General features: G+C 50.6%; 1 protein-coding gene across 1 annotated transcript; it reads left to right on the forward strand.

Moving 5' to 3' along the window:
• Positions 1–12,644: 12,644 nt before the first annotated feature.
• Slx9 (SLX9 ribosome biogenesis factor) lies at positions 12,645–44,343 on the forward strand. Its single transcript, XM_050143193.1, has 6 exons — positions 12,645–12,847; positions 16,912–17,020; positions 27,426–27,494; positions 33,172–33,319; positions 40,640–40,708; positions 42,681–44,343. Exons 1-6 carry the CDS (start codon positions 12,710–12,712, stop codon positions 42,802–42,804), a joined length of 657 nt encoding a protein of 218 aa, XP_049999150.1. The 5' UTR covers positions 12,645–12,709; the 3' UTR covers positions 42,805–44,343.
• Positions 44,344–70,453: the final 26,110 nt, after the last annotated feature.

Below are 70,453 nucleotides of genomic sequence, written 5' to 3' on the forward strand. Positions count from 1 at the left end.
AGCGATGATGTTTTGTGGTTACTTCTCAGTGTCTCCCTCTTAAGAGTTTGAAATGTTTGAGATGATATGATAACATTTCAGATTTTCTTGCGATGGGGTAGGGGTTGGAGACAGGTGTGAATACAGGACCGACCTCTGTAAGCTGCCCCCAGTTACGGGGTGGGGGGCCAAAGATCGCGGTGTTCACATTCTACCCTTTCTGCCTGTGATATAGTCGGTAGAATTTTCAAAGATTTAGCTGCATGAGGATAAAGCTGTTGAGTGGGACAGTTTCAGGGTTGCTGGATGTCCTGGGGATGATGGTTGCTAGGGTTACAAGAAGACGAAGCTAACAACCCTGAACTTTCATGTGTATTTTCTCACAGTTGAAAAAATGTGCGAAAGATGATATCAGACTAACTTAAAAAACAGCGATGGAAAGTAGGTGTAAAGGTTCACACTTGAGACCAGCATTTAGGAGGCTGAGGCGAAGGACTGCTGTGGATTCAAGACCAGTCGGACAATAGTGTAAGAGCCTACCTCAAAGAGGATTGAAGACTAAAGCAAGGAATGGGAGATCTACGTATCCTTGTAGAAGATACTAATACTACCCAGAAAGATCAGGAAGGCCTAATCCAGAGGCCAGAGAGACAGCTCAGAGGGTAAAGGGCTGGCTGCACAGGATCAGGACCTGAGTTCGGTTCCCCAGAAGCCACACGTAAAGCTGGGTGTGACTGTGTGCATCTCTGACTCCAGAGCTGCGCGTGTAGACAGTAGGATCTTTGAGGCTCACTGGTTGGCCTGTCTAGCTCATGGGTGAGCTCCAGGTTCAGTAAAGAGACCCTGTCTCAAAAAATAAGATGGAGGCCCATTGCGGAAGACGTCAGATACCGACCTCTGGCTTCCACTGCATGCATGCATGAGCAGGCTCTCTCACAGATGCACAAACATGGACACGCTTCACATCATGCACACAGACCCCACGATCTTAGAGCTTACGAAATACACAGTGAAAACTGACACATGAGCTAACTGATGGAGCCGCAGGCCTGCAGGCCTCTTTAGCGAGGGGTGGGTGGCTGTTCTCATACCCGAAATCAATACCTGACATGGAGAAATAAAAGGGAGCAAGATCATTCTGGCTCATGGGATGTGGCCACCTTGGTAGGGAAGGCTTGTGGGCAGGACAGACTCCTGCCCGCGGTGTGTGTGGGGGATGAGAGCAGAGCTATTGTGGCAGATCTAAAACTGAAGAGGAATGTAGCTTCAGTAGTTTGACTTTCCCTTTCTTTAAAAGAGGGCTTATGTTTTATTTTAAAATCAAATTTTATTTTATTTTAAATTGTATTTATTTGGGGGCTGGAGAGATGGCTCAGCGGTTAAGAGCACTGGCTGCTCTTCCAGAGGACCTGAGTTCAATTCTCAGCAACCACATGGGGACTCGTAACCATCTATAATGAGATCTGGTGCTCTCTTCTGGCCTGCAGACATACAGAACACTGTATACATAAGAAATACACAAATCTTTAAAAAAATAATAAATTATGTTTATTTATCTATCTATTAATTTTGTTGTTTTGAGACAGGATCTCTCTATTTAGCCCTGGCTGTCCTGGAACTCTAAGTAGACCAGTCTGGTCTCATACTCAAAGAGATCTGCCTGCCTGCACCTCCAGAGTGCTGGGATTAAAGGTGTGTATCACCATGCTCAGCTTTTTTCTTTTTCTTTTTTGTTTGTCTGGATGTTTGTGTGTCGGTGCAGCTGGAGGTCAGAAGAAGGCATTGGGTCCTACCTCAGCCCATGGGATGGTACTGCCCACTTTCATCTGGAAACTCCTTTACAGAAATACCCAGAAGAAGCCAGGCTGATCTTTGGGAGTTCGAGGTCAGCCTGGTATAGAAGAGCTAGTTCCGGGACAGGAACCAAAGCTACAGAGAAACCTTGTCTCAAAAAACAAAAAACAAAAAACAAAAAAAAAAAAAAAAAGAAAGAAAAAGAAAAAGAAATACCCAAAGGACTATTTCACTAATTCTTCCAGTATTTCTTAATCCTTAATTTAGATGATATCAAAATTAACCATCATAAGTGTGACTTAGGAAGACAAGTTAACTAGAACGGAAATTGTGCTGTGAAATGTTTGAAGGAATATTCTAACTTGGACACAAATGTTGGGGAAATATTATTTTCAGGTGTGTGACTTTTGTTTACGCTGCATTTGTTTAACTCTTTGAAGCTGTGTCACTGTGCCTGTCTAAAACCCCTGATGGTCTAATAAGGAGATGAACGGGTAATAGCGAGTCGGGAGCAAGGATAGGCGGGGCTGGCAGGCAGAGAAGATAAACAGAAGGTGAAAGCTGGGTGGAGAAGAAGGAGCAAGAGAACAAAGGGAAGAGGACATCAGGGGCCAGCCACCTAGCCACACAGCAAGTCATGGAGAAAGAAGCAAATAAAGATATACAGAAATAGAGAAATATAAAGGCCCAGAGGCAAAAGGTTGTCGGGATAATATAAGTTAAGAAAAGCTGGCAAGAAACAAGCCAAGCTAAGGTCGGGCATTCATAAGCAATAATAAGCCTCCGTGTGTGTGATTTATTTAGGAGCTGGGTGGTGGGCCCCCCTCAAAAAGCCAAAAGAGTAAAACTAACACATACACAATAATGTTAAAATATTGGGGATCACTTGCTGAGCCACAAAGCAAGCCTCGGTGTAGTCCAAAACGCAGAAATAACGAGGAAGTCAAAATTAACTATGAAGGGAGACCATGAAAGGAGAAGGCCAGAACCCTGCTAAGCAGGAGAGAAACCCCCCAGTGAGAAACCCAGCACACCTCCACAATGGGCTAATAATGGGGTCACAATGCTGGTCGCATGGTGCAGCTCAAAACTGAGGTTAAGTTTGGTGAGGTGAGGGCTCAGTAGTTAAGAGCTTTGGCTGTTCTCACAGAGGACTGGAGTTTGGTTCTCGACACCCACACCAGGCAACTCACAACCAGCTGTAACTCCAGCTCTAGGGGATTGAAGGCCCTTTTTTGACTTCCTCAAGCATATGCATACTTAAGACTCAAATCTTTTATAAACCTTTTATAAAAAAACACAATGGTGAGAGTCTTATTAAAGGCAAGTTTCACAGCAAACAGGAGAAATAAGCTCACTTTATGCAAATGATCTGATCATCTGCTTTTTGGAAAGGAGTGTACAAGTAGCTGACCAATATGGAAAAATATTAAACATCCCTAGACGATGGCGGAAATGCAAATCAAAGCTGCAGGAGAGGGCGGTCCTCTCGCCCCAGCGGAATGGCAGATGCCGTGAGGGTTTGGGGAAGGGGGGGCTCCTATGAACTTCTGGTAGGGATGCTGATTACCATGTCCAGTATGGAGAACCAGACTGAACTTCCTCAAAAAGCCACGAGTAGAACTACCATATGAACCGACATTCCCTGGGTAGATGGCTTAATGATAGGAAATTAGTGTGCTGAGGGACCGCTGCACTATCCATTACAGCCATAAAGCAGAATCAAACTGGGAATCCATTGGTGGATGAAAAGGGAAAAAAATATATGGCACATAGAAGAGGATCTTACCATTTATAGGAACATTGATGAGGATAGAGGTCATTATGTTAAGTGAAATAAATCGGACAACACACATACAGAGCCCCTCTTGTTTCTCAATTACACAATGAAGCTTAAAAGTTGTTCTCGAAGTAGAGAGCAAATCTGGGCATGGGGACTTAAGCCTATAGTCCTATCAGTTGAGAGGCTAAGGCAGGAGAGTGCCAAGCCAAGGCTACGTAGTGAGCTCCAGGCTAGCATGGGCTACAGCATGAGACAGTCTCAAACAAGCAAAACAAAAAAGGAAGTGAAGGATAGAAAAGCAGTCAGCACAGGCCGGGGTGGGTGTGCGTGGGTGGGGAGAGGGTGACTATTACAGAGCTGGGCTGGTTCTCAGCACCCTAGGGGTGAAGGGTGTCTCCGTATCTCATTCAAAGTGGAAAAATATCCCTGCTGAGTAGACAACAAATGCTCAGTGTGTGGATCGCCACCTCCTATAACAGCCATGACTCTTACCGTGTTCTGATAAAATGCCTGACAGAAAGCTACCTAAAGAGGAAGGGTTTGTTTCGGTTCACAGTTTAAGAAGGGACACGATCCATCACCGCAAGGAAGGCACGGCGGTGGCGGCAGGACTGTGAGCGGCTGGTCGCATGGCACCCATAGTCAGGAGGCAGAGATGAATGCTGGCACTCAGCTCGCTTTACCCTTTCCATTGGGTCCAGGGCTCCAGCTCATGGGCCGGTGCCTCTTATGTCCAGGCTGGGTCTTCCTCAGCTAGGTCTGAAAAGCCACTCCTAGACACGCTGCCGTGATTCGAGTACAATTGTCCCCCCTGCCACCCACAGACCCACTTATGCAAACAGTAGGTCCCTGGCTGGTGGCACTGTTTTGGGAGGTGATGGAGGTGGAACCCTGCTGGAGGAAGTGCATTCTTGGATAGAATTTGAGGGGTTTTAGCCTTGCCTTGTTTCCAGTTCAATCTCTCTGCTGTGTTTGCAACTGAGACGTCACCTCTCAGCTTCCCGCTCCAGCCCCCAGCCTGCCAGGCTTCCCCAACACCAAGGTCTCTCTCTCTCTAGACCCATAAGCCCAGCTGTCTTTTCCTTCTACAAGTTGCCTTGTCATGGTGTTTAGCACAGCAACAAATGAAATCCATACACCCCCAAGTCTGTCTCCAAGGGTATTCTACATCCTGACAAGAAACGTTAACTGTCACATCTATACAAAAACTGTCAAGAACAAAATTCATTAATGAAAATATCGTAATATAAACATTCACAATGGAAAGAGTGAAAGGGAAAAGGAAAATGGGAAATAGGAGAGACCAGTGGAAAATAGAATTCTAAGCCACAGAGTTCAGGCCAACCACCTCAATAATCACACAGTGTGCCAAGGGCTCGTAGCACCAAGGCAGATATGGGCAGGTGGGTCCTCAAAACATAGTCTGACTCATTACTTCCAATGTGAAGCCAGCCCTAAATGTGGTGATGTGGGCGGACTAAGAAGGAAAGGGCAGGAAGGGTTCACTTGCGAATCAAGGGGAAACGAGACTGGCATTCTGAACTGCACAGTTGAGGGCAAGAATGGCTGGCGAATATGAAGGACTGGAAGGCGCTGAAATAACCCACGCTCCTGACAGGGCTTAAAGAATGGGTGAGCCTGTAGCAGAGACAGAGTTGGGGAAGCAGCCCATTGAGGCAAAGCTGAGGACCGGCAGCAGCCGGTGGAGAAGAGCGCTCAACTTGACCTTGAGAACCTAGTATGGATGGCTAGGCAGGACTGCAGGGAAGAGTGTGGAAGGAGCACAGGTAGGGCCAGAGGAGATTCTGATGGCACAACAGGGGAGACATGCTCAGTTGTTTTGTCATGCATGTGTGCACATGCGTGCATGTGCATTCGCTTGCTTCCTCTGACTCTGCACAAAACCTACCTGTGTCTTTGACACACAGCCTGCCTTCAAAGCTGGAAACCAAAACCCATTCACACTTTTCTATGTGAAAGTCTGGCAAGTACAGGAAGCAATTCATCTACAACACCAGACGTGCCCATGCCTAGAGGAAAACATAGTGTGGGAGGACCAGGAAGCTACCAGCCTCTCACTTCGCAGTGAGAAAACAGAGGCCAGAGATGCCCAGCTGGGCACCGGGCTCAAGCAGTTAGTGGGCGAGCCGCTGGACTTTTGGTTGTATTTGGTCCAAATTGGGAGGGCGATGCGGTCCCAGAGAGCAAGACCATGCTTCCATCCTACAAAGATGCTGGGATGCAGCACCGTTTCTTTGCCATTCCTGACCTACTCCAAGAAGGAGCCAGGTCCTGAGGCTGAAGGGGTGGGCAGGGCGGGAGTTAGATTCTGGAAGCCGGCTTCCCCTTTTGTAGACCCACAAGTTCCATCCATGTCCCTTTCACCCACACCTGAAGGAGACCAAGCTCATCAGCGGTGGGTGAGGGCTCTCCCCGGTACAGAGGGCAAGCAATGAGCCCTAGAGAACACTGAGCTGTGCTAAGAGACAAGCAGGTCAGTAGCAGGTCACGGCACAGTGAGTGGGAACCCAGAGGACACTCCAGGCCTGGTGGGCAAGAGTTAGAAGGAAGCCAAGAAGAGAGATGGGCTATAGATCAGTGGACAGAGTGCTTGCCTAGCATCCACGGAGCCTTAGGTTCAACCCCAGCATTATGCCAGGAGTGATGCTACATGTCTGTAATCCCAGTACTTGGAAGATGAAGGCAGGAAGGTCAGAAGTTCAAGACTATTCTCAGCTATATCAGATTATTATTATTATTTTTAAAAAGCCTGTATTCCCTTAATCCCAGCACTCAGGAGGCAGAGGCATCTGGCTCTCTCTGAGTTTGAGGTCAGCCTGGTCTACAGAGTGAGTTCCAGGACAGCCAGGGATACAAAAGAGTGTTTCCAAACAAACAAGACAGAAAAAAGAGGATGTGAGGACTCAGAAGACAGGGAGCACGTTATGTGCCATTCTTCCCTTTGCCCATCCGAGCACTGCCATGTGCTCCCCAGCTCCACTTCAATCAGTTACCACGATGAAGCTGGCGGCTCTTGGTGAAAGTAGGATTCTGGGGAGTGGTGCTGTACTTGATACTGCAGGGATGCTGGAGGGCCAATCTGATAGGTCAGTGGCCAGCAAGGACCAGCAGAGAGAGAAGGAAGAGCTGAGGCAGGGTGCACATTGTCTTTTTTAATACACCCTGGGAGTATGCTCAGAAGCAGCTTGGCTCGTAGACTGTCCCCAGCCCTGGGCCTCCCTGGGCCTCCCAGCTGACCTGTTCAAGTTTCCCTCTGGCCCAACTCCAGTCTTTTGATGCCCTTCCCCCATCTTTGCCTCTTCCTTTTTGACTCCTTCCCCCTAAGAGACTTCCTTTTGCAGCATAGATTGAGCCCTGGCCACCTCTGTGGTGAATCGGGGGTGGGAGGCGGAGCTGGCAGAGGAGGAGGTGAGAGGAGGCGGCAGGCGAGAGCTCTGAGAGAAACACAGGAAACCTGTGGGCAACGGGCAGTGCCCGGGGCTCGCTCTTGCTTGGTCCTTTGGAACCACACCATCAGGCACAAGGGATCCCAAGCCCTCCCAGAGCAGGGTAGCCAGGTATGGGTGCAGGAAGGAGAGAAGCAAGGTTGTTCCTTTGCCCTCCCTGTCCTGACCACGATGGCTCCTCACCCAATCACTTCCCCCAATGCAGTCTCTCCTTTGTCTTCCTCTTTGTGGGAAGGAGTTGAAGAAGTCAAATCCTTGCTTCCATGAGTCACCAAAAGATGTCACAGTATTTAAGAGGGGTAGGACTTTGGCCCTCCTAGGACTGTTGACCCAAATTCGCTTCCTATCCCTCCTTAGACAGACTGATCTGCAGGCTGGACTATGTGGACCTTATTCTGAGAATCATTTTACAGACCTTCCTGGGGGTGAGGGAAATGTGGTTCTGAGTCAAAAGAGGTTGAGCAAGGAAAAAAAAGTTAAGCAAGTATCAACTCTAGAGGAAAACCAGAAAGTCGTACACAAAACTATAATTAGTTTAGCTCAATACCGAACAACATTTGTGTGATCAGAACAATAAAAGAGCTAAGAATTCATTAAAGCCGGGCGTGGTGGCACATGCCTTAGTCCCAGCACTCGGGAAGCAGAGGCAGGCAGAGCTATGTGAGTTCGAGGCCAGCCTGGTCTACAAAGTGAGTCCCGGGACATCCAGGGCTACACAGAGAAACCCTGTCTCAAAACAAAACAAAACAAAACAAAACAAAACAAAACAACAACAACAACAAAAAACCAAAATAAAATAAAATAAAATAAAAAGTAAAACAAAAAACTATAGAACTATGTGGGGTACAGGGAACAGAGAGGGACTGATATTTTCATTACCAAAATATGAAGGCAAAACTACCTTCCCACTAGTGCAATCCCCTGCACTCCAAAGGCCGGGCAGAAGTTCATAGGTCAGATGTGAGGCACCTAGCCCCAACCCAGGCCCCACCTGGGTGAGACCTCTGCTTGCCCTGTGTCACTTCTCTTTCCAGATCTTACCAAACCACCATTTCCTGCTCAGTGTGTGGTTTCCACCGATGTTGGAACAAAACTACTGATATCCCCAGGAGAATGTCAGCAGAAGGCCCGGGCTGCATTCATCCAAGCAAATGTGTTCTCACCCTGATTTCTGCACTCAGGTTTCTCTGGGTCCTTTTTTCAGCTCTTCTCTTTCTGTCGTGGGTCACACTGGCTGAGGTAGCATTAGGGCATAGTATGGTCTACAAGCTGTGGCCAGACCCTCAAGATTTTCCATGCCTTTCCTTCTCTGAGCCTCAGTTTCCCTTAAGTGCCAGCGTTTGAGGACAGCTGGGGGCACGTGACAGGGTCCTGCAAAAGGCCTGGCTCACAGAGCAGAAGCTCAGAACAGGAGAGGCTATAAGCAACCAAAATGGGGGAGTGGGTAGAGAGTGTTTAGGGGATGCGCGAGGCCCCAGGTACCATCCCTCACTCTGTGTGGATGAAATTCAGTCCTAGTGATCAGTGATTGCAGAGTCTGATGAAATCATCTTAGGTTTTTGTGGAAAGTCTTCATCTGAACTTAAAAACTAATTATTTTTTAATGGTTTATTTATTTTTATTTTTTATGTGCATTGATGTTTTGCCTGCATACATGTCTGTGTGAGGATGCCAGATCCTCTGGAACTGTCATTACAGACAGTTGTGAGCTGCCATGTGGATGTTGGGAATTGAACTCAGGACCTCTGGAAGAACAGCCACTGCTCTTAACCACTGAACCATCGCTCCAGCCCTCAATAATTATTATTTTGTGTAATATGTTTTAAGTTAAAATATAATCACATCATTTTCTTACTCCAATCACTGCCAAGTCACTCCCATGTTCCCTCTCAAATTGATAGCCTTTTTTATTATTGTTTTATATGTGTGTGTATATATATACATATATATATACACACACATATATATAAAACTATATATACACGCATATATATTTTGTTTTTTTTTTTCTGTTTTGTTTTGTTTTTTTTTTTCAAGAGAGGGTCTCTCTGTGTAATAGACCTAGCTGTCCTGGAACTTGCTCTGTAGACCAGGCTGACCTTGAACTCACAGAGATTTGCCTGCCTCTGCCTCCCACGTGCTGGGATTAAAGGTGTGTACCACCACTGCCTGGCTATACACGCATATATAGACACATACATATATGTATGTAAAGAATAAGAATCCCTGATGAAGGGTGAGAGTTACACTCACTTGTGGGTATAAGGACAAGTTTTAGGATGTAGGAAGGAATTATGTTTGTCTAGTAGGTTCTCTTCTAGTCCATGACCTCCCTAGCCCCTGAATAGTTCGTTAGGTTCCATTTGGACTTATACAGACAATTCTTCCTAATTTTTCTGAATCTGCGTGAGCCTCCTTAAGTGTAATGTAAAGAATCAAACTATTCAACCCTAACCTCCGAGGATGTAGAGTGGTGAGATCTTGGCTTCTCTAAGAGAAGAGGGCAAGAGGGTAAGGTGAGGGCAATATGGAGGAAGACCTGAAGCCTGGGGGCCGCGATCAGTGAAGCATCTCCGCTCATTGCGCCCAAAGAAGGGGCAGCGTGAGAGCTGGAGCAATGAACACCATAGAGAGACTGTTTCTCATACTATCCCTGCTCTGGACACCAGGGAGGCCTACAGAATATAGACCCCCACACACACTACACACCACTCTGGCTTCCGTCAAACTTAGCCATCTCTCACGTCTTTGAACACACTGGATTGTCCCTGAGCCCATCCCCTGCCCACCCACACCTTTCGGCACTGAAAGGCCCAATCCAAATACCACCTCCACTTTCAAATATTCCCCTTCATCCCTCTGGGTAGCATTAGGCAGGCAGATGGTTAGCTCTGAGAGGGACTGATCAACAGGCTCCCCGAAACAGGGTATAAGGAACAGTAGGTGAGCTGGGTGTGGTGGTACATGCCTTTAATATCAGCACTCTGGAGGCAGAGACAGAGGGGTCTGTGAGTTCAAAGCTAGCCTGGCCTATAAAGTGTGTTCCAGGGCTACTTAGAGAGGCTGTCTCAAAAAACCCAAACAAGTAAACAGACTGGTAGTAGTGGTCTCTCCGGCTGGGCCAGCTTAGGGCTCAGAGACAGAATAAGGACAATGGCGGTGTTGACTTGTCAAGATTTAAAGACAGCATCAGTGGTGACGGTAATCGACTCTGAATGGGAACCCAGACCCTGGAGGAGCCAGCCAGGGCTGCTGGAATTGTTGTCACACTGTAGTTCTGGGTTATAGGATCCAAGAAGTGTCAACTTTTTTTTTTAAGCTGGCTCTTCTTTACTTTTCAATTTGTTTATGATAACTGTATTTTTATTGTAAGTAAGGAGGTTATTATAAGTCAACTCCACTAAAACCAAACCAGCTCTACCTACTCAGTGGTCTGACTCAATGGGGAGAGAATGTTGAAAGAATGGGCCCAGTCCTATAACCTACCCCCGAGGGTAAGGGCATCAGGGCTCTATGCCGGGGGACTCTCAGGTCTCCTGTGTCTTCAGCACTTTAAACTGTGACATGGGTGTCCCGGTTCACTTCCTCTGAACCACCCTGGGTGCCACTGCAGGGTTTCCCACAGGACGGGTGGGGACACACACCCTGGACCACTGCCAGCCCTTGCTCCCCTGGAGTGTAGATGTGTGGGGCCGCCACAGTCTCAGGAGCCCAGTGTGAGCAGAGGACCCCAGGCTGCAGAAACATCTCAGCTACGGAGATAACCTGGCCACGGGAGCACTGCAGACACCCCAGCCATCAACAGAGCCAGAAGCCAAAGGGCACCAGGGCGGAAGTAACACCTACCCAGAGGTCCTCTCTATGGCCATGACACCAGGCCCCTGGCTAACTAGCCTGGGGGCACAGAATCGGTGGCGTCAGTACAACAGGGGGAAGTCACAGCGCAGCACGAGGGCACCCAAGGACACCTTTCTCAGATCTCCTCTGACCACACTTCAGGGGACTGCTGGGAAGTGGCTCTGTGTCCTTTGCAGGTTGACTGAGGTGGGTGGAAGGGCTTAGTCCTTGGTGGTCAGCAAGGCCTCCCTCTCCAGGGAGGTATGAAGGAGCGGAGATCGCTTTGTTGCCCCATTGCCTAGCAAGCAGGGTCAGAGCCAGGTTTAGGACTCTACACTGCTAGCTAGTTCAGCCACCAGAAGGTCCTGGGCCTCAGAAGTGCTGGGCGTGCCTGTGCCAGCACTGGGCTTGGGTACTTGCCCTTCACACGGCAAACACCCTGTTGGGTCACTGGCCTCTTTTTTGCCCAGCCCTGGGAAACCACGAGGTCCAGCTACAAGCTGCCAGTAGGCACTTCCTCTTGCTTTGCTCTCAGTTCACAAGCACTCTAACCAATCCCACCCCCTCATTGTAGAAGCAGGGAAACTGAGGCTTGGGAAGTTCAGGCCTTGACAAACTCACCTGAAGAAAAAAAAAAAAAAGACCACGCAAAAAAGGAGGTCAGCCACCTCCCAGGGAAGGCCAAGGGACCCCTTCTCCATGAGACAAGCCAGGCATGACTTTATCTCCATGACTTGGATAAAGGCAGGGGAGCTGATCTGGACCCAGGTTACTCCGCTGATTGCTGCTGGCTAGGCAGCTGTGTGCCCACGGTCAGGCGCTAGGACACAGTGTACCTCCAGCAGCTGTGCCAGTGAAAGCGCCTGCAGCCAGTGGTTCTCACCCACACTCAGCCTCCAGGGTAAAGACAGTAGGGTGAACCGGGAGTTTGGTCAAGTACCTAGCCTGGAGGATTGGCCTACAGAGATAAGAGTGTAATCCTTTCTACTCGGAAACCCAGGTTGGCAGGAGCCAGGCCAGCGGGACACGAGCGCCCTCAAGCGACAGGAAAAGGAGTACAGGAGTCCAAAGAATTAACCGGAGCTCCCTTGCAGGCTAGAACACTATTTGGGACAAGAGTGCCCCTAAGTAGTTTCAACCTCCACGGTGGCACCTGGGGCCCGAGGGACAGTCCAGGACGCCCTCTACCGTAGTAGAAAGGGCGAGGGCGGCTGCGTCTGAGTCAGCTTTCCTTTGAGGTCCCAACCATAGCCGGCCTTGTTACAGGTGTCACCTGAGTGAAGAGTGGGACCCACCTCTTGCCCTGCTTTCCCTAAGCAATGCATGCGGAGTGCACAGGGGCTGCTGGGCACGGAGCCGACTGTGCAGGAGGGAGGACGGAGGCCGCCAAGTCTTTCGCTGCCTGGTCCTCATTTAAGTGGACGAGTAAAGCCCAACTCCCAGGACCGGTTTTGAGGACGAAACGCAATGTGCACAAACAGAAAGACTCATGAGTAATACGGGCCACTTGGCCAAGGCCCCGGCGTGAACCTGTTTCCCTACTTTGCCCCAGGCTAGCCAGCCCCACAGAAACATGCCGTTTCTCGTTATATGCACCCGAGGCCTCTGTCGTTTTTATTTCCCTGGCTTTTTGCAAGACCAACGGTCCTATAGGAGCCACGTTGGCGCATGGCTAACACGCTAGTGGCAGCACTTAGCCGTAAGCACCGCAACCGCGCACAGAAGACGGGCGGTACTTCCGGGGATCGGCGGAACTCAGATTTTCTATTTCCGCCTCGCAGAGAGCACTTCCGGGAGGTGCTTCTGCTAGTGCGGCAGCTTTGCTGCCCGGTGGAATCTTCCGGTGAAGATGGGAAAAGTGAGGGCGCTGCGGGCACGTGTGCACCGGGCGGCCGTGAGACCCGACGGGGAGGCTCCGCCCGGCCCTGTGCCCCGATCCCTGGAGCCGGCCCTCCCACAAGTCTCGGCGGGCGGAGCGGGGGCAAAGGTGAGGTGCGGGGCGTGGGTCGGCCCGGGTCAGGTCTCCGCTGAGCGCGATCTCTGTTAGACCGATGGTTTTGCATGGCTGGGGTCTCCACCGAGCAGGGGCCCTGCATGGCTGTGGTCTCCGCAGAGCAGGGGTCCTGAATGGCTGGGGTCTCCGCAGAGCAGGGTCCCTGAATGGCTGGGGTCTCCGCAGAGTAGGGTCCCTGAATGGCTGGGGTCTCCGCAGAGCAGGGTCCCTGCATGGCTGGAGTCTTCGCAGAGCAGGTGCCTTGCAGGACCCGAGTTCAATACTGCTGGGTTGCTGTCTCCCACTGTGTGGGTTCTGGCCGCTCCAGTTAGGGTCCTGACCCGGTCCCACCTTCAGCCGTGTGTCCTCTTGGTTGAAGTGTGGGGCTCCCGAAACACTCCATTGCTGGAGGAGAGCACCCCTCCACGTTTTGGAAATGCCACAGGACGCTAGCTAGCTCTTTAAAATGCACCCGGCTTTCAGTAAAGAGGAGGTTCCCGAAGTTAGGTGTCTTGAAAAGAAGCACTGTTCTCTTTACAGTTATCCATGCCTTCATCCACCCATACTTGCAAGCAGGAATCTACTTTTGGCCTTTGCTGTGGACAGTCTGTAAATGGAGATTGTGATCTCTTGTGTTGGCTCCTTTCTCGCAGCCCGCTATTGTTAAGAGTTCGTCAGCGTTGCACGATATATCTACATACTCTTTTCCTGGTGCTCCTCCTTCAGCTGCCTTGGCAATATTTTCTGGTTTGCGTAGGAGCAGCAGAGGGGCCATTGCTGGACCATGGGGCCAGTGGCTTCCCATCAGTAATTCTGAAGCATGCTTGTCAAGCATTTACTGTGTGCCATGTGTCACACGCCTGTAAAGCCGACACAATCTCATTTGTGATTGTGACAGATTTTTTTTTTTAAATCTTTTATGTGTGTGTTTCAAGTGCATGTATGCATTTACCATGTGTACCATGTGTGGCGCTATTAGAAGCTAAAGAGGGCTTGTGTGGATGAATCCCCTGGAACTAGAGTTAGGGATGGTTGTATGCCACCACGGCTGTGCCAGGGACCAAATATAGGTCCTCTGCGTGAACAGCAAGTGCTCCTAATCACTGAGCCACCCATTTCTCATTTCTCATTTTTTTCATCCTTCTTTTTTTTTTTTTTTTTCTATTGAGGCAGGACCTTGCTGTAGTTCTGGCTGTCCTTGAACTCACTATGTTGACCAGGCTGGTCTTGAACTCAGAAGAGGTTAGCCTGCCTCTGCCTCCCAAATGCTGCAGTTAAAGACACGTGCTACCATGCCCAGCAAGATAAGATTTCTTAAGAGTTAAGTAAATCCTGGAGGGTGCCCAGCTACTTAGTGGAGTTGCTGGTATTTGCCAAAATCTGGCTCTAGAGTCTTGGCTTCAGCTCTCAGTTTCGTTCCATTGATCCTTATGCCAGTATCACACAGCTTGACTTAGAGTGGTTCTGAGTCAGCTTGAGCTCTGGAAATGTAGATCCTCAGACCCTTTCCTTTACGGAATTATGCCACTCTCTGGGTCCCCAAGTGGGTCTCTTGCATTCCCTTATGGATTTTAGCATCAGCGAATCAGTTTTCACACACACACAAAAGACATCCTGTGTGAAATTTTTTGTTTTATAATTTTTTTTTTATATTACTGTGTCTGCACGTGGAGACGTGTGCCCAGACATATGTGTGGAGGACAGAGGACAGCTCATGAGAGTCAGTTCTCTCCTTCATGTGGGTTCCGGGGGTAGAATTTGATGGCCAGGGTCTTTACCCGCTGAGCCCTCTTTTTTTTTTTTTTTTTTTTTTTTTTTTTAAAGACAGGGTTTTTCTGTGGTTTTGGAGCCTGTCCTGGAACTAGCTCTTGTAGACCAGGCTGGTCTCGAACTCACGGAGATCCGCCTGCCTCTGCCTCCCAAGTGCTGGCTGGGATTAAAGGCGTGCGCCACCACCGCCCAGCTTGTAAGAATATTTGATCTTTCAATTCATGAAAATAAAGTAACTTACCATTTCTTCCTTCAAATATACTTTGCAGTTTTTATGATTCAATTCTTGTACTAATTTTGTTGTTTATTCTTTTGTTTGTTTGCTTTTGTTTTTGTTTTGTTTTGTTTGAGACAGGGTTTCTTAGTAGTTTTGGAGCTTTTCCTGGAACTAGCTCTTGTAGACCAGGCTGACCTCGAACTCACAGAGATCTGCGTGTCTCTGCCTCCTGAATACTAGGATTAAAGGCGTGTACCACCACCACCTGGTCTGTTGTTTATTCTTAAATGCTATATACTTTACTTTTATTTTATGTGCATTTATCTGGACACAGGAATGCCATGGTGTACATACAGAGGTCAGAGAACAGTTTGTAGGGCTCGGTTCCATCCTACCACATGGGTCCTGGGATTCAACTTCACTCATCAACCTTGATGGGGACACTTTACCCACCGCACCTTGTCTGTCTGTCTGTCTGTCTGTCTGTCTATCTATCTATTGAGTCAGGGTTTCTCTGTGCAGCCTTGGCTGTCCTGGAACTCACTCTGTAGACCAGGCTGTCTTCAAACTCCATCTGTCTTCCCGAGTGCTAGGATTAAAGGCGTGTGCCACTACTGCTTGGCAAATATTGCATTCTTATTTATTTATTTATTTATTCATAATTCAGGGTCTTATAGCTCATGTGCCTATACTGCCTGGTAAATATTGTGCTATTTATTTATTTATTTGTGATTCAGGGTCTTATAACTCCTGTTGGCCTAAAACTTTCACTACGCAACCAAAGGTGACCTTGAACTTCTGCCTCCTAAGTGATTACAAGCATGTGCCACCCATGTCTGACTTAGTATTTTAGTATCTAATTAAATTAAAATTATTTATTTTTGAGGCATATTTCTCTGTGAACAGCCTTGGCTGTCCTGGAACTCACTCTAGACCAGGCTGGCCTTGAACTCACAGAGATCCACCTGCCTCTGCCTCCAGAGTGCTGGGATTAAAGGCATTCATCACCACTGCCTGGCAATATTTTGTTATTTTTTTGATGCTGCTGCAAATGGAATTTTTCCGGGGGGCAGATTGTTCATCACTAGTGTACAGAAGCACCATTGAATTTTCCACATTGGCCTTTCCTCCTCCAGGTTTACTTTTTGTTGTGAGAAGCAGGTTAGTGCTGTAGCCATCAATGATATTGTTTGCTTGGATGTCTTGTTCTTTTTTTAAATTAGTGCATCATTTTTCTGTACTAGGAGTTGAACCTAGGTAATTGTTCTATTGCTGATCGGTTGGTGTCTACCATTGCTGGCTCTTGCTTTGGGGTTTTGTATTTTATTTATTTTTATTTTATTTCATTGTTTTATGTTATTTGTTTTATTTTATTTTGGAGACAAGTTCTCACTATAGCTCAGGCTGGTTTGTCACACTCTCTGTGCCCAGGTTGTGGCCTTACTATACCCAGCTTTTATTTTTGGATATGGCTAAACTATTTCAGCGTTCTTCTCATCTCCCTGTACATCCTCCCATTGCTCTGTAGCCTCCTATATCTTATTTTCCCCATTTTTCTTTTAATTTGGTAGCTTGGCTCAAGCTTAAGCCACGTGTTGATGGAGATTGTTCTTAAGCCCCTTCGGCCAGTCGTGTCTTTGCCTCTCTACTGGAAAGTTATGGGGCTGGTATTCCTGTTTTGACCCTCAAGGGTGGCAGAGGATATAGAAGGTTTCCCTTCCTCCGACCCAGGAGGGCTGAGCACAGGGTCGTGAGCAGGAGTGATGCTCTTCTTTAGAGCTGCTCCCGGATCTGCGTATGTCTGCATGGAGGCCGTGCTCAGCCCCTGTGCTGGTGGAGCTCCGCTCTACTTCCTGGTGGACCCAGCTGCTCTGATTGTTCCAAGTCTGATGGGGGAAGGAAGGAGCAGCCTGGGCACAGGCCTGATCTGGGAACAAGGACACAGCTACTCTCCCATGGCCTCTCTGGCTGAGAAGTAGAGGATTTTTGCCTTGGCATCTTCTTGTTGTTTGACTCTGATACTAAAGGCCAACTTGGTGTTGTCCTCTTTCTTCTCTTGTTGGGCCTGCAGGACTGGACATTAGTTCACAATGACATCTTTGCCAGGACACAGATAGACCCTAGTGCCTTGGTGCAGAGGCTGGAGCTGGACCAGAAGAGTGTGGTGTCCCTAAAGAAAGGTGAGTCACTACCATTGGAGAGGTGAGAGGGCAGCCTGACTCTTGCCTGCGGGCTGGCCTGTGCTTTTAAAACATTGTTAGGCCAGATGTGGTGTCTAATACCTTAATCCCAGCACTTGAGAAGCAGAGGCAGACAGATCTCTCTGCATTTGAGGCCAGCCTGGTCTGTGCATCGAGTTCCAGGACAAACAGGGCTGTGTAGAAAGACCCTGTCTCAAAATAAAACAAAAAGTGATGTTTCTTTTTTTTTAAAATATTTATTTATTATGTATACAATATTCTGTCTGTGTGTATGCCTGCAGGCTAGAAGAGGGCATCAGACCTCATTACAGATGGTTGTGAGCCACCATGTGATTGCTGGGAATTGAACTCAGGACCTTTGGAAGAGCAGGCAATGCTCTTAACCTCTGAGCCATTTCTCCAGCCCCAAGTGATGTTTCTTTTACAGGAAAGAATTTCAAATATACTAAGTAGAAAGAAGTGTTGAGAAGTTCCATGTGGCAACTGCCCGTCCTTGGTACTCCCGCTGAGGACTTTTGAAGCAGGTACCAAACTGCTTGGCAATTCACTCATAAATTCTTCAGCATGCATCCCTAAGTACTCTTGCAATATGTGAATTTATGTACAAAATTGATGCTATGCTTATATAATGACAAAGAGGCAGAAAACAGGCTGGCTTTGTGATTGCCTCTGTCCAGACCTGGCTGTCCTGGAACTCACTCTGTAGACAGTCAGGGATACAAAGAGAAACCTTGTTTCAAAAAAAAAAAAAAAGAAAAGAAAAGAAAAAGAATACCCATATCTGTGCATAAGACCTTAAATAAAGAATGGATCACATTTGAGCTCTCACTTCCTAGAGTGACCTTTGGCCTTCTTAGTTGTATGTATTTCCTGTGTCTTCTTTGATAGGGCCATAGGGTTATAGAGTTTTAGTGTGAGGCAGAGATGGGTTTTGGGGCTGTAGGAGGCCCCTCAGCCTGAATCATGTGTAGCTCTGGCCAGAGAGTAGCCTTGGTTCTCCATGCCTATGATTCTTGCACATTCTTAGTGCATGTGTTTGGGACTCAGGATGTCCCAGGAGAAGGTGATCCTGAATGCAGAACTCATCCCTGGGGACCAAGGGTGGTCTCTGAGACATCTCCAGGGCCTTTCCTTTGCAGTTTTCCTGGTGTGCGTGTCATCTGTGTTCTGACACCCTCCCCACCTTCTTGCCCCCCCCCCTTTCTGTGTCTCCAGTTGTTACACACCTGTCCTCAGTTAACCTTAGGCTAGATGTAGGTGACTGTTAGACCTCACAGAGTCCCGATGGAGTAGGGTAGGCTTGGCTCTGTCTCTGCCCAGTAGCACAAAAGATCAGCTGCTCATTGGATACAGCCATACCTGTAGACCCTTTGGGAACAGCCCTGTGCATAGGGAGGAAATACCCCAGCCCTTTATCTTATTCCTACCTGGCTGAGGCGTGCAGAGCCTGGTCTCCCGGAGTCCCAGGTCTGCGTCTCAGACCCCTCTCCATAGGCGTCTTCTGGCTGCTGGCATCTTTCCTGTTCTCAGTGCTAAACACTTCTGTTCCTGGCTGCCTTGTTCCCGGAGTCAGGCAGCTGGAGGGCCCTGACTTGTGTCAGAGTAGCCTGGGTCACGGAGCGAGCTGAGTCTTGACTCAGTCTCTTGCTGTGTCCTGCATGGCTTGATCCTGAAAATGTGGCGGGTAACGCAGGAATGAAGAAAGGACAGACACACACACAGGGAAGCTGGAGTGGGGTGGCCTCTGGCGGGCTGTGCTTGCTCTGGTGGAGGGCACTCAGGCAGTCTGGGAGCTCAGGAATGTCTTAGGTTCCTATTGCTGTGATGGAACACCATGTCCAAAACAGCCTGGGGAGGAAAGGACGTATTTGGCTTACATATCGCAGTCTTTGAGGGAAACCAGGGAGGAACTCACACAAGGCAGAAACCTGGAGACAGGAGCTGATGCAGAGGCCATGGAGGGGAGCTGCTTACCAGCTTGTTCCTCTTGGCTCGCTCAGCCTGCTTTCTTATAGAACCCAGGACCACCAGGCCAGGGATGGCACCACCCACAGTGGGCTGGACTCTCCCCCATCAATTACTAGTTAAGAAAATGCCTTACCGGCTTGCCTACAGCCTGATCTTAGGGAGGTATATTTCTCAGTTGAGACTCCCTCCCTGGTGACTCTAGCTTGTGTCAAGCACGAAACTCGCCAGCAAAAGGGACCCCTTGTGTAGGGGTTGCAGCCATCTGGGAGGAGGAAGCTGTGTGTTTGATCCACAGTAAACACTGTGCCTGGACTAGAGCAAGGCTTTGCTGTTTCCATAGGTCCGAGCCTTGGGACCTTGGGGTTCTTCACACGGCTGTGCCTATGTCAACAGTACACTTTCACCCAGGAGTTCGTCTGCTCCCCACAGTCTGCTCATGACTCCCTAGTTTCCGAGGTACAAACCTGTCTGTGCCATTGCAGCACCTCCTTCCCATGCCTCGTCCTTGCCCAGGGCTGGATCAGAAATAGTTCCATACTTCAGGTCCAGGAGCTGAGGTGGCTACCACTGGTACGGCCCCAAGGAGGATAGACAACTGCCATGCCCCCTTGTGCGCTCACAGGCTGTCCTACAGCGCACAGGCTTGGAGCCCAGGAGGAGGGGCACCTTTGTCTCTGAGTGCTGTGCTCCTTCATCTCTCATCTTTCTGTTGGTGTCTTAGCAGCCAGTTCCTCTCCTGCTCCCCTGAGCTTGCCTTTCTATGACAAGGTCTCTGCCTCTGGGAGGTGCTGGACTCGGCAGCTGTGCTGTGGGGCTCCTGATCTGTGTGTTTTCACCTCCTGCCCAGGGAGGTGGGGGGAGGCTGATCCAGAGATCTCTCCTAGCCCCAGCCAATAAACCCAGCGTTGTCCTGTGGGCTAAAGGGTCTTCTGTGGGATCCAGAACCCCCATGTGAAGTGGTTTATGGCTCTCCTGCCTGCTCTTTTGGCTGGCAGATGCCAGTGAGCATCCTTCTTCCCACCTTGTCTTCACATGGTGTGTTACCTGCTCTGTAGTCAGCTTGAGCTGTACAGTGAGCCTGGGCATGACACCGCCTAGTGCATGGTCGTGATACGCTGTCTGCCGTCTGCCTTTACTGACCTGGGCATGTCACTAACGTGATGTCGTGATATCCGGAGGAGACAACCCACAAGAACATTTTTGAATTTGATTTCCCGTTCTCTGTCCCCTCTCACTGTTGCAGAAAGTAAGCTCAGTCCATTTCCAGACTACCTTCTGGATTCTGGATTCTGTCTCCGAGAGGTGGGCAGGATGGGGCAGAGGAGAGCCAGGGTGGGGCAGGGGCGCCTGGAATGAAGGCTGTAAAAAGTGTGTGAGCAGCACTGTCAGTGGCCCTTGGTCAGCGAGCTGCTGGGCGCAAAGGCCCCCGAAGTTGTGGGGAACAGGAGCTCTAGATGGGGTGAAGTGGCTGCAGAGCTGGGGTGCGGGGAACCCGGAGTGCATACTCGTGGTCCTTCTCAGGCATCGTGACAGGTTCCAGAGCTCGGGTGGCTGCATCTTTTTAGACCCTCAGCCTCCTTGAGGCTGAGCAGGATGAGTGAATGTGACTTTGCAGGGTCCCCCTTCTGAGTGTTAGTCCTTTGTGTACTCATATTCTGGTCAGCAGAGGGCAGCAAAGCTTCATTTCCTTCTTAGGTCCTGGCCTAGGGGACCTGCTGGAAGGCAGTTTCTGGTGCATACAGAACCTGAGGCGGATGAGAGTTTCTTCAGGCATTTGTTTACTAGATGACTGTGAAGTCAGGGCTAGGACAGGACCCATTGGGCACACTCTTCACTTGTTCCTACTCAGCTCCCAGGCTTAGCAGAAGCACAGCCCAGTGAGCTGTGGGGAGGAGCTGAGAAGCCAGTCACAGCGTGAGTTGACCTTGCCTGCCTGTCCTGTGAGTGCAGGAGGGGAGGCACTCGCTTCTGAAAGTACTCTCTGTGGGGTGCTAGGCTGACCTAGTGGTGAACAGATCTTGTTGAGATACCAAATGAGGGTTGGCAGACACAGCCCTGTGACTGTTGCTGTGTGTCCCTTACAGTGACATTTCTTGGGTCCTCTATTACCTAGTTGTAGAGCATGATGTGGAAGTGTTTGTGTGCGCCATCAGGGAGCCAGCTAGGGCTAGGCTCTGGCCTACCCATTGCCACTTCCTTCCTGCAGCTTTAGTTTATTTATTTATTTTTATTTTTTGTTTTTGTTTTTTTGAGACAGTGTTTCTCTAGCTTTGAAGCCTGTCTTGGAACTAGCTCTTGTAGACCAGGCTGGTTTTGAACTCACAGAGATCCGCCTGCCTCTGCCTCCTGAGTGCTGGGATTTAAAGGCGTGCGCCACCACCGCCTGGCTGGTTTATATGGTGCTATGACCTATCAGGTTATCTTTTCAGAGCCTGAGCATAGAAATTGGCCTAAGTTGGTAACAAAGCAACCTGTGACAATGACTGGAACATGTTCCCAATAGCATGACAGGGGACACTTTCATCAGACTAAAGGTACCTGTTGGATTCGAGGCCTTATAACTCACTTAAGCATACAATGAGGGAACGTGTAGTAGAAGGTGGCGCTCACCGGAGAGCTTTGCTGCCTGGGTGCTTCTTATGCTCTTTGGTGGACCATGGTGAGTGCTACCTCTGCCCGGTAGGGACTGCCACCTGTGGTGGCATTGAAGCCCAGGACTGTTGAGGGGTCTGCATCTCTAGGTCCCAGGAAACGGGATCTGTTGTGTAGAGCTCTTGGGGTCCTGGCATACTTGGTCTTGAGACCTCTCCTATTAGAGGCCTGGCTCTCTAAGCATGGAGCCAGCCTTGGGGACTGTTGCTGCCCTGTGGCAGAGACTTGACCATCAGGGCGCAGCCTCCATCTGGGGTTGTATGAAAAGTGACTCATAACCAAGAAACATCAGCAGAGACTCCTGGTCCTACCTTGAGGTGACCCTCTGAACCTGGTCCTGTGTGGGTCCTGTATGTGATGTCATGTTAACTCCTCCTGTGTTCACAGGGGACCTGCCGCATTCTCCATGGTCTGTTTGGAGCCGCACACCCATTTGCTTTCCCTGGTCCTTTAGCCTGTGGGATCCCAGAGTGCTATCACGCTGCTTTGTCCCAGGCCATCCCACCTGATGACGTCATTTCTTCCTAGTCGCTAATGAGATGGCCTGGTGGCTCTTGTTTGGGACCATAAGACTCAGGAGCCCTTCTGTCTCTGTAGATTGTCCCCAGTTGCTTCAAAACCCTCTAGGGAGGGGAACCCTGTGCCTACCGCCAGTCTTATGCCAGGGTACAGGATACTGGAGGCTGCTTGGCTCTTTGGGGGTGCTATCCCATTTGGGGTATTGTGTTTTAGATACTTGTTTGCCTGGGGAGGACAGGCAAGAGTGGATGTTGTTTGGGCATGTGGGGTGCTATTTCTAGGCCATGGACCATGGTACCATGGACCAAGTAGCTGGGGCTATTTTGGGTCCTCGGCATCTTTCTGCTGTTTGTGGAGCTTGACTAGCAGTGCTCTGCCGAGGCTTTCTGCTCCTTACTCCCATTTCCCACCAGTAGCGAGGCTGGAGGGCAGCTGGAGGTGTTGAGATAAAACTTTGGGGGGTGAATAAGAAGTAGAAAGGCTTGTGTGTGCTGTGTGCAGATGTCACCCTGTGGTTAGCAGCTCCTGTCTTGTTATTGGACTCTGCCTTTGATTCGGCTGCCCCCGTTTGGACACTCTTGTCCTGTGTATTTCCCACACTCCACACAGAGATGCCATCTCTTTAGGACCTTGGCAGCCCCAGTGACTCCGTAGGGTTTTCATGGCCCATTGCTACCCAGATGCCTTCTTGAGCCACTGCCTCTCTCCACAGTCTGGAAGCAGAGGGTGGTAAATGTTCAACTCACGTTCTCCTTTTCTGCAGTCTGGGACTCCAGCCCGTGGAACTGCCGGTACAACCTGTATTTAGGGTAGTTCTTCCTGCCTCAGTTAACCTCATCTAGATGATCCAGAGAGCCCCACATGAAGCCCTTCCTCCTTTTTAAAATTTATTATTGTTGTGATGCTGATGTGTGTACAGTGTGTGCATGTATGTGCACATATGTGCAAGTACATGAGCCACCTCGTATGTTTGGAGGCCATATGACAGCTTGCAGGAGTTGACTCTTGCTGTCTGCTGTAGGACCCAGGGTTTGAACTCGCATTTCAGGCTTGCACAGTGAGCACTTTTACCACCTGAGCTATTGAGCCACCTCCTTTTTAAACAGTCCCACCTCCGTCCACACTGACCTCGAACTCAGACCATCTTCTTGCCTCGGGCTCTCCAGTGCTGCACATCTCAGCTGTTCTGTCCCAGAAGTGAAAAACTGCCCCTCTCCCTGGGTGCTGTGGGTACTGAACAGCCCAGGAGGACCAGGAGGTGGCATCTCCGTTTCATGCTAGGAAGATACTGGTACGGGCTGACGTTGTTGCTGCTCGGCTCCTTCCTGTCTGTCCGGTCCTCTTGCTTTCAGCCCGGTCAGTGGTGATTGGTTTAGGTCTCAACTGCGTTGCAAGCTTTATTTTAAACATTTTGCTCATCCTTGAGGGTAAGCTGTAGAGGGAGTCATGGTTCTGTAGTTGAGCCTAGCCTGGCACCTGTTCCGAGTTCCGATTCTCTGGTAAGGAAGCTGGGACCGAGATGTCCTGCCCCTGTATGGCCATCACTGCTGTTACTCCGTCACTCCTCAGAAGTGCTTCTGGGCCCTGTTTACTTACCTCAGAGTGTGAGGGCTGCAGCCGGTGCTGTGACAGGCAGTCGTCAGGGAGAAGCCTAGAAGCAGCCGCACTCCAAAGCCCTGCTGTCCCGGCACAGCTAGGGCTGAGCTGCTGTTCCTGTCACAGCGGCCCCGGGAAGCTCTCTCTGTTCAGGCAGCAGCCACAGCTCATTCTGTTCCCTTCCAAGCAGCACAGGCCAGCCCATCATGGAGGCTGCCCATATGTGTCTGGTTGCTGCCTGTTCTGGGCCCGTCTTTCTTCCCCAGGGAGTAACCGTCAGCCTGTGCAGAGTCCAGTGAAGCGAGGATGAGCATCAGTGCCAAGGGCGGCGGGACCCCGAGGGCTGTGTCAGGGCTTCAGCTTCTGCATGACCTCAGCATTCCAAACGCTCTGCATCTGCGAGAACAGCCTGTTCGGTTCTGTTTCTCTGGGGCCATGGAGGGCTAAGAGGGTCACATTCTAGCTAGCATTCTCGCTAGCCTGCTCCAGCATCCTGCGTTCTGTGTGGTGCTAGGCCTGTTAATGCTTGGGCCAGTCTCTGCTGACCTTGGGTGTTATTTTTACTTTAGAGTAATTGCAGAATTACAGAAAGTTGAAAGAATCATCCAGAGAGAATTGCTTCCTGCCTCCTGGGATGTCTTACCATTGGGCACATTGCCCCCCTCACTGTGCTAGGCTCATTTTTTCTTACCAGTTTCCCTGGACCCTAGATAACCCCCAAGTCCTACCCCAGCTTGACACCCCACATTTAGGCCTTGCTGTCACCCCTCTTGTGGTTTGACATTGCATCCAGTCATGTGACAGCTGCCTAGGTATGGTGCTAGGGCACACTGAAGTTCAGTAGAGTGTACTGGATGCTCCTTCATTAGACCAGCAGGAGGAGCAGCTACTGAGCCCTGGGCCCTCTTACCCCCTCCCCATAGCCCCATCTCAGACCAAGCTGTGCAGCCCCAGCCCTTTCTTCTAGTGGGAAATGAGTAATTAGGGGTGGAGAGCTGAGGGCAGGTCAGCTCCAGGCTGGAAACAGGGGCACAGGGCTCCAGCACTGCCTGTAACTGGGTAGGACCTGAGTCACCAGCTGCTGGGGCTCTGTGCCTGGTCCCTTCACGGAGGCTGAAGCAACTTAACAGGGTCTCCAGTTTCTCACGACAGGACTTGTCTCATTTATCCTTAAACACGGCAGCTTCTCTCTTGTACTATTCGGGAACATCCACATGCACAAGATGTCAGGAGACCGTGTTTCCTACACATGGTCTTAGGCGCATGTGTCATCTCTGGGGAAGTCAGTTAAGGCCGAGGGCATGGACCATCCTTGTGTTGTTCTGGAGCAGCCTAGCAGCAAGATACCAGTGAACCGACCCCCTTCACCCTCCAGTCCTGGTGTTTCCATCAAGTGGGGTTCCAGGTTTACTTTCTAGACTTACACATCTCACTGAGAGGCCATGCCACCAGCTGCCTGAGGATGTGGGGCGCTGGAGGCCCAGTAACCAGTGTTTTCTTTGTTTGTTTTGCCTTCCATGCTTAGTCCTCCTTATTCACTATAGGCAGGAGGTGCTGCACTGGCCGGGTGGTGACCCTAGCTGGCTCCAGCTGTCCTAAGAGTGGGCTGTGATCATTCTCAGAGAAGAGGAAGCCCTGCTGGCAATGTTCTCATTGTTCTCGGTGCTTTCTGCTCACACAGCCTGGTTGTCTCTGTTCCACAGTCAGCCAACTTCTGGTTAATTGGATGGCTCTAAGGGCAGTGGTGACCCTTGGTTTTCTCCTTTGAAAAATTGGGCCATGCCATTTTTTCCACTGGTTCCTGGTGGAGATATAGCCTGTGTTCTTAAATGTCCCCAGGCAAATGAATATTCAGCCACAGAGAGGCCGTCTGCCTGCAGTGGTGCCTAGCAGGGACTGGGGACTTATGCAAGTCCTCTGCCTGGCTGGTTGCTCTTCATCATTTTTGAGAAGATGGTCTTGTCTGGCAGTACCACAGACCCAGTGGCTTAAATGTGTATTGTCTCAGTGGTTTTAGAGGCTAGAACTGTGAGACCCAGTTGTGACGGGGAAGCCTTGGTTCTCCTGGTCCTCCTTAGTTGGCAGATGGTGTCTTCCCTTTGAGTGCACCTGTCTTATGGTCGTCATAAGAATACCAGTCAGTAAGATCAGGGCCGTGACCTCATTTGTGAAGGGGACCTCGTTCTATTTAAACTGCCATTGTATATGAACCCTGTGCCTTTAAAACATGATTTTGTTTGTTTCATTTTATTTGTGTTAGTATTTTGCCTGCATGTATGTGTAAGTGGAGACTGTTCTTTGGGTTCCCGGCCTCCCAGACCCAAATATTCACACAAAAACTATAGTAATTGCAACACTGCTTGGCCAATAGTTTAGGTGTATTTCTAGCTAGCTCATATCTTGCATCTTAAATTAACCCATTTCTATTAATCTGTATATCACTATGAGGCTGTGGCCTACTGGTAAGTTTCTGGTGTCTTTCTCCTTCTGCAGCTACATGGTGTCTGTCTCCTTGACTCCGCCTTCTCTCTCTCTCTCTCTCTCTCTCTCTCTCTCTCTCTCTCTCTCTCTCTCTCTGTTCAGATTTCCCTGCCTGACATAACTCTGCTATGCCATTGGCCGAGAAACAGCTTATTCAGGAACTCGATGCAGCTGGTCGCAGTACACCCACAGTTGAGAGCAGAGAGGGATGAAGCAATGCAAGCATGCTAGTGCAGAGCTTGCCCTCTGCTTTCCTTTCCTTCAGTCTGGAGCTTAGCCCGTGCAATGGTGCCACCCGGATTCAGGGTGCACCCTCCCACCTCAATCCAATTAAGGAAATTCCTTACAGGCCAACATGATCTAGACGGTTTCTCATTGAGACATACCTTCCCAGTATGTCCAGTTGACATTCAGAACTACCCATCACTCCCTGTCTCCAAAGATAGTCATACTGCTTTTCCTTCTGAAAAAATGTTTTGAGACAAGGTCTTGCTTTGTAGCTGTGATTTACATTGTAGCCCAAGCTGGCCTCAAATTTATGGCAGTTCTCCTCCCGCAGCCTCCTGAGTGTTAGGATTATAATAGGCATGAACTCCCATGCCTGGCCGCCTGCCATTCCATTCTAAAGAACCAAGAGTTGGTTAGCACTGCAGCACATGGACTTGGAACACAGTCCAGCTCTTACAGTAGGGATGTGCCAGCACACCATAGCGGGTTATCTGAGGCCAGGAGCACAAGGAGGGGAGGATAAAGCCAGGCAGGCGAAGCTACCACCAGTAAAGACAGGGTGGAGAGCCAGAGACGAGAGGCTTGCAAGCTGGTGTTTGGTGATGGGCGGTCTCCGGGGGACTTTGTTCTCAGGTTTTCTGTCCTAATGCTGGCAAGCAAGAGGTATGTCATGCCTAGGACCTGGTTGACACCAAGGCAACCTCACGTTAACACAAATAGACTGGGGGCCCAGCCGAGCTTGGAGAGCCTTACAGCCTTGTTCCAACATAGGAGTGCCCTGCTACATGGAGCCTTGAAGCTGAGGGTGTAGGACTGTTCATCACCAGGGCATGGTCACAGCCTGCTTGTTCTTGGCCTTAACCTCTGCAGGGATGGAGGGACCTGGGCGGAAAGACTCCGTCTGACCTCACTAATTACTCATGTGCTCTCTCTCTCTCAGGTACAGAGCCAAAGACCATTTTGCCCAAGAAGGAAAAACTGAGGCTTCGCCACGAGCGATGGCTACAGAGTAAGTTCATATCGTCATCTTGTGAATTAGCCAAACTTGCCTTGTCCTCACAGACCCTGATGGGATCGAGGAGGAGCTCACTAGGAAGCCTTAGAGGCAGCACTCGGTGACTGACTTCACTCGGCCACATAGAGGGAGTCAGCAACAGGACAGCATGAGGTAGTTTGTCCCCAGAGTGAACATAGACCCACGGTGTGAGCCTCCTGCAACCTCCTTGCTTCCTCTTCTGTAGAATGCCATCTTGAAAGTTGTTCTCTGTCCCTTTGGATACAAGGTCTGTTTGGGACGCCACGGTGAAAGCTTAACTATAGAGGTGACACGTACCTCTGTGTGGTCAAAAACCCCACAGAAGTCAGGCCTGCCTGTGGATCCTTCCAGGTCTGGCTGAGGATGGTGTCCTACTGCGCAGGCTGGCTTAACTCCTTGGGTAGGCAAAATTGACGTTGAACTCCTGGTCTCCGTGCCTCTGCCATGCAGCTGAAGGTCTGCGGGAGTACAGCAGCTCGCCTGGCTTGTCTGGGGTTGGGTTTGGTCTCAGTCTCCGTCAGGCATCTGGAGCAGATGGAGCAGCTCTCCCTCGCTCCCTTCCTGTACTAGGTAGTTTTGTTTTCCATAATGTTGATTATGTGCGACTTTTCCCAAGTGTTTTCTTGTGTTTATTTGAAAATTGTATAAAATGCTTTGTAAGTTATTTTTCTTAGCTGTTATCTTTTTAGTGTGATTCTGCCAACTTTGGGAGTTAATTTGGAACATTTTCATCTTTATATTCTTGCATGTTTAAATATAACTTACCTTATTTTTTTCTTGAAAATAGGGTAATTCTCATTTTTTTCTTTAAAACTTTAAAGAAAAGGGTGTTTTTTGGAAGCAGTATTTATAGGAATTGGTCAATTTCCTTAGTGATTCCTAGCTTTTATTTTTTACTTTATAGATGATTTTTAAAGAAATAGGCTGTCTCTTTACTTTCTCACAATTTCTAGCAAAAGGTTGTGCAGTGTATTCTCTGTGGAGCAGTAAATGCTGAGGCTTCAGCTGTGGGACCTGATCGGGTCTGAGGTATGCTTCTTTGATGTGGAACTTTTCGTTCCTGGTGGTTGATCGATTTGATTGCTCATGATTTCTTCTAAAATAGTCTAATCAGATCTCAGACATTCTTCACAAAAGGCTGTGTGTTGCTTCTTCCTCCCTCTGTTCCTCTCCCCAATCCTTCCCAGTGCTGGGGCTTAAACGTAGGGTCTTTTTTATGCTAGACAGGTGTTCTACCACTGAGCTACATCTCCAGCCCTGCTTTCTCATTAGATATCTTCTGTGTATGCCTGTTTGGTCCGCATGTCTGCAGGGGTCAAAAGAAGGCATCAAATCTCCCGGAACTGGAGTTATAGTTGGTTGTGAGCTACATTGTGGGTGCTGGGAACTGAACCCGGGTTCCTCAGGCTCACTGCTGAGTTTGTCTTGTCATTTGTGTCTGTGGTCTGCTGTTTCTGCTTAGATTCATTAAGAGGCTTCCTCTCTAGTCCGAGAATCCTGGCTACTAATTACTAGTTCTGTTGTCTTCTCTGCGCTGTTAGCTCCTGTCTGACTCCCTGGCCCCAAGTACAGTGGCAGCTGCGTCTTCAGTTAGCACTGTACTTCTTTATCTCACAACTGTTCATTGGTCCATTTCTGTCTACGCTTCTGCATCTTCTCAGTGCTTTTCAAAGCGAGTTAGGAGCATTTGTATACCTGCCCACAAATAGGTCGGCTAGCGTTTAGCTTGTCTGTGGCCTTCTCTGTTCTCTTGTGAGGAGTGTGTTTACCTCGCACAACAGTGACTTCTGACAGCTGTGTCTGCTACCTGACTGCCCAGGGTGAGGTGCCATGTCCGGTGTGTCTGTGGTTGGGTTTGCAGTTGTCTTCCAGGAGTGCATCACTCCCATGCTCTGCTTTCCTGCCACGCTGCACTGCTTGCGGCAATGGTCAACCCCATGGCTGAGAGACATCCCACTGTTCATGTCCATCTTTGCTGCCCTGTGGTGTTGTTGATGGATGTCTGCCTTCCCATCTTGTCCGGGGTGAGTAAGGCTGTGTGCGCATTTGTTCCAGTCTTTCTGTGCACATGTTTTTATTCCTCTTATGTAAATACTTAGGAATGGAATGTGGGTCATAGGGCAGGTGTATGTTTAGTTTTATAAGCAACTACCAGACATTCTTCTGAAGCAGCCGCTCATGTGCCCCCCTCGAGCAGCATGAGAGCTGTGGTGGCCCCACAGCCGTGCTGACCAGTCTTCAGTCATAAACCTGGACATGGGCTAACACTCGTGGACTGCCGGTCTTTGTTCTGTGGAAGAGTGCTGTCGCGTGTACATCTCCCTTGCAGTTCATCTTCAGTGAGGTTCATTTTTCTCAAGCTGCTCTGTGTTTTTATTATTGAGCTTGGGGGCTCTCTGTGTGTGCCGAGAACCTGCTGGCCTTTGTCATCTGTGTATGCTGGGATCCGCTGGCTCTGGTCTTCTGTGCTGTACTGGGGACCTGCTGACTGATCAGCTGTGTGGAGACCTGCTCGTCCTGGTGTGTGCGGTATTCCTTGCAGACTAGACTGTCTTGCCCATTTAGTATCCTAACTTTTTTTTTTCTTTTTGAGGCAGGTTTTCTCTGTGGTCATGACTGTTTTGGTGCTCTCTCTGTAGACCAGGCTGGTCTTGAACTCAGAGATCTGCCTGCCTCTGCCTCCTGGCTGCTGGGACTAAAGGCATGTGCCACCACTGCCTAGCTTTTTTTTTTTTAACTGCAAGAGTTTAAATTTAAAAATGTCTAACTCATATTTCTATTTCCATAGGGTTATAATGTGTTTTGTTTAGTTTAAGAAAGCCTTGCCTAGGTTGATCTCTGTGAGTTCGAGGTCAGCCTGGTCTACATAGTGAGTTCTAGGACAGCCAGGACTGTGTAATAGACTCTGTGTCACAAACGAACCCCAAAGAACATCTAACCTGAAGTCATGGAGATGCTTGTTTTGAAGGAGCTGGAGCCTAGCTAGTCCTTAGGTGTGGTTCCTTAGAAGTGGCGTCTGCTGTGAATTGGTGGGTCGCCACAGTCTGATGCAGACTGTCTTCATCTTTGGAGTGTTGTTCTGAGAGTCATGTGGCTTTTCTCCATTCCATGCTCTGCTGTGGCCCGTGATCACCGTAGTTCAAGCAGGCAGACACAGGTCTCCTCTGTTCCTTTGTCTTAGGATGCTCTGGGTGTTCCTGGTGATCAGCATGGCCATTTAATTTTACTGTTCCTTTTTCCTTCTCTTTAAAGACAACAGCTTAGAGGGATTGTGACTGGGGTCACATTGAATCTGGCGGTCACCTTCAGGAGGGTTTGCCACCAGCACTGAATCAAGTCCAGGAGCATGATATTCGTCATCATTGCTCTTAGCTTCCTTAATTTCCATTATTACATTTTGTGATCTTGCTAAGGTCACATCTTGGGTTTGGTAGCTATACACTGTAGGCTCTCTGGGACCTTTAACAATTCCTCTCATGGCTACCACTTCGTGGAACTGTCCCAAACTTTACCTTTGTCCTGTCCCTCCCTCCCTTTTGCTCCACTTGGCCTGTAGACTTAACTTCCCCAGTGCCAAGCCCTCTGAGGAATGGTCTCCCTCCCTGGAGTGCAGAAGTATGGTCTGATGATGGCCCTTCAGCCTCTCCTGCTTCAGGTGTCACTCCAGGGAATGAGGGGCAGCAGCAGGTGTGGCCACTTGTCTGTCTTCGTCTGGACTGTGCTCTGGACTCCATTCTTGTTTATTTTGAGGGTTAGTGAGACCCACTTTCTGCCTTCCTCCTTGTTCTGTTGCAATAATGTTTCGTTCACTGTGAGATTTTCTTATTTGGAGACAGGGTCTTGAATATCCTGGGCTGTCCTAGAAACTGTGAATTTCTTATCCTCCTGTCTCCGGCACTTGAGGGTTTTGTTTTTGTTTTGTTTGTTTAAGAATAGGATTTAGATTAGTTTCCCAGCTAGCTCTGTTTGGTTAAAGTCCAGTTGTAGTGTGGGGTAGGGATTGAGGCCAGGCACGTCTGCCCTGACCCCCACCATTTCCCTGCCGTTTCTTCTGCCTCTGTCATCCCCGCCTCACTGGTAGCAGCGAGCTGCCAGATGGGAGTGAGTGCCAGGAGACTGCAGTCGGCCCCATCTTGTTGAGCTCAGTAGAAATGAGATCTTTACTATCTTTGATCTGTTTATGGATTCATTGTATCTTTTACCATGAGTAGATAGTGAGTTTTACCACATCTCTTCCGGCACATCCAAGGACCAGGGTTTTTTCCTTTTAGCCGGCATTACCGTGGGTCGTTGTGGGTTTCAACAACTTCCAGACACCAAAACTATCCCTGCATGCCCTGGGTTGCCCTGTTTGGGCATCTCTGGCTTGGATTTGCTTGTGTGTATTTGGGCTCCATGGCTTTCTCAGCTTCGCTCTTCTTTCTCTGGGTCTGCCAGGTATGTGTGAGAGGGTGGCCCCTAGCGTTTCTTCCTTCTAGGGAAGTTCAGGGGAGAGGGACGGGTGTGATGGGGTGCTAAGTGAATTGTTTGCTCTGTTCCAGCTAGCCTGAAAAAAACCCCACCAGATTGTCACTTTATAAATCTACCAAGTCTCTCGGGCTGCGTTGGGCAGAGGGTTTGGAGGACTGTCTTTGCCTCAGGATGAAGTGATAGCCCCTGCTCTATTGTGCCTGCCTGTATTGGTCAGGGTGGGCCTCTCTGACCTGCCTGGGGAGAGGCATCTTCACAGCTGGAGTGGGTGGCAGAGGTGCCTGTACCTCGCTAAGGAAGAAGCTGCTGGCGGCCTCACTCCTCTGTTAGGGCTACCACGTGTTTGAAGTGTCTGACTAAAGGTCCTTGTGTTGCTATGCCACCCAGAGAGAGTGGGGCTTTGTCCCAGAACTGCATACACCCACAGCCACCTGCGGTAAATAGCAAGTTTAAGCACTTGTCGTATTAGCAATTTGGAATTAAATCCATCTTCTGAAGAAAATCCAATCCCAAGGCTGTGCCCTGCAGTGAACTTTCTCTTCCATTAGTGCTGTGCCTGCCACCTGGCCACCCACTCTGCTCCCTGCTGTTCCCTGTGGCTGTCAGTTCCTCCCCATGACCATTGTCCCCATCTTGGAGTCTTAAGGAAGTGCCACATGGTTCTAGATTGCTCAGGATAAAAAGGATATTGTGGTTTCTCAGTAAGAGACCTAAGGAAATGGAGCCCAGGACCTGCATCTGCCCACTGCAGCCCCCTGTGTCTGTAGCCCCCTGTGTCTGTACCTACATCCTTCACTGCAGCCCACCCCACCGTGTCTGCTCTGCAGACCCCTGTGTCTGTGTGCCCAGACCCTGCACTGTAGGCCCCCTCAGCCCTGTGTCTGTGTGCCCGGGCCCTGCACTGTACCCCTTACAGTGGGGGGAAGTCCCCTGTGCTGCAGCTCCAAGCTCAAGTCAGCCCTGTAATTAAAGTTTGCCTCTGTGATTAAGAAGAAAAAAATAACTCAGAGCTGCCCCCCCCAAGTCTTTAGGGGTGCAGAGCACGTGACAGGGGGAAACAACACTCAGCTCTGTGGGAACAAGAGGCCCCAGGGTGCAGTGGGTGCCTTGGCATTGGTGGCCTCTGGGAGGGGGCGCTGGGGAATGGGTTTAATTTGCATGTACTCCTGTCTCTCCCCAGAAATTGAAGCCATCAAGCTGGCTGAGCGGAAGCTCAAGGAGGAGCGAAGACGCAAGGCCATGGTGGTGGTGGGCGACCTGCACCCCCTGAGGGATGCCCTGCCTGAGCTGCAGGAACTGGAGGCCAGTCGACAGCAGCAAACCAGAAGGTGAGTGTCTGGTACTGGCCAGCTCTTCCAGAGCTGTGGTCAGCCCTGGATCCCCACAGCCCTGGGTTCAGAGGGAAGGGAGGGATCAATAGCGGTCTTTGAAGGCTCCCATCTCTGCAAGGTGAGTGAGTCAGCACTCAAGCCCCATGGGACCCGTAGAGCCTCAGCCTTGGGTGTGGTGGCTGTTATGAAAGGCGCACCCAGACTTACCCTGGTGGCAGCCTGGCTAGCCCACCAGTGTGTTCCCTCGGCCTTCCCACTGGCCTCAGTGTCCAGCCTATGCATGCACATGGGCCTTGTGGCCACTGCTGTGTGTCCACTAACCTTCCTGCGCCCCTTGCAGACAGCTCTGACATCTTGTTCTCAGTCCTTCACTTGCCACCTGCCTGTGTTCCTCCGTCCCCTGATCCCCACTAAGGGTGAGTGTCTGTACGTGGGCACTCTGTGGGGAGACCTCGGTGAGTGGACATGGAGCCTACCCAGCCCTAAGCGTGTCTAACCTGTTTCCGCAGTGAAGGGATGAAGAATGGGCACAGGGCAAGGGGCACTCAAAAGTGCAGAGCTGCACTCATGGGCAGGTGGAGCAGCTTCAGGGCTCTCTGCTATCATTCTTGCTGGGCTTTCAGTGTTTCTTTGTCGTTACTGGTTTTTGTTTTTTATCATTCATGCATTCATTTGCTTATTTATTTATTTGAGGGTTTGTAACTCATCGTACAACTCAGACCAACCTTGAACTTAATGCTGTCCTCTTACCTCTCTGCCTTCCAGTGATGGGATTGCAGATGTGAGCCACCAGAGGCTTGTTACTGCTTAGTTTACCTCCTAAAAACAATCCTCTCTCCTACTGCATTTTCATCTGGGAATAAAGCAGAGGTTATGTGCACTTCATCTGGGTGAACCCTCACCCTTATCGTGGGGCAGGTGGATGGCATGCTGTGAAGTCAAATGGCCAAGGGGTGGCTTCCCAAGATGGAACACCCATTCTGCTCAAGCCAGATTCGGCGCTGACACAAGGTCAAGACTCGAGCTGAGCAGAGCCAGCGATGCAGATTCCATTCCTGGTTCTTAAGCAAAAAATGTGACCCTGGTCAAGGGTCCCTTCCCTCTTTATAGTTTCTCATCTGAAAAATGTGCTTGGGGCTCCGAGAATGGGGAGAGCTACATAAACAGCCCGCTCTATCAGCCCAGGGAGGAACATGTTGGGGCTGTGTGCTTGCTCAGGGCTGCTTCAGCTGTGATGGGAGAAGGTTCTCATCTTGTCCCAGCCCCGAGTGCTTTGCTCACACACTAAATTTAAAGCAGTAATTAGGGGATTGGGGAAACATCTCAGCCTGTCGAGTCCTTGCTGTGCACTGTTGATGGCCTGAGTTTGGATCTCCAGCACCCATGTCAAAATCAGGACATGGCTCTGTAACCCCCGTGCCACGTGGGTGGAGACAGCAAGATTGCCGGAGCTCACTGGCTGGCCGACTTAGCCAAATTGATAAGCTCCAAGTAAAATGAGGTAGAGCTATTGAGGAAGATGCTGGTCATTGATCTCTGGCCTTCACATGTGCACACACACACAAGTGCATACCTATGTGAGCACACCTATGTGAATGCACACCACAAAAGGAAATAGTAATTTACTAGAGGGAACTTGACAAGTGGTCCTCCTGCTTCCTCAGGCTCCTCTGGCTGTGAGCTTTTCATACTGAGGCAGACATTTGGGAGAGCTGGGAGCGAGGGAGAGGTTGAGACAGGGTTTCTTTGTGCAGCACTGGCTGTCCTGGAACTCGCTCTTAGACAAGGCTGGCCTCTAAATTATCTACCTACCTGTGCCTCCTGAATTCTGAGATTAAAGTCGTGCACTACCACCACCCAGTGAGTTGAGCCTTTTTCACGTCCCCCAGCCCATGTTTTCTACCCCAGGTAGAAAGACCTGGGTTGTCAGGAGGAAGCTTATGCAGACTGAGGCCTTCTTCATGTCATTGTCCAGCCACTCACTGCCAGCCTAACTCATCACTGAAGCGCCCAGAGGAGGTGTTTCCCAGGACGCTCATTGTGCTGGACTCTGTGCCTTTGGGTAGGGCGTGGCCACTCTGGGCCCAGGTGGGGAGCTGTGCTCCCTCTTCTTAGGGGCAGGGTCTGCAGAGTCATGGATTCTACTGCAGAAGCATCTCTCCTCTTCCCTGAGGATTTCCCCATCATTGGTTTATGTTCTTGAGGACTCATGTTCTGGGCTATCATCCAACACCACTTCCTTTAAACTGCAATTGTTTCAGCAGTGGCCACCGGCATTTCTTTCAGTAGCTCCCTGATGGCTCTGGTCTGCCCATCTGTGGGGTGGGTGTGTCTGAGGGCTTACTCACCTGATGTCAACAGATGCTGGGAGCTCTCCTTGGGCATCTTCTGCCTGGTCCTGGTACCAGGTGTTTCTCCAGGGAGCCTTGTTTCTTGCCTTGGGGAATGATGCCGGAGAGCAGGGTCTGAGACTGGAGTGCTGGTCACCCCAAAGTCTGACTTCCAACGGAGCAGATGCTCCAGTACACACGCCAGCCCGAGCATGTGTACTTGGAGTTAGGAGAGCATTACAAGACTGTCCTCACTGTAGCAACTAGGAGCATGCACTCCACTGTGGTGGTTCGGGAAGTATTCAGTGGTCTCAGAGAGCTGTCACAGCATAGCCATGGTTTTACAGTAAAGGAAAGAGACACACAGCAGAACATGGGGAGTCCCAGAGGCAGAGCTAAAGTCAGGGTGGGAGGCTCACCCAGCACTGAGGACTGCAGCTGGGGATGTTTACATGCCAGTGTCTCTGCCTTTGGCCACTCTTTTCCAAACCTGCACCCTGCCAGCCCCTTGGCCTCCTAATGCCTAACTGGCCTTGTCCAGGGCAGTGTTTTTCACAGTGGGAAGAAAGGTGCTATGTCTGATGGCCACACTTTCTGCCCCCGCAGTCACATCCCCCTCATGTCCTAGGCTCAAAGGGACTTTATGTGGGACAGTCATGTGACTTTCTCCCATACCATGGGATCTACTGCAAGTCCATGGTATGGCCTAGTACTGTTGCATGTCAGAGTGGCCTAAGGGTCTTCACAATACCCTCCAGGTACCCCTGTAGTGGCTGCTCTCTCTCCTGGAGCTAGGCTGGAGGGTCTACAGGATTCCTGAGGTAGACTGTTGTTGTGGGAAGCCATTAGTTAGTTCCTGACTGCTCAGCCCCGAAATAATCACACAAAACTATATTAATTAAAACACTGCTTGGCCCATTAGCTCTAGCTTATTGGATTTACTCTTATATTAATTTAACCATTTCTATTAATCTGTATATCACCACAAGGTTGTGGCCTACCAGGAAAATTTCAGCACGTCTGTCTCCGGCAGCTCCATGGCATCTGTCTGACTCTGCCCTTCTTTCTTGCAGCATTCAGTTCAGTCCTCCCTGCTTACCTAAGTTCTGCCCTATCAACAGGCCAAGGCAGTTTCTTTATTAATGGTAAACATAGCACACAGAGGGGACTCCCACATCACCTCCCTTTTTCTGTTTAAATAAAAATGAAGGTTTTAACTTTAACATAGTAAAATTACATGTAACAAAACAGGTATCAAGCAAGAATTATAGTTACAATATTTATATCTATCTATTCAACTTCATCAAAGACTCCAGAAGGATATAATATTACCTAAGTTAACAGGAAGTGCATTGCAAGCAACTTCTAACATTCTAGAATTGACAGAGACATCTTGCTACCTGGACAGTCACCATAGACTGTGCTATTACCTGCCAACCTACTTATGAGAGATGAAATTCTCTAGAATAGGCTAGGCTGGCCACGGTGGCACACATCTTTAATCCCAGTACTCTGGAGGCAGAGACAGGTAGCTATATGAGTTTGAAGCCAGGCTGGTTTCGTACATTCAGAGCTACACAGAGAACCATGGAACTCCTGTCTTAAAAGACAAAAACAATAAAAGGAAAGGAAATCTCTATGACAGGGCTTATGCTTTTTCTATTCATGCCTCTTCACACCTGAGAATACTTTTTTTTTCCTTTCTTTTTTTGGAGACAGGGTCTCTGGCAGGCCTGGAACTCACTTTATAGACCAGACTGACCTCGAACTCACAGAGGTCTTTTGGCCTCCGCCTGATCCTGAGATTAAAGCCCGGCTCCTGGGAAGGTTTTATATAGCTCCAAGTATGTAGGTTTATAAGGTAGCTGTATAAATCAACCACTAACAGAATAAATCAAAAATAAAAAATTTATTTTAGAACAATCCTGTAGGATATATATATATATATATAATTTTACCTTTATTAAAGATGAAATCATATTTGTATACTGATGAGATGATTATGCTTGTTTAACATGAATCAAATCTTGGGTTGTGATAAGAGTACTTATTGCTTTTGCAGAATACCTGGTTCAGTTCCCAGCACCCACGCTGAGTGCCTCACAGCCATCTGTAATTCTGGCTCTAGGGGCTCCTATGCCCTCTTCTGGCCTCTGTGGGCACCTGTACTCCTGGCATCCACTCACAGACATGTACATGCACACATAAGTAAAAGTAAAAACAAATCTTTTTTTAAAAAACAATAAATCCTGACTGTACATTTGATTTTTGCAATCCTTGTCTTTTTAAGTGACTTTTTATTTTATTTTATTTTTATTTTCGAGACAGGGTTTCTCTGCAGTTTTTGGTGACTGTCCTGGAACTAGCTCTTATAGACCAGGCTGGCCTCGAACTCACAGAGATCCGCCTACCTCTATGTACATTTGATTTTTAAGGATGTAGAGTATCTATGTCCTTAAGTCAGAGACAGCCCCTGTCCCCACTGTTGAGAGTCCCAGAAGAGGGCCAAGCTACACAACTGTAACACATGCAAAGGGCCCAGGTCAGTCTCACACAGGCTCCCTGGCTATTGGTTCAGTCTCTCTGAGCCCCTATGACTAGGTAAGTTGATTCTGTGAGTTTTCTTGTGGTGTCCTTGATCCTCCAATCCTTAGTCCCCATCTTCCGCAGGATTCCCCAGACTCTTCCTGGTATTTGCTGTGATCTGCATCTGTTCACATCAGTTGTTTGATGTTTGGTCACAGGAGATGGCCAGTTCAGGCTCCGTATCCTCTGTTGCTAGGAGTCTTAGCTGCGGTCATCCTTGTGGATTCCTGGGAGGTTCCCTTATGCCAGGTTTTTACCTGGCCTCAAGATACCCTCCCCCTTTCCAGTAGTCTGTTTCAGTACTCTTCCCCCTTCGTAACCTTACCCTCCAACCTGATCGCTCATGTTCCCATCCCTACTCACCCTTAGTTCACTCAAAAAAATCTCTATTTCCTCTTCTCAGGGAGATTCATGGGTCCTCCCTTGGACCCTCTCTGGGGCTGTGGATTATGGTATAGTTATCCTTTATTTAACAGCTGCTGTCTACTTGTGAGTGAGGATATGCCACCCTTGTCTTTCTTGGTCTGGGTTTCTTGGTCTGGGTCTTGGTCACACAGTATGATTTTTTTTTTTTTCTAGTTCTATTCATTTGCCTTCAAATTTCCTGTTTTTTTTTCAGCTGAGAATTACTCCATGTGTAAATGGGCCACATTTTCTTTATCCTTTCCTTGGTTGAGGGACATCTAGGTTGTGAAGCAGAAAATTTTAAATCAAGGATTCTATAAATGCAGCACAGAGACCCCTTGACTTGATACTAACAGGGACACATTATAAGCCTTTGTTTCCCCAGCTGACCACGATGCTTCTCTGAGAGCCAGAAACCTTACATTGCCACTGCTCTCGTGTGTTAACAGCCTGAATCCAAGCTGACAGGTCAGCCACTGCTGGTTGGCAGTGCATGCTGGGAGCATTCAGGACCAACGCTGCAGTAAAGGTGCATGATGCAACTCAGGCAAACTCTGCCAAAAACATCCTGGATTCATTTCGCCTTTGGTTCTGAATCTATTTTTGGCTGTTGTACGTTTGGAGATCTACTAGTTTTAAATTTTTCAGTTATGAAACACCATATGGGGCTGTGCTCTAGGAAGTCCCCCGTCTGTCTGTGGAAGATCTTCACAGGGTTAGTTAGGCTGTGCTCTAGGAAGTCCCCGTCTATCTGTCTGTGGAAGAACTTCATGGGGTTAGTTAGGCTGTGTTCTTGCTCCCAGTGTCTGAGTTCAGAGGTCTATGAGACCTGGGCTGCTGCCACTGTCCTCAGAGAAGCCCCGGACTGCATTTTACAGCCAGTGGGCTGAGGGAGCTCCTAGGTCATCCGAGCCAGTATTCCTGTCCAGGCTGGGCTGAAGGCCTTGGCCCCCACTGCTTAGGTATATCTTCTCATACCATGGTGGATTCTGGGGCCTCTGGGAGGACTAACAGGCATGAGGTCACCATCCTAACTGACTGGGGACCAGAGACCAGGATGTGAGGAGCCCCGAGAAAACGGAAGTGTTGTGCATTCGTATTTGAAAAGGCGCTTGACTAGGAGCTCAGGAGTCTAGATTAGATATTGGTCCAGGGCACAGTGCTTTCTGCCCTCCCTCTGCTGGCTCCCGACCAGGGCTCCTCCCGCTCAGGACCTCACTTGCTCAGCATGGCATCTCTGAAATCATCTTGTCAGGTGGTGGGCTCTGGGATTGTCCTCTCTGCCATTGCTGGGCAGAGATTCCAAAGACTGAATCCATCCCGGGGACCTGCAAGAGTGCTCCTGGCATGGCTGGAACCATCAGAGTCGACCTTAGGAGATTGCTGCCTGTCACTGAGCCCCAGACTCGCAGACTAACCCCCCATGTCAGACCCAGTGTGGTGGCTTAGAAGACTCTGAGAATCTCTTCAGGGTCTCTTGTCTGGTGGTCAGCAGGCAAAACTCTCTTGGCCCAGAAAGTCCCTCGGTGCACTTCGACATCAGTAGGGCAGACATGGCGTTTGTGTCTGGCTCCTAAGGTCACGTTGGAATGGCAGTTGCCGCAGACCTCTTGTAGTAGAGCTCTCTCTTCTCTCATCAGAAGTGAGGGGACAGATGTCAGGTACCTGTGTCTTGTCAGGAAGTGCGATGTGTTTTTAAGGGTAATGGAGTAAAGGGCCCAGGGCAGGCTGCTGCCTAGAAGGCATCTGCATTCAAGTTGGGCAGGTGGCAGACTCAGGGTACAGATGTGATGTGTGTGTCTTTCTGTATCACACGGGGACCTTAGGGAGTCAGACAAGACTCTGGATACTGTGGTTGTCAACTTTAGTTATGGGACCCAGGTGCCACAGCTCATCTAGATCCACAGCCAGTGTGCAGGGTAGACACCAGGGGAGCCACAGAGACAGATTTCCTAGTGAAATGTGGTATCAGACTGACTTTATTCTCTGTCCACAGGAGGGTGACCAGCAAGCCCAGGCCAGTGGAGCTTAGCCGGATGAGTACAGCCCAGAGACAGCAGCTCCTGTGAGTACAACCCTACCCACCTTCTTCCTGATCTCCTCATCTACACCCCAGCCACCTCACCCCGAGCCTCTAATCCTCTTCTCTGTCCTGGTTTGGCTTCTGACTCCAGATGGGAGACATTGCTGGGACCAAGAACTTTGCTGTCCTGTAGTTAGGCCTTGGGCGCCTATCTGGAGTGCTTCCAGGGAGTGGTGACAGCTTCTGTGTATGAGCTTTCCCTTCCCTGAGCCTCTGGAACGGTAGCTGGGACATGTGCTTACCGCGGGTTAGACACACACAACCCCACACCTTGTCCCATTGGCGGGCGGTATTGTCCTGTTGGCTGACTGACATTGTACTAAGATGTGAGCGTGGCCAGGAGATTCTTGGCTCGTTTTTTAGCCTCTGCAGACTTGGCTGCAGTGGTGTGCTGGCTTTAGGGGAATCTGAGGCAGCCTGAATCTCACACCCACACATTTTTTTTGGTTTATTTGTTGTTTTTGCTTCCAAAAATGATGGTTTCTTTCCTTGTCTATGTATAGAACCTCTGTTATTTAGTAGTGTTGAGTGTTCTGTGTCAATTTTTCCCGAAGCTCTTTGTTCTTCATGTCCTTTCATTGTATAGGTAAAAGCCTTTTTCGACCAGGCTGGCCTCGACCTCACAGAGATCCGCCTTCCTCTGCCTCCCAAGTGCTGTAATAAAGGCGTGAGCCACCACTGCCCTGCTCATGTTTTTGAGATAGTTCTTCCTAAGTTACACAGGCTAGTCTTGAACTTGCTCTTTCTGACCAAGGCAGGCCTTGAAGTTGCTGTCCTCTTGTGTCCCCTTCTGAGCAGCTAGTGTTCCAGGCCCAGGCAGTAGGCCCAGCTAGCCTCATTACTGTCCTGCAGACTGATTCGCAGTCCTCAGCCTCAGAGCGCCATTGTGCATTCAGGCTTCCCCATCTCTCCGCCACACCTCTCAATCTGTCTTCCTTGGCTCCTTGCGGACCTCTGTGCATCTTTCTCAGCAGCTTTGTCTGAGGGCAGTTAGTGCAAACAGTTCTGCTGAGTGAGCATCCACCTTAACTGCTCTCTGACAGTTGCTCTTCCCGGAGCCTCTGCTATAGCCCAGCCTGGACCAGGGCAGCTCCCTCTGCACCGTGGCTGGGATGAGCAGTAACTCTACCTGCTGGAAGGTGCCCTGTCCCCGCAGCTTCTTCTGTTGCTGTGAAGAGCCACCATGACCAAGGCTACACATGAAAGGAAGCTTCTAACTGGGGGCTAGCTGGCTTAGTCCATGCTCCTCAAGAAAGCAGACAGGCATGGTGCTGGGACAGCAGCAGAGAGCTTTATAGGAAAAGAGACTGTGCCTGGTGTGGACTTTGAAACCTCAAAGCCTACCCCCAGTGACACACCTCCTCCAGCAAGGCCACAGCTCCTGATCTTTCCCAGATAGTTCCACCAAAAATTCAAACACGAGCCTATGGGGCCATTATCAGTCAAACCACCACACCTTCTTTGTTGACTGACATCACATTCAGAAGCAACACAGGCTGGTGGCTTGTGTTTCCAGGTTCTGCTGAAGGTAACTGCTAGGTGAGAGAAAGGACAAGAGAACCTGGCAGCCAAGGCTCTGGCGTATCTGAGAGGTCAGGGTCATGAAGGAAGCTGGGCCCCGGAGTCGCCTGTGCGCATCGCTGTGTCACTGCCCCATGGCTCAGTGCTCTCCGGTGCACATCTATTTTGGGCTTATTTGGGGGGAAAGGCACCTCTTATATAAGGCTGTCTTCAGGGCACATGAGCTGCCTCTGCTCCCCACTTGTCAGCTCCTGCCTTGGCAGCAACCCCTGTGTCCTTGCCTCTGCTGCAAGCCCTGTGGCCCTGGCACTGTATGCACCTTGTGCTTCTTCTGGGCCCCTGCTGTCTGCTCTAGTCTTAGGCTCAGGCCTGTCGTGTGGGTCCTGGGAGTTCTTGTTCTTCTTGTGCTGACCTCTGCTTTCCATTCTTTCAGTGAGGAAGAAAGGACCCGGTTTCGGGAGCTGCTGGCCAGTCCATCCTACAGAGCCAGTCCCCTGCTGGCCATCGGGCGGCAGCTGGCCCACCAGATGCAGCTGGAAGGTGGCGACCAGCTCTAACCAGGACAGTGTGTGCTGTGAGATCCGGGGACTCGTGGGTAGAGGTGCCAGCAGCTCTTGAATTCTGTCCTGTACCTACGTGGCCGCCTGACCAGTCTTGAGACCTAGGGAAGGGGAAGGAAGAGCTGCTGGAGGACAAATAAAGTGACCTGTGGCCTGTGCTTCCATGGCCTGGAGCCTTCTGTGGCCTGTGCTTCCGTGGCCTGGAGCCTTCTGTGGCCTGTGCTTCCGTGGCCTAGAGCCTTCTGTGGCCTGTGCTTCCGTGGCTTGGAGCCTTCTGTGGCTTCACCTCCCACTGAGAACCAGCCACTCCTGGATTTCTGGCGCTGACCTGACTCTGGGACAGCTGTCCTGGGTATCTGCAGAACAAGCCCAGGGTCCCCCACTAGTGGTGGTGGCGGGGGAAATTGGGTGGTTGCTCATGTATAGATTTGCAGGGGCTTCACCAGTGTGAGACCTTAGTACTCCTCACCAACAGGGCAGCCCAGCTGGCCACCTTGCTCCTCACATCGTCTGCCTTCGCCCAGGCCACACCTTGTAGCCCAGGCTTCTCGCTGCCTTTTACTACAATGACCAGGGAAATAAGTGAGGACCAGCAGCCGTGGAGCCTGGGCAGAGCAGATGAGGACCTCAGTCCTGGTATGGACATCATAGGGCCTTGGTGAATGGAAGAATAGATGTAAGAGAGAATAGATCTAAACCAGGTGTGGCAGTCAGATAGATCTCTGAGTTCAAGGCCAGCAAGGTACACAGAGCAAGTTCCAGAACAGTCAGGGCTGCACTCTCTTAAAAACAAACAAATAAATTAATTAAAAAAAAAAAAAAAAGCGTGGCCAGGCCTGGTCACAGACTCAAGTTCCTTTCATCAGAGGCCATTTCCCATTTCAGCCATCCTCTGAGACCCTGGAGCTGCCTTGCTGGCGGGGACTAGGAGCTCCTGAAGAGAAACCGTGTGTGCCTTAGCCTACCAGTGGTGCAAGTGCTGTTCTGTGTGGCTGGCACCACTAACGCAGTTTCATGTCTTCACGCTCTGCGTTCTGAGGTTCTGGGATACGACTTGAAGTGACCCCAGTCTGGCCATGGTTGCTAATGCATTTTCATGATGCCTGCTGCAACCTAGGGCCACCCTTCAGGGTCCTACCTGGGAGAGCATTCCACAGGCCAACTTCATGTATAGGACCGTTGCAGCAGGTCAGGGTCAGTACAGCAGAGGGCACATGCGTGGACTGAGCAGGAGAGAAGTCAAGCAGGCATCACTGAGACTGCCTCAGAATCGCTGCAGAGGAGTGGCCCGAGGTGACAATGTGTGAGAGCAAAATGGTCCTCAGCTGGCCAGAGACTGAACACTGAGCAGGTAGGGGTTTGTCGGCTCTGGTTACCCTATTTTACTTCAGGCAAAGCATGTGCTCTCGTATGGATGGACGCAGAAGGCAGATCCCAAGAAAGTGCTTCTCTGCGTGGTGATGGGAGTTTGCTGTTTTTGTATCTCCTAATCTGTATAGAACGAATTACATGGCAATACATTTCTGTGAAAACATACAGTTCCCTGGTTTTCGTGCTGATTTGAAAGTGATGTAGCAGATGAAATGACCCTGAGGGACAGCGGTGCCTTGGCCCCCAAGGTGGAGCCTGGCTTCTCCAGCCACACTCAACTTAGGATACCCCGGCCACCAAGGTAGGGTCAGGGTAGTTGGACAGTGGGGACAGGAGGCAGCCGGAGTACATCTCTGAGGGTGATTTTGTGCTAAGCAGGTACGGGCGGCTGTGGGGATGCTACTGTGACTGTCCCCAGAGACCCTCTGTTGAAGCTGGTGGCTGTATTGGGAGGAAGCGGGGCCCCGTGAATCTAGATCCTCTGCAGTGTACCCTTGTACACTGTGCATTGTGCATTGGGACCCTCTTGGCTTTTTAGTCACACAAACTGAGCAGGCCTGCTGTGACATCACCACCATTGGGACAAGCCACCAGGGACAGACCTTTCCTCGTAAGTCCATTCTCAGGTACTTTGTCAGCAAAACATGCCCAGCACAGGAAGAAAAGTCGGTGGCCCCAGAGTAAGGGACTCCCAACTAAGCAGTATCCCCTTGAGCCCAGACCCTGGTCATGGGGTTTCCTCTGTCCTAAGCAGGACTGGACCTGCCCGCCCCATCCTTACTGAGGTGTGTGTGTATGGTAGTTGGGAGGGAGGCCGTCATAAGTCCTGGTGATTGGGACATTGAGGGACCTCATCTCTCAGACACGAGCCATACTGCAGTGTGACCTGGACTTGCTCCCCAGTCATATGTCCTCTCCTCGGGTCCCCCCCCTTTTTTTTTTTTTTTTTTTTTTTTTTTTTTTTTTTTTTGGTTTTTCGAGACAGGGTTTCTCTGGTTTTGGAGCCTGTCCTGGAACTAGCTCTTGTAGACCAGGCTGGTCTCGAACTCACAGAGATCTGCCTGCCTCTGCCTCCCAAGTGCTGGGATTAAAGGCGTGCGCCACCACCGCCCGGCTTCCTCGGGTCCCTTTTACATTTCTTCTGTGCTGTTCCCGGCTGCCAGCCTGCTAAAGCAGGATTCCCTGATCCTGGGCAGACCACACAGCTTACCCTTGTGTGCCGGAATAAATTATAGATTACTTCGGTTTGTATGACAGTCAGAATGCATGGAGCACCCCGAGTACCCCATCCTGGTCTCCCCTGCTCCAACAGGCTTGGAGACTTGGGTGACTAGGATGTCACAGGACTTGGTTCTGCTCTGAGAGTATAGAATCAGGTTGGCGTGACCACACAGTGGTGTGGCGGGAGCCTTGTACCAGCTGGGTAGCATAATGAAACAGTTTGGAGGCCAAATGCTCACAGCCCTGTCCCACACCTCTTCTCTTTCTGCTCTGGTCCTAGGATTTGGGGGTTACGGGGAGGGGAGGGGAGGGGAGAGTGTGAGCCTGCATGCCTACGTTCAGAACAGTCCCTTGATTTAGGGCTCTCTGCTCTGACCATAGTTGTTGAGACAGAGTTGCTACGTAGCACAGGCTGGCCTCACACTTGTGGCAAACCTCCCGCCTCAGTCTACCAAGCGATGGCACCACAGGCGTGTCCCACCTGACTCCATTTTCAAATTTGCCAACCCTTGACTCTTCTGAGAGTGCGGTTTCTCTAGGCACCTGGGTTTTTAGCATTTCTCTGAGATGAGCAGTCCTTGGAACCCTTCTGGGTTGGGAGGTGAGGAGACAATGATGCTGGAGAGCCAGGGGTCTGGGGGAGTCTCCGGGTGCAGCTGTGGCCAGGTCTTCCGTCCATGGCATGCTGTATGTACGCCTATGCAGTATCTCTTTGTCTTATACTAGCTGTTTCTTTTCCCATAGGCCGGAAGCCATGGACGGTGGGTAGAGGGCACTTTATGCGCCCTGTCATTGGATGAATGAATGATGGGAAAAATGGGTGGAGGGCATCTCATCTTTCAAACTGCCCACTGCCTCCCTCTGCTCAGGAGCCCCCCTTTTCTGCCTGGGCTGAGGGCACCCGTAGACTTCATATGGTTAAGTTAGGTGAAGGACGGGACTCCAGGAGGCTCGACCTGAATAGAGGGTGCTGGGATGTGTGAGACACAGGCTTATGCATGGCTCCCAGGCTGTGCAGCAGCCCAGACCGACACTCCACAGGCTTCTGTGCTGCTTAGAAGCCAAGTGTTGAATAAACACCAGGCTCATTTCTTCTGGAATGTTCCCTGAACAGCGATAACATCACCCTGAGACACTGGGAAGTGCTGGCTGCTGCCCAGGCCTTGTCTATATGTGGCTCCTGAACATGGCCTGGCAGCTGTGGGCAGGGAGGGCCCCAGCCTTCCTCCCGATTCTCAGCCACCCCCATGGCCTGTTTCCAGGGAGCACTATCAGCGCGTGCTTCCAGGATGTCGTAGAGCCAGCTGGCTGTGGCGATAGCAGGCTGGCCCCCGCATCCTCTTTGAAGTCACTCTTGGGTGTCTGGCCTGAGCCCTGGCCCTGAGATTATCTACCTTATTTTTTTTTCCAAACATATATTTTTATTTTAAGTGGATGGGTGTTTTGCCTGCATGCATATCTGTATCATGTGTGTGCTTGGTGCCTGTGGAGTTCAGAAGAGTGTTGGATCCCCTGGATCTAGAGATATGGATGGTGTGAGCCACCGTGAGGATGCTGGGAATTGAACGGGTCTTCTGTGAGTGTGAGATCAGCCAGGGCTCTTCACCACTGAGTGTCTCCCCAGCTCCTATCTACCCCCTTTAAAAAAAAAAAAAGTAGAGCCCCAGTTCAAGTGTGTTTTTCTTCCAAATATAATGTGGGCTAGCACAGTTCGAGGGCCATCATGGTACGGATTCAGTCTCCCTCAAGATTAAGAATGCTACAACTTTGAAAGAGTTAGCCATTTCTAGTAAACTGGTTTTTTAAAACTGACAATTGTATTCCCGAATCTAATTCCTTCTTCATAGTCTCACGGACACAGAGGCCAAGGAGTGTCTGTCATGCCTCTGGAGTACAAGTGACCTCCTTGTCCTTGTAGTACAGACTGTCTGAAGGAGAAGGCCGCAGCACGGGGAAACAGGTCTGTGGGGGAAAGCCTCCCTCCTGACCCACCCAGCCTGAGTGCTGAGCCCCCTTCTCGGCCAGGTGATGCCCTCCCCTTCAGCTCTCTCACCCCATACTCAACCTGACACCCAGGGTTCCGATGTGTGAGAGCCAAAGGTAGCAAAGCCCTTGATGCCACAGGGACAGCTCTGCCCCCAAGCAGGTCAGCCTACTGCCGGGTCAGGGATTGGATAGCTCCACACACAGGTACACATGCTTATACCATGCACACTGGGTACATACTCAGGTAGAGATAGGCAAGCATGCAGGTCGTGGGAAACATCTGTTGGTGTGTGGCCGTCCTCGGGACATTGCTGTAGTCTAGGGAGGGAGAAGGCTCCTGGTGATGGATGAGTGCGTTGGAGGTTGGCTAATGGATCGGGAGCACAAGGCCCCTACTCTTCTCTGTTCTTAGTCTAGACAGGCTATCGCCTGGAGGTGGTGTGGACTCTGTCCCCAGTTGCAATAGCCGAGGACTGGGTGAGTACTAAATGCCTAGGTCCCCAGAGAGCCCTGCTCTCCCACACGGCCCTCCAGTCCTCCCTTCAATGTTTTGAAGCAGTACTCAACCTTGAGGCCTTGGATTGGTAATTGAATTCACTTGCCATACGTGTATCTGGAAGGAGTCGCACACCGGGACCCTGCAGTCCCATCTTTCCCCATGAAGAGACTATATGCTGTGTCCTAGCAGGGTAACTTGAAGGGGCCTCTTCTCAGAACAAGGAAACCTCGGGAGAAGTTCCCCGGGTGAAGTTTCTGACTAGCAGAGCCCCTCCCACACCCGAAGTCCTCCTCTTGGCTTCTGGTTTCCCATCGGGAACACAGGCACAGGTCAGGCCTGCAGGAAGGAGCAGCTTCCATCTTCCCTTTGGAGTGGCTCCGCACATGCCCTGTGGTTCAGTCACCAGCCCCTGTACCTTTTGCCTTTTCTCAGGGCCTGCTCCTCCTCTGTGTCTGCGGAGTCACCTCTAACTCTCCCGTTCATTTCACCATCTGCCTGGCTTCACCTCTGGACAGCCGTTCTCCATGTAGTCTGGGTGTGAACAAGGAGGCCGAGCAGCTTCTCTGAGACCCTGGGCAGGAGGGCAAGAGGTTGACCAGAGCATGGGCCCTGTGATATTCTTTCTAGAGGCTCGGGGACAGGCTCTATGCTGCCTAGGGACAAGACAGTGGCCTGTGGTATTTGAATTGTAAGCAGGCTGAGATGTAGTCCATCTAGGAATTTCAAGGAAGCAAAAGATTCCATTGGTCATCTACCAGTCTTTGCTGTGAGCTGCTTGAAACCCACACATAAATCTGGTGCCCCAAACGCAGTGTAGGCTCCTGTCAATGAGAAATCTGGAGGGTTGCCCAGTCGCCCGCAGCCTAGATGTCAGTCCCGTTCTTGTCATGCTGAAACAGATGCAAAAGCCCAGGCCATCATAGTCCCATTCTCTCTAGGCAGGAAGGAACTGGGTAGAGGGAGCTGGTAAGGGGACAGGGAGTGTTACAATGGTCCCCTGTAAAGGCTTCCCCAGAGGTCCCCCGGCAGTGTCCACCTGTCCTGCACTGCCAAAGCTGGGCTAAATACGCTTCCCAGATTGAGGGAGGCTGGGTCAGTGGGAGAGTTAAGGAGAAGGAAGTCCTACCCGCAGAGACCACCCTATCCTCTACTGTGGCCAGAAGGTACCAAGTCTACCATGGGACTTGTCCTTGGCCATAGACAACCAGAAGACTGTGGGCCTGGGCTTGTCAGTGCTCAGGGGACTCTAAATTATCACCCCTGAGGTAAGTCATGTTCTAGATGCTAGGAAGGAACTGTTCCCTTGAGCCAGGGGCACTGAATGTCACCAATCCATAGCTCAGAAGACAGATGAGGTGCTGGCCAGGTCCATGTCCACCACAGGAACCCGATTTCCTGACTTGTGGGTTTTAAAGAGCCTTCAGGGACACCCCGTCTGACTCCTGTGCTTGCTGATGTCATGGGAAGTGAGGGGGTGGGATAAAAGACGCCTCAGGTACTGTGTGGTAGTCAGGAAGAAGAAGAAACCACAGTTGAAAGTGGGGACTCTGGATAGGGGGTGAAGTTAGGGTCCCAGGGTACCTGGCCTTGAATGCCAGACCTACATCCTGTACTTTCCAGCTCAGCTTGTGGTCAGGAGATCCAAGGAAGGGGATCTTGTGGGGAACACAGCCCCAAGCCTCATCTAAGTGTGAGATGTTCTCGGAAGCTGTCCCCACCCACTGTCCTTGAACTATGTGACCATAAGCCCCAGTCTCTGGTCTGAGTAGCGGGGAAGCTGGCCCCTGGCAAGATGTGTTTTAGGTCTGCTGAGTTCACAGACTGGCTGGGCAAAGGGGCAGGAAGTGTCCAGCAGGAACAGTGGCTCTCACTGGGAAATCCTAGGGGCCATGGGGAAAATGCCTGTCTATCTGTCGAACTATTTCCCCTCATGGCCCACAGTGAAGGGCAGACATCCAAAGGCAAGCTGCACTTGGCAAGGCCAAGGGTCACATGGCAGACATACCAGCTCCAAGGCAGCACAAACAATATCCAAAGGACCAGGGGATGCATGGGGAGCTGGTCTAACCCTTCTGAGCCTTGAAACCTGGTGCTGTTGGGCTCTTGGCCCTGGAATGGGGGTATCTTAGCAATTCCAGAGCAGACTCCCCCATGAGGTGCCTGCTAGTCTGGAGGAACAAGTGGCTCATCATGGGGGCTCAGTGATGGCCTCCCAGACACAAGGGGTGCAATTTGTCCAAGCTGATCCAGGCCTGACATCTGCCCAGGTCAGGAGTCTCTGTCTTCTTGTGTTGTCTCCGTTCTCAGGTTCGCAGAGACTGCCAGGCAGCTCCCAGGCTTCCGTACACCTAATGTGGAAAAGAGGAAGACAGGTTGAGCTCTCCTGTTTGGGGTTCTGGAGCTCAGGACTGGCCTGGGGGGGGGGGTCCTGACCAGGACACAGCTAACCAGGATTGCTGGCTTGCGGTAAGCTGTGCTGGAGGAGAGGCAGGAGCTCTAGGGGCCAATTCAAGTCACCCGACCATGGGCTCCCTGAGACCCCAGTGTCTCTTCCATCTGCTAAGTTCTAGCTGTAGATAGAGGCCATGAGTAGGACATAAAGAAGATGGTTCCACTTCGATGTCCCAGCCTCCAACAAGGACTCAGCTGCTCACGCCCTGCTTCTCAGCCAGAGACTGCTGCACTTCCTCTGACTACCAGGGCACCCAGAGGTGAAGATGCCATTTTAGGGCTACAGGAGGAGGCATTTGTGGGAGGGGCCTTGGAAGCCCCAATCCTTTGGGTTGATCATCACTGCTGGTCAGTATCAGTCACTGTGGGCCCTGGTGTGGTTCCAGGGCCCAAAATGTCCACCTCTGTAGTGTAGAGACATGAACATCAGCATCCAGTCCAGGTCCATCGCTTAGTTCTCTGGGCCCCAGGGATACCAGCCCTAGTTGTCCTCACCAGGCAGTAGTGGCAGCAAAGAACCCAGTGAGCAGTACCTTCGGGTACCGCTGAGATGGCCCAGACTGGTCAGACCTGCCCATGGTGAGGGTCCCAGGCATAGTCTCACCAGGGATGAATGTCCAGATTGAGACATTAATTCAGGGACTGAGGATGGTGAGTGTGGCTAGCAGCTGGGTGACTTGGGTTGGGAGCCCTCTGTGCTCAGCCCGGAGGCCTGCAGCTCAGCTCTGAGAGAGGTCAGTGTCTACCCAGGCCTGTCACCTGAGGAGTCAGGCAGGGATGGGTATGCAAAGGAGCTGTCTAGGCCTAGGCCTCTCAGCAACATTCAGGTGCTCCCCCCCCCCCCCCCCCCCCCCCCCCCCCCCCCCCCCCCCCCCCCCCCCCCCCCCCCCGTTCTTTAAGGCCTGCAACCTGACTCTAGGTGTTCCCGTGTGTTGCTGAGGTAGGTCCCTGTGAGGGTCTGTGACTACAGGGACACTATCTAGCTTCCTTTTCCTCCTGAAGTCCTCCAAGGCTACCTCATCCAGGAGCCTTTCCTGCTGCCCAGTGATATTCTTCGCATCCCTTTCTGGCTATGTGGGTCCCTTGTGCTCCCCCGCAAGAGTGTCCCTGGACCCCTGAGAACAGAGACACCTTTCAAGACCAGCGCCTCTACCTCCATGTCCTGCATTTCTGTGGGACAAGGGATCTCTGTGGCGAAATGTATTTTTATAGTAAACTTGGCCGAAAGCCCCTGGGCTGTGACCATCTGGGCATGAGGTATAGGCAGATCACCTGGGAGGCATATGCTGGCACTGGACAGTGGACAGATGGATGGAACTGAGTCACCAGGATGTCCAGGGTATCGTGTCTGTCTAATCCGTCTGAGTCACTGTTCATTGCTATGGCTCCTGCTAACGGTGTCACTGTGCCTAGAGCTGGCTAAGGGAAAACAGCCAGCCCGTATTCTTCATGGAGTCCAAGCCAGGACTCTGCTGGCTGTTCACATGAAGGTCGTGTGCACTGAGGTTTCTTGAGCCAGGGCCAGGCTTGCTTGACTGCCTTTGCTCTTTTCCCTTCAGACATTCCTGCCTCATCAGCATGTTGGACCTTAACCCAACGTGAAGTCTCGAGGCTTTCTGGAATCCTCAGGGCGATAACCTGTCAAACAGCCACTTAAATGGAAGTGTGTGTTTATGCATGTGTGTGTGTGCATATGTGTGTGTGCGTATGTGTGTGTGTGTGCATGTGTGCGCGTGTGCATGTGTGTGTACGGTACACCGTCCTCAGGACAGAGCCTTGTGGTGTGTTGCAGCATGTGTGTGCCTGTCCATGGGAATGCACAAGTGTGTTCTTAGGGCAAATCCGCACACTCTCCCAGGTACGCGTTTGCTCTTAAACCGTCCTCCATCAGAAGAGCGACGAAACCTGTTATTCCTAATTGCAGAGCGTTTTTATCACACAGCAATGTGGACTTTCACTGAATTCTGCTCTGGGGCCTGTTGAGAAAATCATGTGTTCTGTTATTATTTTTCCTGTTGGCAGGGTAAGTGGGTTATTAATTTTCCCCGTGCTGCGGGGCTTTGTGCTCCCAGATCCTCCAGCTGAGCACAGGGAATTCCCTTCCACCTGCATCTTTTGCTGGCACTCCTGGATTGTCCCCACTCATGTGTGACCTGACCTGCATCTTCATGTTCCTGTTGGACATTTCTGGGGTGCAGAGACTGCTCTGGGGTTTGTGCCTGGTCATGGCTGAGCAGAGAGGCTATATATATGAACTCATTCCTTCTTGCCAACAGAAAAAGCATTGGCTTTGTACTATAATCCAGCCTCAGGCTGGGAGTCCCCTGAGGCTGGACCCTACCTTTGCCAGGTGCCACCAGGCCCTGAGAGGAGCCATGAAGAACTGTCTTCTCACCCCACAAACTGCAAACCATGTCCAACTGATCACACCCTGCTCACACCCAGTCCCGCTCTGAATCACCTGCTTCACCACCGGAGCCCTGGGGTCTACAGAGCCCAGCTCCTTATTCATGCATAAACCACACTAGCCTAACAGAACCACACCAGCTAGACCCACAGAAGTCTGATGAACCGTTTCTCAGTCATGTTACTTTATTATGCTTTCAAAAATTCTTTATGTTAGTGTTTTTCTTGCTTCTACCTAATATTTTTCAATGTTTTGTTTAATTGAGTTCTTTCAGCTCCTGTTCTCTTCCTCACATACCTTTCCCTTCTCCAGATGAGCAACAACTTGCATTCACAACTGCTTCTTGTGGGACCAGCTATTCTAAGCTCCTGCAGTCTTGCTATGGCCCATCCGCTGGAAAGGTGAGCCAGAGCAAGCCCGTCCTCCCTTAAGTTGGTTTTATCAGGTCATTTTTATTATAACAACAGGGATAGAAACACATGAGCGCATGCTGTTTTTATTACTATGGGGCTGTTGTACTGTTTTAGATCCGCTCTTGCAATACCTTCAGCATTGCTTTCTTCTAAGGTTTGCTAAGCCTCTTCTGCTTCCTTATGAAATGTATGATTGTTTTTCTAGTGCTGGGATGCTCGTCATTGAGATTCTCAGAGGGATTGTGTTGAGTGTGTCTCCACTTCATTTATTTCTGCCTAGAAATCGTTATTGTTTCTTACTGTCCACAGCTTTTGGCTTTGAACTGGTCTTGTTTTCCTAGGGCCTTGAAGTGCATCATTGGGTTATTTAGTTGAGATCATTCTGGTTAAAAAAAAAAAAACCTTTTAAAGTCACTCATAGCTGCACACTTCCTCTTAGAACCTCCTCACTACATCCCAGATGCTCTGGGAAATTGTGCTTTTGTTTACATTTGGTCCTAAGAACTTTTAACTTTTCTCCTGTGTTCTTCAACGATCCATTGTTTGCTCACGGGTGTATTGTTCAGTCTCCCTGTGCTTGTGTTGTCTCTGTTGCTTTTCTTGCTGTTGAGTTCTATTTTGTTGCATTGTGAGCTGATAAAACACAAGTGATTATTTAAATTCGTTTGTGTTTGGCAAGAATAATCTGTGACCTGGAATGTGGTTGACTTTCGTTTTATGGTTGGCTGACAAGAATGTGTATTGTTTCTGATGGGGAGGGCCTTCTGTGGACATCTGCTAAGTCCATTTCTTGTATTGTAGTTTAACTCCCAGGGTCCTTTGCTGATTTTCAGTTTGGATTAGCTATGTAAAAGACCAGTCTGATCTTTTAAGTCCACTAGTATTTGTTTTTATGATATAGGGAGCTCCAGCGTTATTGCATATATATTTATAATTGTTATATTTTAGATAAATTGCTTTCTTTGTTAATATGTGGTGGCCTTCTTTATCTCATCTTACTAATTTTGGTTTGAAATCTGCTTTATCAGCTGTCAGGAGGGACTCATATCAGATGACTCTGACTCTAACATGTACCAAGCTGACCTAAAACGAGCACATCTACAAGGGTGTCCCTTCCTGTGAGTTTGTGCCCAGAAGTGTGTGTGTCAGGAGGCCTGTGCCTGTGTGAGTGCAGGTGTTCATGGGCTCCAGAAGAGAGCATCAGATCCCTGGAGCTGGAGTTACAGGCAGTTGCCAGTTGCTCATTGTGGGTGCTGGGAACTGAACGTGTCCTCTGCTAGAGCAGTATGTACTCTTACCCACTGAGCCGTCTCTCCAGCTTCTGTAGATAGCCTTTAATAGGTTGAAGAGTGCCGTTTCTAGTCCTGCTTCCTCCAGAGCTCTTATCATGAAAGGATGCTGAGCCAACTTTCTGTTGTCTCCAAGAAACAAAAAATACCCACAGGGTGGGAACCAAAGATGAAGAACAATCTACCACAATCTACCACGTGAACAGACACTGGAGGCAAGCTGGCTTGGTGATGGACTGTGGTATGTGGAACTGTGGACCAAAGGAGAACCTTTCCTCAAGCTGCTTTTGGTCGTGGTTTATCACAGCAGCAGAAAGACAACTAAGTCACAATAGCAACATTCAATTCAAGAAAATGAGGAATACGGACTGGACATGCTCAGTCACTAAAGTGATTGTCACACAAGGACCTGCATTTGATCCCCTATAAAACTGGGTGTGCAAGGGGAGGAAGGATCGTAAGAGCCAGAGGGATCAAGGACACCACAAGAAAACACACAGAATCAACTAACTTGGGCTCACGGGGGCTCGTGGAGACTGAACCGCCAATCAAGGAGCCTGCATGGGACAGACCTAGGAGCTCTGCGTATATGTGACAGTTGTGTGGCTTGGTCTTCTTGTGGGACTCCTAACAGTGGGAGCAGGAGCTGTCTCTGACTCTTTTGTCAGCTTTTTCAGACCCCTTTCCTCATGCTAGGTTGCCTCATCCAGCCTTAATATGAGGGGAAGTACCTGGTCACTGCTGCTTGATATGCCCTGTTTGGTTGCTATCCATGGGAGCTTTCCCTTTTCTGAAAAGACACGGAGGAGAATTGGTCTGGGGACAGGGATTGGGAAGAGACAAGGGAGGGGAAATTGTGGTCCAGATGTAATGTATGAGAGAAGAATAAATTAAAACCAAACCCTGGGTGTGCATTTGTTATCTCCATGCTGGGGAGGCAGAGATGAGCAGATCTCTGGGGTTCACTGGCCACATGATAAAGCTTAGTGGTGAGCCTCGGGTCTCAGTGAAAGACACTATCTCATAAGATACACAGCTCCTGAGGAACAAACCTGAGGCCAGCGATGGCTGCTAGGGTGGTTACTGGTGCCAGCTGTTAGCAGAGTGCACAGGGTATGACAGTCACATCAAGTGTGAGTATAACGATTTGAGCTGTCGTCATAACTGAGTACCGTGTAGTAGCATACACCCAGTATAATGTGCCAGCCTTAGCTGTCTCGAGTACCCCACACTTGCTGGCCAAGTCTCCCCAAAGACTCTGCTGGCCCTCCCACTTTACTCCTGAAGTTCTTTGCTTTCTCTGAGCCATGTGGCATTTTGGTGTTTTTACCGTTACCATGAGTGCTTCTCTCAAGGCGGCATGGGGGATAGTTAGCTTGGGAAACCAGCTTCAAGTTGTTTGTGGATCTGCGTCTGTCAGCACCTGTCAGTCACTGGCCCTGAGCTCAGCTCCCACACACAGATGGCTGCCTGCTTCTCACCTCTTTCTAGGCTGAGTTCCTGGGGGAGGGGGGGGAGTTGACAGTGCTGTGGAACACTGCCATTGCTGTCCCCAGAGAAGCTTCTCCTGGCCTAGAGATTTCCCGTGGGTTTAGGAAGAAGTTTGCACCCCAGAGCCCAAGTGCCTGAGAGAGTGAATTGGTTCAGTGAGACCTATGGAGGAAAGTCACTTCTGCCGGTGCTCAGGGAGGCTGGCACTGGGGCTGTGCCGTGGAGATTCACGAGTCCCTCCCTGCCTCTTGCTCTAGCTTGAAGAGGGGACCAGAGCCATCAAACATTCAGAGGCCAGGGCACCAATGGGCCCTACTGCAGCCCTGGACACACAGAGACCCTAAGTGTGGTGGACCTAACTTGGGTTTTTCCATACCCAGCCAATGCCAGGGAGAAGCAGAGCTTGGGGGACCTGGACATTGTTAGGGTGATCTGCTGTTGAAGGGATTCTGTCTTCTGAATGCCAACTGAACAGGTTATCCCCGGAGCCCCAGGGGACAGGGCAGGAAGCTGGCAGGGGCTGGGAGCGCAGGGGAAGCTGTTTAGATAGACTCAAACAAGTACCGCCATAGATCACAGCGGCTGTAAAACAAACTTAGCCTTGTGTTAATATTTTGGTTTTGTTTCCACTATACACACCTAGAAAAATGTGCGCGTCATCTTGGCTCACGAGGGCACTGTGCCTCGGGGTCCTGTGCCAGCGCTGGCTGTGCCTCCAGCTGAACGGAAGGAAATCTACAGCGGGCTGCGCACGTGACAACAGGGCACACTGAGAGGTCGCTGCAGGCACAAGGCCAGCACCCTTGCTGGTGGCCGGGCTGACCTCATGCTCTTCCTCTTTCCCCGGGACCACTGCCGGGTACCCATGTTGTCTGCTTTAAAAAATGGGGAAACTTGGGGCTGGAGAGATGGCTCAGTGGTTAAGCGCACTGCCTGCTCTTCCAGAGGTCCTGAGTTCAATTCCCGGCAACCACATGGTGGCTCACAACCATCTGTAAAGAGGTCTGGCGCCCTCTTCTGGCCAGCAGACATGCACACAGACAGAATATTGTACATAATAAACAAATAAATATTTTTTTTAAAAAAGGGGAAACTGAGGCACAAAACATCCCTTTTCCTACCTGCCCAGAGCCATGGGGTCGCATGTGCATAACTGGCATGGAGCTGGCTGCCCTCCTGCCCCTGTACGGCACTGCCCACCCTGTCCCTGCTGGAGGCCAAGGCTCTTGTCACAAGTTCCTCAGGGAGTAGCTCTGTCATGAAGATCCAGGTGTTTTTCTCTATCCCTCCCTCCTAAGGGCCAAGGGAGTGGCCCAGGGAAAGGACACCGTGTTTCCTCGGCCCCATTCTTGAGGGTCACAGCCTCTGGCCAAGGGTCATGTCTCTGTGTTGAGGCTTCCTTCCTTGGTCTGCTGAAACAAGACCTAAGGACCCCAGCAAATGCCAAAGCTGGGTGTAGCTGACCTGCAGGATAGCTCTTCATCCTACTGGCATCTGCCTCCACGTTATCACTTAAGCAGGGTCCCTGTTTGGCCAAATGTGTCTGGCCAATGGCACTCCCAAAATGAGGTTGTAAAACCCCGGGCTGGAGTCTAGGGCAGCTCTGGGGGTGGATGGTGCGGTGAGGCCTTCCTGCCAACCTTGGGAGGGAGCCGTCCTGCATGCAGTCTTCCAGCCCATCGGGCCTTCAGCTGTTACTACCCGGGCGGGTGTCTGGCAACCCCCGGAGCTGAACGCACTGGCCTTAGAACTTGTAGAGCAAGAACAGTTCTCTCACTGTTTCGAAGGATGTCTAGTTTGGGCAGTCAGAACTGTTTCACAGAGAATCCCTGTCTCGAAAAACCAACAAAAATGACATTTCTGTTCAATATTTCTATAAAGCGTGTTATGGCATGGAGATAGGACCTGCCCTTGACTTCAAGTATGAGATAGTGTGTGTGTGTGTGTGTGTGTGTGTGTGTGTGTGTGTGTGTGTGTGTGAGTGGATTTGCCTCTGCATGTGTTATGTATCGAGTGGGTTTGTTCTTTGAGACAGGGTCTCACTCATCCTCGTGCCTCAAGTGCTGGGACTGCAGGTATGTGCCATCATGCCTGGCTTGCCTGTCTCTTTGATCTGACCTCCTGGGCTCCATGTGTGTCTGCTGAGGGCCAGCCTAAGGTTCTGCAGTGAGCAGGGCACACTAACACTTTGCAGTGGTCTGCTTTGTGAGGAGATTTTCCAGATTCCAGCCTGGGATCGGGGCTGGAGGAGAAGCCTGTGCTCCCTCGTTCGTAGTACAGCTCTGGGACTCAGGCTGCGTGGACAGGCATAGTTCTAGAGGCCAGATCACAGTTCATATTCTGGAAACACCCAGGGTGAGCAGCCCATCTCACAAAGGGGAAGAACGAGATGTTGCTGGGGCCGTGCTGGGGACCCAGCTGAGTGAGGGGACTGACTGGGCATCCAGCATGTAGAAGATAGCTTTGCGTGCCGAGGTCTCAGGAACAGCACCCTGCACACTGCTCTCTGCACACAGGGACCTCGGGCCCTGCTAACCTTTCTTAGGTAGGGGCTTGAAGCCAGGTTGTTTTCCAAGGCCCAGAGGAAAGGGTGAGTGGGTGTGACCCCCGGAATGGCTAACACCTAATTACTGCTTCAGCCTGAGTGCTTAGCAATGCTTTAAGGGATACAATGAGACCTGGGCAATGCATTTGGGACCATGGCCCTGCCCCAGAAACAGCTGGTCACAGGGAAACCAGTCTCCATTGTTCTTCCAAGACTGGCTCTGATGGGGAGTAGGAGACCCCACCCTAGAGAAGATTCTGTGGTCTCCTCCCTGGCTTACCCTACTAGGAGCATGCTGGTAGACCCCAGAGGAGGGCAATAGCTCAGAAGAAACACAGAAGGATTTTTAGGATTCCCTACAGAAAAGTGGATTTCCTTGTGAACTTCAGCCTGGCTGCAGAGAGGTGGGGAAACCACTGTGCACGGCGTTCCTGAGTTTGATTTTTCCTTCTGCTTTGCCCATGACCAGCTGACTCAAACAAGATGCTTGTGGTTCCTGGTCTATGCCCCCCGAGGCTTGCAGCCCCTGGCAGATAAGGGATGGGGAACAGGAGTTGACAGGATCCAGTCCTGCTCTGTGGAAGGGTGTCCTCATGGAGAGGCTGAGTGAAGGTTCCAAACGCTGCCCTGTGAATGCAAGTCCCCATTTTGAGGCTGAGTAAGAGTCCTGAGCGAGGTTCTGCAGAAGGTGAGGTTGGCTTTAGATGGTGCCCCCAGCTTCGTGTCCCTGAGGGCCATCCTGACTGGACCGCTGCCATGATGGAAGATGGGAGCAGTGCTGGCCCAGACCTCAGCTGACCTGAGCTACCCTGAACCCACAACCCCTGCTCTGGGCCTCCTGGTCTTTTGCCATGTCAGGTACTCCAGGGAGCCATGAATATGTGAAGACCCTTATATGACCAAAGGGTAGGGACAGTAAGTGCTCAGAGGACACTTAGGACCGATGTCCCTTCCTTCTACTTCCTCCTTCACCTGCTTGCCTCTTTCACTGGACAAGGATATCCATGGACACATGAAGAAGATCCTTCAGCAGCTCTGGGTTGAGGCAGGAAAAAAAAAAACAAAGCAAGCAAGCAAACAAACAAAAACTGTAGGAGGAACTCCTTGCTGCCTGCACCGAGCCCATTCCAGCAGCACCGGACATGAATCAGGAGTGTGGTGTGTTGTACCTGCAGCCTTTGGCCACTATACAGGATTTCTTGCAGTCTCTGCTAACCTGTGAGATCTGACATCCAGGGCCAGTTGGCTCTGCAGACCTAGCCTTTGCGGTCCAGGAGGGGTGAGGGGGTGTCGGTGCACGCCTGACTCTGTCGCCTCTAGGAGAAACATCTGTTATTTTTAGTCTGCATTGTCAGCTTTGTTGCTGCACGGAGGGTGAGGTGCTGCTGCAGTTCCATTTTTAACACACCTTGGAGGAGGCTGCCAGCAGCCCTGGTGCCTCTTGCATCCCTGAATATGCATAGCTCCTTTCCAGTACAATGTAAGAACCCCGGCTGGCCTTGGGGGCCCTGGGGCCATAGGTATCTGAATTTGCCTTCCCGAAGGCTGCTGAGCTCCCATTCCACAGGGCAGGTAGAATGGGCCAGGAGTACCCTGGAATGGGAGTTACAGTGAACCAAACCACTGTGGAAAAGATGCTCCCGTGATGCTATCCCTGCCAGCAGGTAGGGCGGGTTGGAGGCTGTCACGAGATTCAGCGGGGCCCAAGAGCATCCCAACCACATAGGCTAACACGCTGTCCCTGGATGCTCCTGGGAGGCAGAAGGGGCACTAGGCTTAGAATCACTGAATCACTACTACTGCTGGGTAGAGCAGGATGGTCAGGTGGGATCCAGGCCCAGCCAGGAGCATGCATCAACCTGTGAAGCCTCATCTCTAGCCAGGAGCATTCGTATTCAATGCTCAGGGACTAATGGGGTGGGATCATTCAGACCAGTAAAGGATGCTTACATAAAGCCCCAGAAAGATCAAGCTGAGGTGGTTTAGATGGCCACAGAATGCTCCATCTGGGCCTTCCTTGTTGCCGCCTCCACCCATGTGTCCTTCATTCACCCTGTGTAGAGCAAGCTCAGATTCTGTCACCACACGTCCCAGAGGAGGGTTGCATATAGGTCTTGCCTGAGTCAGAAGTTCCTCCACCCATTCCAGAGAAGTCTCAGGGCTGCAGCGTGTGGCTTCAGCCTGCGCGGTAGAACCTAGGAGCTCAGCTCCGCGGGCCGCACAGCTGAGGTTCATGAGTCTTTGTCAGTTGAGTCCCTCCCCAACCAGGCTCCTTGTGGGTACTCAGGGGCCTCTGCCTGTGCCGAATCTTCAGAGGAGGGGCCGAGCCCAGCCAGGCCCTGAAAGTGGGCAGATGAGCCCCAATGCCTGTGGAAAGCAGAATCTGGCTAGGCAGCAAGGAGGCTGTGGGTGGGGGGGTGTCCCCATGCTGCAGGGCATCAGGAGAGGAGTGCAGTGTATGTCACTAGGCAGTCACAGCCCTTTCCTCTGAAGTTCTCCAGGCCTGTGAGACCCAGCATCTCTGCCCAGTTAGCCTATGGTCACCTCGTCATACTCCTGGTGGACGTTTAGTGGGAACTGACTCCATGTTTGCACATAGAAAAACTTGGCCTTTGACTAGTCTGGACTGCTTACCCTGATCATTAATTCTGGAAAAAAAAAAAAAAGAAAAGAAAGGAAAAGAAAAAGAAAAACAACCTAAAGCAAGTTCTGAAGGCAGAACAGAGACCTACCCAAAGCTGTTAGCTCACATCAGTCAACAGCATCAGTCAGACCAGCCCCAGAGGCCCATGGCCCCATCACGGATGACTGTTTGCTAAAGGAGCCACCATCTCCCACCTGGATGCCAAGAGGTTGGCTGGGAACATGTGAGGACTGGCACAGAGCAGAATGACCTCACCGCCTGGCCTCCAAAGTCAACTGTGTGCCGCAGAGCCGAGCAATCCACCCAGGAGAAAGAGAGACTTTCCATCTACATGCAAGGGCTCCTTACAGAGCATCTGTGCCTTTTGTCTTGGTATGTAGCCCGGGCTGGCCTTGCTCTCATGATCCTCCTGCACCAGCTTCCCATGTGCTGGGACTGGAGCCTTTCTGAGTGGAAGAAGTCAGACTCCCCAGGCTACATAAACATAATTCTATTGATGTAATGCAATGGAAAATACATCAGTCCATAGATAGAAGGTGGACACGAATCAATTCTATTGGTTTCTGCCATATCTCAGCTTAAGTTTTTGTGTGAACTGAAATTCCGTGTCACACAGTTTTTCTGTGGTTCCAACATGGGTCCCAGAACCTCCCCTGGACATAGTGGAACTGGTCTGTCAGTGGCCAGGGTAGAGAGCCCACCCTTTAGGTGGTTCCACCTCACTATCAACCACAGCCCGGCTGGTCCACTGTCTGAGCATTCTGAAAAGCCGAGGACGACATGAGAATCTGGGGCCCCATTCCCATGTCCAATCTTCATTTCCTGGATGGATAGTGGCTCTGGGTATTTCATGTAGAGAGGTGAGAGGCCAGGGAGTAGTCTCACTGTAGGGAAAAACTCCCGAGGAAATACAGGCCCTGCCATCTGGTGGAGAGCAAGGTGGAGGAGAGGCTTAGCATTGGTGACTTAGCTGAGCCCCACCTGGATGGTGCTGCCCCATGTGGCCCCTGCATAGATGAGAATAGGCATGGCAGCAGGAGCCAGGGCATGGGAGATGGCAAAGCTCCAAGATCACCCTATTTAATAGCCACATGGGAAGCCCATTTTCCAGGAAAAACTGGTTCTGGGCTAGCCTAGGATAGCATTCTGGGTCCCCTGGATTCCAACAGTGCTGTCCCAGGCTACTTCAAGGGTCTGATTAGACACCAATGGGCAGTGTATCGACCCATCTCCTGAGTGTGGGGTTCCAGAGACGATGGGTAGCCGACAGGGTTTCTCCATGGCCATATGCCCAGACTTTGAGCAGTCAGTCACAGCAAGTACCAAGTAAGGGTCAGGCCAGCTACTGCTCTATACAAAACTTTGGTCTTTGGCCCCAAGCATGGTAAGACAGCCAGCGTGTGTGCTGAGGGGACACAGCTCACTGAGGCTGCAGGCCCCCATGACAGCTGTTGAATCAGCCCCGTCATGCAGAAGAAGGGCTGGGTGACTGGGTGCTTCTCTAGTCCCCAGCTCTCCCCACATCCTTCTCAAGTCTGCTGTCTGCTCATTAAATCCCTGCAGGCCGCCCCAGAGGGTGAATCCATCTCACTACACCATAAACACTGTCCAGAATCGATGGCAGCTGGGGAAGATGGGGCCTTGGAGGGCTCAGGAGCTGCTGGGAGCCAGCCAGAGTCTGTGTTGTCCTGGCAAGATGCCGGGCCACTTGGCTCTAGTATATCCCTGGAATATGCCGCGCCAGACCTCTCCAAGAGCTGTGGTGGACAGCACCGTGTTTGGGGCCCCTTCCTCCTGGGGTGCATGGCCAACTGCTCCTAACACTGGCACCAGCGCCCTCCCCTGGGCTATGGAACACAGAGGTGTGGCCGGCTGGTGTGGGTGTGTCCCGTTGTTCACAGTTTCCGTTCTTTTAATCTTGTCTGCTACAGAGTTTGAAGAGTAAGGAACAGTTCATGTCTGTGGACTCTGGCTGTTACAGGCAGAGCAGCGCTGTGGACGGTTAACACACACTGTGGTGTGGCCGTCTGTGTAATTCCAGAATTCTCCTCACTTCCAATGGAAGCTCCAGGACCCCCCTAGCTTTCCCCGGAACATTCCCTTTCTTCCTCCTCCCACCCTGAGCAACCACAAGGCCAGTCAGCCTCTCTGGTGCCATGACCATGCCTGGCACAGGCAGCCCGAGGCAGAGGACTTGCTCTGCCCGCTGCTTCAGAGGGTGCAGTGCATCATGGTGGGGAGGGCGAGGCAGAGCAGAGCGGCTCATACCGTGGAGGCCAGCAGGCAGAGAGAATGTCGGCCCCCCACACTTTTCTTCTGGACCTTTTGTCTGATCCATGCCCCCAGCCAGCATGGGACAGTGCCACTCATATTGGCTCACTTGTCCTTCCGGTGGCTCTCTCTGGAAATGCCCTCACAGCCCACCAGACAATTGAGACCGAGCGCCGCACCCACTAATCCACTTCCTGTCTCTGGATTTGCTTCTTCTAGATGATGCATATGTCCACTCTTGTGAGAAAATACTGGGGACAGTCAACGCACTAAGAGAAAATGTTTGCTTGGGCTCATGGTTTCAAAGGTTGCCATGTTGCTTTGGGCCTATGGTTCAGCACATCACCGTAAAAGCTGCCTGGAAGTGGAAAGTCTCACCTTAGCAAATGGCAGATGGGAAGCAAAGAGAGAGGTCAGAAGGGCCAGGGTACCAAAGTCCTCAGTGACATGTTCCCAGTGACTCCACTTCCTCCCAGGAGCCCACACTCACTGCCTCCTGTTAGCAATGACGCCGTCAACCAAACCTTTAATATAGGGCCTTTTACTTTTTTGAGGTAGCCTCACTATGTAGCCCAGGCTAGCCTTGAACTTGGACCGATTCAGCCTTAGCTTTTCATTTGAAAAATACTTGTGTGTTGGAGGAGGGCATGCATGTGTGCAGATCAGTAAACAACTTTAAGGAGTAAATGCTCAGCCTCCACCTTGAGCCAGGGTCCCTCTTGTTTCTGCTGTGCTCTCCCGGCTAGAAGCCCACAAGCTTTGGGGTGATTCAGCCATCTCAGCTTCCTGCCTTGCTCTGGAAGTGCTGGGATGGCAGATATGAACTACCACGTTCAGCTTGCTGCGGGACTTGGAGGTGGGTGGAGCGCAGGCTATCAGGCTTGGCATAGCGAGTGCCTTTGCCACCATGTCACCGGGCCCTCTCCCAGGCCCCTGCCTCAGTCTTCTGAGTGCTGGGATTGCCAATGTGAGCCTCATCCCCAGCCCTGGAGCACGTTTCAAATCCACATCACCACTGGAAAGGACCAGCGGGTCTCTGCCACCAAACAGCTCTTTGCAATCGCAGCGTCCCTGGTTCAGCCAGGCCTGCAGCCCACCCCATTCCAGCTCCCCCGACCAGGACTTCTGGCCAGCAGCTGTCCTGGTGCCGTGGCCAGCTGCAGAGATACCACTGGTGGCACTTGGGGCACGAGAGGGCAGATAGTACCAATAACAAAGAAAGGGGATGGGAAAGGAGAGAGAGGGGACGTCACTTAGTGGAGGGTGAGGAACAGAAAGGGGATGATTTCTTGCCCCATAGGACAGACCCCCTCCCAAGATTCGGATCATGTGAATGCCTCAGCCTCACTGAAGCCACCTCAGGTCTGTTTGATGGGTCACAGCCCAGTCTGCCATGGCCAAGTAAGGCTGACCTGGATTTGGAGACCCTGCCAAGCTGAGAAGGGATCCCACGGTAATGAATGGGAGGAAGTCACGTGGTAGAGGAGCTTCTCCCCCAGGCACCTACGGGAACCAGCTGGGATGTTGTCAAAGGGTGGGGCAGGTTTGTGGATATTGTCCCGTGACTGCATACTGTATGAAGCTGATCTGGGTGGGTGTCCCCAGCATGGCTCTGTCTAAAACAGCACAAAGGGGACTCTTGATTCTAAAGCTCCCTTTTCCTCTGTCATTCCCAGTCACATTCCAATGGCCACTAGGCCAGCTATGCAGGGACCCCCTCCTAAGCCCCAGGAAGGCTCAGACCTGGCACTCTGCAGGGATAGCCCCTTTCCCAGGTGCCCTGTCCAGGAAGAGATTGAGTGGCCTGGTGTAGGGGGCAGGCAACCCTGGTGCCGGCACATGTTCCTGTCAAATTAAATAGTCCTTTCCATATGCTTGCTGGGCATTAGGCTGGAGGAAATCAGACTTAAATGCAAGTGCCGAGCCTGTCCAGGAGTGAATTATTCATCAGGAAACATCTCAGGAGATCCATATGGCTTTGGAGCTTTGATTTTTCCCATGAATCACTAGATGCCAGCAGGTGACCTGGTAGCTTCCAGCTACAGTATGCCAGCCAGGTTTGGGGATGACTGTATCCCTTAGGTGGTAGACCCTAGGTGAGTGGGACAGATGTCACATTTCACTGTGGGGCTATCTTCTCTCTTTCCCCCATATACCCCCCTTCCATTTTCCCTTCCTCTTCTCTTCTTTCCCCCTTTCCCCCTCTTGCTGTCCGTCACTCACTCTCTCAGTGAAGAGTGAATCCAGAGTCCCACATCTGCTAGGCAAAAACTTCCATTGAGCCACATCCCCAGCCTAGTGGAGCTATCCTATCAGAGGGGACATAGGGCCCTGCTGAGACATCTTGGCAACTGAGGGGGACCTGAGTGTGAATCTAGAATCACTTGGGAGCTAAGCCTCTGGGTATATCTGTGGGGGAATGTCATTATTATGCTAATTGATGTGCGAAAACCAATCTTAACTGTGAATGTGACGGAGTGGGGGGTGGAGGTGGGGGGCGGGTGGTGGAGGGATGGGACACATTTCTTGGTAGGAGAACCTGGAATGGACAGAGAATGTGAGCTGGGCAGTGGCATGCGTTTTTTTCATTACTGTCTGTTGCTCGTTATGGATGTGTGGTACTATTAGGAGGTGTGGCTTTGTTGGAGTAGGTGTGGCCTTGTTGGAGGAAGTATGTCACTGTGGGGGCAAGCTTTGAGGTTTCCTATGCTCAAGATACCACCTAGTGACTCAGTCTACTTCCCGTTGCCTGCAAGATATAGAACTCTCAGTTCTAGTACCATGTCTGCCTGCACACCTCCATGTCCCACCATGATGATAGTGGACCCAACCTCTTAAACCGTAAGCTCGATGAAATGTTTCCTGTATAAGAGTTGCTGCGGTCACCATGTCTCTTCACAGCAATAGAAACCCTAAGACTGGGTATCACATGACCAGTTGATGACCCGTAACCTGGCATTTTGAGTTAAACCCTTTTCCCCTTAAACTACCCTTGTCAGCTTGGGAGGCTGTAATATTGAAAGGAACACAGCAGAAGCCTGGCTCAGGAGGTTTCAGCGTTGGTCAGGGACTCGATCAGGGACTGAGCAAGGGCTCATTTCTGAGATATGTGGGCCAAGAATCTGGCTTCATTCTGCTTGTGTCTGAAGAACTCAAGTGAAGTTGAACGTAAAAATAATGGATTGATTTCTTTAGCAGAGGAAATTTCAGGATAGCAGAACATTCCGGCTGGTGCCGAGGAAGCAGCTGTGATTGTTCGAGATCAGCACGATTACAGAGACGTCTCCTGTGCTGCGCTGGCACCATAGGGAACCTCACCCACCACAGGTTCCATCCTATTTAGCTCCAAATTTATTTGAAGGAAAAAAAAAAACCCTAAGCTGAAAGGTTCCCTGTCTCTCAAAAGAAACGGCCAGGAAAGTGTTTCCTTGGGGTCAGCATACACAAATTGATAGAACTTGGGGGAGGGGCAGGGCAACCTCCGTCTCGAGATGGCGACAGAGTCTGAGGCATCATCTATGCTGTATTGGTTTTGAAGGCATGGAAGATGAAATATTAAGGTGGTCATGGGAAGTAGCTGAGGCCAGTGTGTAGCAGGGTTGGAGTCTTGCAAAGAGGCCCAGAGAGGCCATTGCATGAAGCCATAAAGGTAAAGCTTAGGTTGCAGTGGGGCCCTAGGGTTTTGGAAATGCCAGGATCATGGGACATACACTAAGGAGAGCTACGGGAACAGGATAGAGCTGGCCGGAAGAACCAGTGTGTGCTGAGTACGGCAGGGCTGGAGGGGTGAGGGTTGGGTCTGTCTACACCTTTTGTATCCCAGGAGTCCAGTTGATTATATGAAAATGCACAGATACCAGACAGGGAGCTGCAGAATTTGATGTTTGCCCTGCTGAAGTTGGGTCTTGTTTGGTCTATCTGTTCTCCTGTTCTCTCTCTCTCTTTAGGATCTTACTATGTGGTCCTAGCTGGCCTTGAACTTGCTCTATAGAGCAGGCTAGCCTTGGATTCAGAGGCCTACCTGCCTCTCCTCTCCAGTGATGAAATCAGAGGGTTTAATTGTTCTTGCTGTGTCTCCATCCTTCTCTTTGGGAATGGTACTGCTTACTCTGTGCTTTGTGGTGAAAACAGGTGACTTTATTTTTGTAGGAACTCACAGGAGAATTTGGTTATTTAGCGTATTAAAACTGTTAAAGACTCTGGGGACCATTGAAGTTGGACTGAATGCATTATAACTTATGAGCTTATAAGGAGTAGAAGGTTAGTTATAGCTTAAAAGTAATGTGTTTGCTTGTTGTCTTAGTTAGGGTTTCTGTTGCTATGAAGAGACACTATGGTCCTGGCAACCTTCTTATTTGTTTATTATTGTTTTTCAAGACAGAGTTTCACTGTTTAGCTCTGGCTGTCCTGGAACTTGCTCTGTAGACCAGACTGGCCTTGAAATCACAGAGATCCACCTGCCTCTACTCCTCAGTGCTGGGATTAAAGGCGTGCGCCACAATCGCCCTGCTGCAGTAACTCTTATAAAGAAAAACATTTAATTGGGGTGACAGCTTACAGTTTCAGAGCTTTAATACGTTGTCATCATGGCGGGGAGCATGGTGGGTGGGAGGATGGTGGCATACAGGCAGATGTGGTGCTGGAGAATTCTACATTTTGATCCAGAGGCCACAGGAAGTGAACTGAGACACTGGGTGGTATCTTGAGCATGTATGAGACCTCAAAGCCCTCCTCCACAGTGACATGCTTCCTCTAATGAGACCACACCTACCCCAACAAAGACACACCTCCCAACAGTGCCCCTCCCTCGGGGACTATTTTCTTCCAAACCAACACAGGTGTCAAGTTGACAAGAGGGGAGTTTTGATGGTTAGTGTCAGTTGTCAACATGTAAGAACCCGTTATTTCTTAGGAGATGGGCATCTAGGCGTGCCTGTGGGGGTTATCTGCTGTTGGAAGAGTGATCTTAATTGAGAGCAGGACCATTTCCTGGATGGGGTTCCTGAACTATATAAATGGAGAAAGCTTCACGAGCATGGGCATTCGTCCATCATCGCAGTTCCTGCTTCCCCAGTATGGTGGATCATCACCTGGAATTGGGAGCTGAAATAAACTTTTCTTCCTCAAGTTGCTTTCCTTGAAAGTCTTTTGTCATAGCAAGAAGAAAAGAAACTAAGAAACTGGTGGAGGGCAGTGATGGCAGCTGTTGTGGCTTAAACGGGGACGGTAAGGCTCGAAGGGTCGTAGTCTTGCAAGGAGGTGGACCCCAGTGCTGAGGAGCTTCTCTGAGTTGTCTGTGAAGCCCCATAGGGGGTTAGGTACAAGTCCAGCGCTCGTATGTGGAGGGTATCTGGGCAGTGAGTGGATCCCAGATTGGCACTGAGGGCAGGCAGCCTCTTTGGGAGGAAACCTCATCCCTACAGCGCCTGTGCAGTCAAGGAAACACCTGTGTATCAACAATGTGCTGCCCTTCTTCATCGCGGACCTAGTGTGTTCTTTCTAGTAGTGTGAGTGAATACAGCTTCACTAAAGGCAACAAAACTCACCAGCATCCCAACTCCCTAGATACCGTCCTGCTTGTCGTGGTTCTCAACCTGTGGGTTGCACATCAGATATCCTGTATATCAGATATTTATGTTACAATTCATAGCCGTAGCAGCCACTAAGCCACTAAGGGTCATTCTCTTCCCCCCTTCACTCTGGCCCTGCTGTGTTGTTGTTTCGTGCCCCATGTGTCCTCCCTGGACATGCCATGTATGTCCTTCAGGGGCCCTGAGTGTCTCCTCACTTCCATACAGGTGTGTCTGTTGAGCGCAGCCTTGTAAAGTCGGTGGCTTCCATATTCTGAAGTGTTACGACAGCGACAGTGAATACGACGGTAGCCTTAATGTCTTTTCACTGCCGAATGTCTGTTTTGGGACTGTTCCCCATTGTATACCCCATGGGGGGGATGCAGGTATCACCTGGCCCATTAGAGTCCCCAGCCTCCCTTTCACAGATTAGGTGGGGGATAGGCATGTCAGCAAGCTGTCTGAAGCCTCTTAGGGTGCCAGTGACATCCAGGTGAGTGACACCATCCTTTCCCAGAGCTGATGTCTGTGGGGGCACCAAAACAGTGACAGTACAGAGGAGTGGAGGACATGACTCAAAACTTGAGAAGACTCAAATGGCTAGAAAGCCCTGGAAGTGGCTCAGCATCATGGGTCACTAAGGAGACGCACAGCGAGACGGGAGAGTAGCTGCGCCTGTTAGAGTGCCACTGATGAAACAGACATTGGCAAGAGTTCCGGCAACATAGTGTTCTCATGGACAGCTAGGGTACTAAGGACATCCCAAGAGGTCACATCAGAAAGGCTGGGATGAAGAGAGCCATGCTGTGAGTGAGGTCACAGAGACCAGTGTGGTAGAGGAGAGAAAAATCAAAGAATCCAAGAACAGCGATTCCTAGTACTTGGGGTAAATGACAGCAGCTTGAGCATGCATGACTACCTCTCTGAGGTAGCGTATCGTGCGGTAAGCCTGTGGAGAGCCTCCTGTCTCCAGGCCCAAGGCCAGGGGCTCGGCACCTTTCTAGTCAAGGCTGTGTAAGTCCTAGAGAGCGTTTCAGAGGAAACAAGGGAACCAAAGAATAAAATGACTCAAATGGGCGGCGTGCTCATCTGTCTGAGCAAGGCATTCTCAGGCTGGACGTGGGGCTCTGGGCTCCCTGGCATCCTATTTTACAGTCAACTTCGATATTTGGATGCTGATTCATAGTCTCACCTGCCGGTCATCACCTCTATTCCAGCCTGAAGAGAGGACGCATCATCTCCAGAGTGGTCAGGTAGACTAGAGTGCCAGCCGCTTCCGGATGGCTACGAGACTAGAACAGAAATGATGAATGAGCCATCAGTCGCTGAGACATGGGGAGAGCCCAGGCTGGTGTCTGTGGTCTGAGGGCCTCTCCCCTCACCAGGAGCCAGGCCATGCTGCTACTCTCCTGCCTCATACTCCAGTGTCTTTGGAAGGGCATGAAGGGGACATCTCTGGTTCTCCCTGGATTCCAAAGCACTGGGGCA

The sequence above is a fragment of the Alexandromys fortis genome, unplaced genomic scaffold (assembly GCF_014885135.2).
Source record: "Alexandromys fortis isolate MF-2015 unplaced genomic scaffold, M_Fortis_MF-2015_v1.1 scaffold_9, whole genome shotgun sequence".
In the NCBI taxonomy this organism is placed as follows: Eukaryota; Metazoa; Chordata; class Mammalia; order Rodentia; family Cricetidae; genus Alexandromys; species Alexandromys fortis.

Bases quoted from the DNA above. Each gene is read 5' to 3' on its own strand.
- Slx9 (XM_050143193.1), top strand. From the start codon at position 12,710: ATGGGAAAAGTGAGGGCGCTGCGGGCACGTGTGCACCGGGCGGCCGTG. The intron at 12,848-16,911 runs GTGAGGTGCGGG...TTGGGCCTGCAG, and splicing joins CGGGCGGAGCGGGGGCAAAG to GACTGGACATTAGTTCACAA. The intron at 17,021-27,425 runs GTGAGTCACTAC...TCTCTCTCTCAG, and splicing joins TGTGGTGTCCCTAAAGAAAG to GTACAGAGCCAAAGACCATT.